General features: G+C 43.5%; 1 protein-coding gene across 2 annotated transcripts; it reads right to left on the bottom strand.

Annotated features, from left to right (window-relative positions):
• Window positions 1-15,317: 15,317 nt before the first annotated feature.
• On the bottom strand, window positions 15,318-67,807 carry TAMM41 (TAM41 mitochondrial translocator assembly and maintenance homolog). 2 transcript variants are annotated; one of them, XM_046642943.1, is made up of 9 exons: window positions 67,477-67,609; window positions 66,403-66,533; window positions 64,718-64,900; window positions 61,473-61,565; window positions 53,929-54,079; window positions 41,930-42,075; window positions 26,210-26,375; window positions 24,839-24,901; window positions 15,318-15,450 (listed from the first exon to the last, which is right to left on the bottom strand). In XM_046642943.1, exons 3-9 carry the CDS (start codon window positions 64,892-64,894, stop codon window positions 15,374-15,376), a joined length of 873 nt encoding a protein of 290 aa, XP_046498899.1. In that variant the 5' UTR covers window positions 64,895-64,900; window positions 66,403-66,533; window positions 67,477-67,609; the 3' UTR covers window positions 15,318-15,373. The 2 variants fall into 2 exon arrangements, with proteins under 2 accessions (XP_046498899.1, XP_046498889.1); XM_046642933.1 differs by lacking the exon at window positions 66,403-66,533 and having other exon boundaries at window positions 67,477-67,807.
• Between the last annotated feature and the right edge of the window lie 4,282 nt (window positions 67,808-72,089).

Below are 72,089 nucleotides of genomic sequence, written 5' to 3'. Positions count from 1 at the left end.
CCTAACATCTCTCCCTTTGAGGTTCAGGCCATGAGCCAGAATACTTTTCTCATTACTATTTCCGAATGGCCTCCTGACAGTCCCTGAAGCCTTTGGAGCCCTGCTCACCATCTTCCTTTCTGTCAACCTCCCTGCCACCATCCTGGAGATCTCCAATATCCTTGTGGACAATTCATCCTTCGACTATGTTTTTTAGGACCGCAGTATAATTTCATCAGGGTGCCCAGGACCTGGCCATTCTGCAGTCACATCTCTGCTACATAAACTCTTACAAATTTTAAGAGATGTGATGTGTGTGCTGAGAAGCTTTCAAACAAAGTCGTGCTGGTATGCTGGCGGAAGTAACTTAATTCAGATCCAGATGTCATGATTATTTACTGAGCTCCTACTGTGAGCTAGGTGTTCCCATGCCTCGTGTCCCATTCCATCCTAAAGGTAACCATTTGACCTTTTGCTTTTTTATTTAGAGCTAATCTAGCTCTAAACAGGGTGTGGACATCTCCAAAAAGCAGGTGAGGTATACTAAGTGACATCAAGATCAATACGTACAGTTTTACAGATAAGAACACTGAGCATTAGAATAAAGCCCACGTGGTAATTGGCATAACGGAAATTTGAACGTAAATCTAAGAAGTACAGAGAGCAGAGCAGAGTGCAACGTGGGAATATTAACGCCTACCTGGCAGGGTTATTGGAAGGAAAATGGAACAACTTATGTAAAGTGCAGGAGAATGGTAGGTACTTAAGCAGTTACCTTCTTTCCCCTCTGGCCTTCAAATTCAGAACGCTTTCCATCAGACCACACTGCCTCAATCACTGAAGTTCATCAGAGAGGATATTCCATGTAAGCTTTATGACAGATAAAATACTACCATAGTCATTTAATTTGAGCCTCTGCCAACCCTTGCAAGGTAGGTATTATCCACATTTTCCAAAAGAGGAAACCCAACTTCTTAGAGGATAAATGATCTCCCACGGCCACACAGCTGATAAGCAGTAGGCTTGGGATTTGAACCCATGTCTGACTACCCCCAGAGGCCACGTCTTTCCCGTTAAGCCACGTAGTCACTTTTGGAGTGGATAATTAAGCTTCTAACAGCAATAAGCATAGAAAGAATATGTATTTCCTTTAGAGAAGTTAATACTATGTGGAAATATCATTTGGGAACTGGAGGGTGGGAATGCTCTCTCCTCTGTCCTGTGAACAAAAAAGAAGGAGAAAATGAGAAGAGTGTTCACTACGTAATCTTACGTACACACGTAATCATGTATGAAATAATCATATAGTTTAAGGTTCGCATGCCAATCTCATGGAAACAACCTACTTAGTACATATTTTTAAAATAAATATAGGGGCCGGCCCCATGGCTGAGTGGTTAAGTTCCCGCGCTCCACTTTGGTGGCCCAGGATTTTGCCAGTTAGGATCCTGGGTGCAGACATGGCACCGCTCATCAGATCATGCTGAGGCAGCATCCCACATAGCACAGCCAGAGGCACTCGCAACTAGAATATACAACTATGTACTGGGGGGCTTTGGGGAGAAAAAGAAGAGAGGAAAAAAAAAAGATTGGCAACAGATGTTAGCTCAGGTGCCAATCTTTAAAAAATAAATAAATAAATGTATTTTACATTTGTAAATGAGTTAAACATTTCTAAAGTTCTCATTCTTTTATTGGAAAAAAATCTTCTGCTTTTTTTGTCGTAAATAAAAATATCTGGAAAACATATGTTTGTTGTTCTAGTTAAATAAAACCATCGACATCTCTACATTTGTGCTGGCTGTGACTGTGCTCCTAGCAGAAATAGTGGCAATACCCCACACCCCTCCCTGGCCCGCTGAGCTGGCAGTGGGTCACCTCCCTGTGAATTCACAGTTAATCTGTTTTGATTAGCTTCATATTCTGGAATAGCTCCCAACTCTGAAAAACGAATTGCTTTCAGCATCTGGTTCTCCCAAAAAGGAAACTTTAAAATTATCTTGGAGTTAAGAAAGATGCATAATAAGTTTATGTCAAACAACCAGAGTGGACTTACAAATGAAAACTCGAATGGACTATCCTGTGCTAGGGGTGGATTTGGGTCTAAATAAGTATTTAAATCACAATGTAAATGCATCTGATTAAAAAGTTCAATCAAGATCCTTGAATTAAGACTTAGATTAGAACACTGCTCATTTGGTTTCAATCAGGTTTTCAGTACAAAAAACATGTAACTGGCCAAGGAGCAGGGGTCAACCCTCAAAGCCCAGCAGGCCAGGCAGGTAATGTAAACCAGAGCTTGGAGAGATGGAAGTTTCCTCACCTGCAAAATGAGGATAATAAAAATATACATCCCACAGTACTGTTATGAGGCTCAAACCAGGTAATGCCTGTGAAAAAGCGCTCAGAAACGTGTTCACAGCTGTTAAGACGGCACAAATAGCAGCCATTGTTTTTGCATAATCTTCATCCAATTGCTTTCTTTGAATGACATCACAGCGTCCTAATAAGTTACTCTTTCTTTCACACACCCTTGACACACCCACAATCTTTCTTCTTTCCCATCTGTGATAAAGCTAAGAATCTGATAAACAAAATAGCATAGCAGCACCTAAAAGAGGGAAGTAAAACAAAATGGGGTGTTCTTGCTTCATCATTTTCCTCTGCAAACTTTTGTGAGAGCTTTCTGTGGACAAGGCATGGTCGACTAGAAGAAATGCATATCGTTCTTCCTGGTCATCACATAAGAGTAACGGCCCTCTTCCTGCTTCAGAAAGAAACCAGTGTAAAGGTCCATGACAGCACCGCCCAGTGGAGATACAATGGGAACCACACATGTAATTTTAAATTGTTTAAAAGCATATTCAAGGGGCCGGCCCCGCGGCCGAGTGGCTAAGTTCGCGCGCTCCGCTGCAGGCGGCCCAATGTTTCGTCGGTTCGAATCCTGGGCGCGGACATGGCACCGCTCATCAAGCCACGCTGAGGCGGCGTCCCACATGCCACAACTAGAAGGACCCACAACGAAGAACATACAACTGTGTACCGGGGGGCTTTGGGGAGAAAAGGGAAAAACAAAAAAGCATATTCAAAAAAAGCAAAAAGGAACAGGAGAAATTAGTATTAATATTAGCGTTAATAATATATTTAGCCAATGTAGCCAAAATATTATCATTTTAATATGCAATCAATATTAAAATTAATGAGACATTCTACGTTCTTTTTTTCATACTAAGGCTTCGAAATCTGGTCTCTATTCCACACTTACGTCACATCTCAGTTTGGACCAGTCGTATTTCAAGGGCTCTGTGGCCACAAGTGTCTAGTGGCCACCATATCGGGCAGCAGAGGTCTGTGAGAACTTTGGAGAAAACTGCTAAAAAATAGTGTTAATATATAAACATTGAATATTTGAATATTTATTCTAAATTATGGGAGCTTTGAGGTTTTACAGCTGAAAAAGGTCCAGAAGGCCCTTTTGACTTCAGCACCATCCAGATTTCCCTCCAGAAACAGAGCAAACATTCCTCCAGCTGCCAGGACTGTTGACTGCCACAGGAGAGTCCTTCTGCGGGCATTGCCACCAGCCAAAGGAAGTCACTTTACCAAGGGTAGGTCCCACATCCAACAACCAGTTGATGCCTTGCGATCAAGGCTTAGCTGTCTTGCCTCAATGTGGGACCACACTGCAAGGCCACCCACCTCCAGAGCATCCCTGGAGGAAGGACCGAGGCCCCTGTGGCAGCTGCATCCCAGCCCAGCTTCCCCCTCTGCCTGCCCTGCTGCTCTCGCTTTCATTCTTTTTTTTTTTTTTTCTGCTTTATTTCCCAAACCCCCCCAGTACATAGTTGTATATCCTAGTTGCAGGTCCTTCTAGTTGTGGGATGTGGGATGCTGCCTCAACGTGGCCTGACAAGCGGCCCCATGTCCGTGCCCAGGATCCGAACCCTGGGCCGCCGCAGCAGAGCACGCGAACTTAACCGCTCGGCCACGGAGCCGGCCCCATGCTCTCGCTTTCTTACAGGTGTGGTTCTCAGAGCACGCCGTGACGAACCCACAGGAAGATCCCCTCGCTGGAGTCTGTTTCCCCGGGAACCCACCTAAGACTTCATCCCCAGTTAGTGCTTCTCAAGGGAAGCGGCTGTATCAACAGACTGAGACTTTTGTCTGTCACCCTTGCACAAGGACGCAGAGGTCTGGGGGCTCTGGCCAGCTAATTGGCTACGTATCTGCAGCAAAGGAGGAAAATATGTAATTACCGCAATTTCCTGCTTAACAGTTCCTCTAGTCTTAGTAACACTACTTGCTCCTCCAATTTCTTTAAAAGAATGTTGAGAAACTTGCTGCTCAATATATGAATGAGGTAAGATTGGGCCCATCACTTCGGTCCCGCTTCCTCATGTGGTGAGGTCTATAGATGCTCAACTCGAAGGTCCCGGCAACCTCTCTGAGAGCAACACTGGCTCTGGGGCTGGTTGAGGAGTCCTGTCTCCCAGTAGAGGAGTGAAGCAGCGTAGCTCATGCCCAGGTATTTCTTGGCACACACTGAGGAGTAAACAAAGGCAGGAGGACACCATTTGATTTGTCTGTGTCCTAAAATGTAGCTGGGCTTAGAGATGACAGGTAGCTCTGGTTTGAGACCCTAAAACAAAACCCTAAATTCTTAGGTGAAAAGAAAAAAGTCCTACTCCTGTTTCCTGTCAACTCTTCACTTTTTCAGGCTTTATGCTTTCTCACTTGTTCTTTCTCAACTTACTCAACTCCCACCATTCCTTTGAGACCATCTCAAATGCCTTTTCCTCCATGAAATCTTTATTTATTTTTAACAGCTTTATTGAAATGTAATTCACATACCATATAATTCACCATTTAATGTACGTAAACCATTCAATTTAAGTACAATTCAATGGGTTTAGTGTATTCACAGTCGTGCAATCATAACCGCAATCAATTTTAGAACATTTTCAATAACCCGAAAAGAAACCTGCATCCCTTAGCTGTCACTCCCAAGCCCCACACTGCCCACCTCCAGCCCTAGGTAACCACTGATCTACTTTCTGTCTCTACACATTTGTCCATCCTGGGCATTTAATATAAATCAAGTCATACAAGATGTGGTCTTTTGTGTGTGGTTTCGTTCCCACCCAGCATAACGTTTTCAAGGTTCACCATGTTGTAGCATGCATCAGCACTTCATTCTTTTCTATTGCTGAATAATATTCCATTGCATGGCATATACTACATTTTATTTATCCACTCAATAGTGATGGACACTGGGTTGTTTCCACTTCTTGGCTATTGTGGATAATGGCGCTATGAATATTCACGTACAAGTGTTTGTCTGGACATACGTGTTTGTGTCTCTCGGGTATATAGCTACAAGTGGAATAGTTGGATCATACAGTAACTCTATGTTTAACCATTTGAGGAACTGCCGGACTGTTTTCCACAGCGGCTGCACTATTTTACATTCCCACAAGCAGTGTATGAGGATTCCAATTTCTCCACATCTTCACCGACACTTGCTATTTCCTATCTTTTTGATTACAGCCACCCTAGTGGGTACAAAGTATATCTCTTTGTGGTTTGATTTGCATTTTCCTGACGACTAATAAAGTTGAGCATCTTTTCATGTGCTTATTGGCCGTTTGTATATCTTCTTTGGAGAAATGTGTGTTCAGATCCTTTGCCCATTTTTAAATATGGCTGTCTTTTTATTATTGGGTTGTAATAGTTCTTTATATACTCTAGGTACAAGCGCCTTATCAGTTATATAACTTGCAAATATTTTTCTCCCATTCTGTGGATTGTCTTTTCACTTTTTTGTCCTTTGAAGCATAAAAGCTTCACATTTTGGTAATGTCCAGTTTACCTATTTGTTTTTCTTCTTCTTCTTCTTCTTCTTTTTTTTTTTTTGGTGAGGAAGATTGGCCCTGAGCGAATATCTGTTGCCAATCTTCCTCTTTTTGCTTGAGGAAGATTGTCACTGAGCTAACATCTGTGCCAATCTTCCTCTACTTTGTATGGGGACGCCACCACAGCCTGGCTTGATGAATGCTCTGTAGGGCCATACCCAGTATCCGAACCTGTGAACCCCGAACTGCCAAAGTGGAGCATGCAAACTTAACCTCTTATACCACCGGCCAGGCCCCATATCTATTTTTTCTTTTGTTGCCTGTGCTTTTGGTGTCCTGTCTAAGAAGGCTTTGACTTATGCAAAGTTATGAAGACTTAACTGTGTTTTCTTCTAAGAGATCTACAGTTTTAGCTGTTACATTTAGGCTTCGATCTGTTTAAGTTAACTTTTGTATATGGTGTGAGGTGAGGGTTCAATCTCATTCTTTTGATGTGGATATCCAATTGTCTCAGCACCATTTGTTGAAAAAAATCATTCTTCCCCTCATTTATGTCTTGACACCCTTGTCAAAAATCAATAAATCAACAGACGGCATGAAACCTTTTCTGACCCTCCCAACTGAACCTGACCTTTCCCGTTTTACCAGTCAGGGTAGGCTAGGCTATACTGCAGTAACGGGTGCTTCCAAAATCTCAGCGGCCACAACCACAAATGTTTGCTTCTCACTCATGCTAAGTGTGTAGCATGGGCCTGCTCCATGCGGTCTTCACTCGGCCCAAGCTGGTGGAGTAGCCTCTATCTGGGACAGTGCCAGTCCTGCGGCAGAGGGAAAATAAGACACGCTCTGGGATGGCTCTTAAAGTTTCTGCTCAGAAGTGACACACGTCACTCCCATTCTCACTTCACTGGCCAAAACAAGTCATGAGGCCAAACCTCATGTCCATGGGGGAAGACAATGAATCCTCCAATAGGACGGGGCACTGCGAAGAGGGAAAAATGGTTATTTAGGGGAATAGTAATACAATTTTTAACACTTCCTCCCCATCCCCTGCATGACTTGAGACCCAGTTCTCCTGGTTTTCCTCTGACCCCTCCTTACCCCTCAGGTTTCCTTGCCTATTCCTTTCATCTTGGCATTCCCCAGTGTTGTGACCTTGGCTCTCCTCTCTTCATATTCTACATACTTCCTGGGGGAACCTCATCCACTTCCATGGTGTCTTTAACTCTCATCTGTTAGTTGCCAACTCTCAGTTACATTTCCAGCTCCAGACGTATGTAGCCAACTCCTCCTGCACATCTCGCACAGACATTCCAAACCCAGCATGTCCAGACCTGAATTTATCACCGTCTTCATGCCACCCCCAAATATGCTCCTCCTCCTGCCCAACTTGGAAATAGCATGCCATCCTCCCAGTCGCCTCAGCCAGAACCTTGGCTCCACCTTCTCCATATTCAACCAACAAGTTGTTGCGTGTCCAATTCCTAAACATTTTTGAATCTGTCCCTTTTGGTCCATTCTCAATGATTCTGCCCTGGAACGCCATTCTCTCTCAGAAGGTCACAGTCTTACCCGTTCTAAACCATTCTCCATGTGACAGCCATAATGATTTTTATAAAACACAAATCCAGTTTTGCCACTCTCCAGCCCCTAAATCCCTTGCTGGTTTCTCCATTGCTCTGGGGATAATGATTAATATACCAAAAAGCCTTATATTAATACAAGGTATATTAATATACCAAAAAGCCTTTCACTATGTGGTCTCAGTCATCTCTTCAGCCTCACTTCTGTGCGGTATCTGCCTGGAATTTTATTCATCTTGAGCTAACTTTATCTCCCCAAACGCACCGTGACCTCTTCATTCAGGGCTTCTGAACAAGCATTCGCCTGTCTGGGATACTCTTCCTTCTCCTCCGAATAACTCCTACTTGTTCTTAAAGTCACAGGCTGGGCGTCACTTGCTCCTTCCCTTCACGCTGGATGAACACTGAGTGATGGAGAGATAGTTCAGCTAAGAGGTTAAGAGGGAGGCTCTGGAACCTGATGGCCCAGTTTTGAATCCTGGCTGTCATCTACTGGCTGTGAAACAGTATGCAAACAATTACTTCTCTGTGTCTCCATTTCCTCAGGCATAAAACAGGGAATAAGAAGAGTCCCTATTAGACAGGACTGTGCTGAGCATTAGACGAATAAATACATGGAAAGTGTTCAGAACGGTGCCTGACACACTGTAAGGGCTTAACCAATATTTGCCATCCCTTTTATGTTTCTCCATAGTACCCTATAGTTACCCCTATAGTTAAGCATTTATCAGAGAAATATAATTCCCAATTTACTTACCTCACTACTTTTCCACACTGAAAGATCTTTACAGTCAGGACAATGTCTTATTCATTATTGGTGCTCCAGTTCCTGACATGTAGTAAGCGTTTATGAAATATTTGTTAAATGACGAAATCAATGAATGAATGAACTTCTCTTCATGGCACTGATCACTTCTCATCTCGTATTATGATATATTACGATAAGTCAGTTGTCCTTACTTGATGTACGGAAGCTTGATATATGGCGGGATCACAGCAGAGTCATCTTGGACTATCTCTTCTCCCTCCAACCCAACACTGCTTAGCCACATTTTACTTTTGGCAGACACTGAATGAACACCAGTTGAATTAAATTCTCCTCTCTGAGAGCCTTTAGCCTTTACTTTTCCTGCTTTTCCACCTGCCATATCCTCTGATCTACTTCTTTACCGGACCCATTGAAACCTGGAATTCCAGGGTAAGATTTTCTTGTATCTGTTATGGTAAGTCAGTTACACAAGATGGGGCGGAGGACAGTGAAACTTAAGTTAGAGTTAGGAGTTACATTTAGGTTGGGTGTCCTGTAATTTTCGAAAAGAATAGTGAGCCCAGCAGTTTGGTTCCTCCTGATCTCATCAACGCCACTGAAACTCTAGGCCCTGTTCTAATTGACCTATATGCTGGGTGGGTAGAACAGCAGGCTGAAGCGGAAGGGGAATTAAGTAGGAAGTAAGAGATGCAGGTTTTAGTCCAGGCTGTCAACAAATATATGTGACCTTGGCCATCACGACCGGTCTGGGACTTACTCATCCCACCTGTAAGGTGAGGGAGTTTAAATGTTTAAAGTGAGGGTCTCTAAATTTCCCATCCATTACGACATGTCATGCATCATCTCTCTAGATGATTCTAGGAAGGAATTTTCTATTGCTCCACTTGATCTCAGAAGAAATAGAAAAAACAGAAATGGTATAAAAGAAACTACACCAGGTGTCTGTAGCCCTCTGACCAGTGATGGCTGAAAACAATCAGAGGAGAGATCATCTGGATAAACTTGGAGAGAATTATCCACATTTTGCAGGCAAGGCCCACAGTGGGGTGTGATACTGGAGAACAAAGGGACTTTTGAGACAGACACACCTGAATTTGAATCCAAGTTTTGCCAGGTACTAGCTTTGGGGCTGTAGGCCTGTCATTTAACCTATTTAACCCTGAGTTTGCCTGGTTGTAAAAAAGTGGGCATCGTATCTACGTCGTAGAAGTAGGGTAAGGATTAAGTGAAGCAGTTTACCTATCACACCTGGTGTTCACAGGCCTTCAATAAATGTTAGGTCATTCCCCCCGTTCTACTCACTCCTTCCCTGGTTGAAAGGATTTCACAGATGCTGGCCTGTGCCGGTGAAACTGTACTCCTTTGCTCCTCACCACAGGCTGGAATTTGGGGAGTGGACGTTTCTGTGGGTTAGACTAGCTCAGCGACTTCCTGGTAGGACGAGTGCCAGGCTGATGAGCATCTTCTCTTAGTCAAACAGTGTGTCTGATAAGATTCAGTCCTCCGCTCCTTCCTGTTCACTGAGGGTGTTTTGGTAGTTAGGTGGCCACCAGCTCTGGGTGAACCGGAGGGCAGCGAGGGGCCAGGCTCAGGTGTGAGACACGGGGCCACACAGTAGCTCAAAGGAGCAAGAATCCACGGCTCAGCTGGAGCTGCAGGCCAGGCCGTGGCCGTGGCGCCTCAGCCAGCCCAGGGAGCCACAGGGTTACCTCCTGCGGCCAAGGAGGCCTGCGCATGAGACAGAGGATCAGTCTCACTGCGCACACGGCTGTTTTGATGCTTGGCTGGGGGTCTCCTGGGCTCTGACACACGCCATGGGCAGAGGCGGCCTCCAGTGCTGGGCTGTCTTGCACTTGAGGTCTTGCCCTTCTTTCTCTAGTCTCCCAAAGACTGCTTGTCCTGGAGCAGAGGGAGCAAACTCAACCATCCACTCCTCCACGTGGGGCCCAAGGTCCCTGGCTGACTTGCAATCTGCTCATGAGTCTTTAGTCAGTAAAACCAAAGCTTTTTCCAAAATCCCCTGGCTAACAAAGGGGATGTTATGGCCGGAAGCCACAGCTGACAATCTGCAGAGATCTTTTTTGGGAACCAAGCTTTTCATGGGACAGCTGTGAATTCTGCAAGTGTTTTAAGGAATTAAAACAGAAATCAGAATGATTTCTTTATTTAGGCTTTATTTAGTCCATGGTTATTTTTACAATATGGTGAGTAAAAGATTCTCAAGACAGGTATCAGTCAAATGGAAGTAACATCAACAGTAACAGCTACCGTTTGCTGAGCACCTCCTGTGTACTCCGTGTGAAACAGCATAGTGGTTAAGAGCACTGAGGCTGGATTCAGACTTCCAAACGCGTGGGTTTGAACTTGGCTCCACCACTTAACTAGCTCTGCGACTTTGGGCAAATTACTTAACCTCTCTGGGCCTCAGTGTCCTCATTTGTAGAGGCAGCATAATAATAGTGCCTACCTTATAGCATAACCGAGTTAACACAAGAACATTCCTCAGAATAGTAAGCACTTTCTTTTTTTTTTTTTAAAGATTTTTTTTTCCTTTTTCTCCCCAAAGCCCCCTGGTACATAGTCATATATTCTTCATTGTGGGTCCTTCTAGTTGTGGCATGTGGGACGCTGCCTCAGCGTGGTCTGATGAGCAGTGCCATGTCCGTGCCCAGGATTCGAACCAACCAAACACTGGGCCGCCTGCAGCGGAGCGCACGAACTTAACCACTCGGCCACGGGGCCAGCCCCTAGTAAGCACTTTCTAATTCTCATTATTCAACATGCAAAACTTGGAACCATGTTCAACAGTAAAAGTTAACGAAAGACTAGAGCAATCCAGTAAAGACGGGACCACTGAGGACACAGCTCCTTCAGGAACGACCACTTGGGTCACCTCCTCAGATAAGGGACACTCACCAGCTGAAGTGCAGGCTGAGGACAACAGAAACATGGAATGGGTAATGGAAGAAACATGCTCGAAGGATCTACTGTGGGAGCACGACCAGCTTAGAAAAGTGAGGCAGTTGTATTTCCTTCCTTGCTTGATAATGTGCATGTGCACACACACACACACACACTCACACACACACTCACACACACTCACTCCCTGACGGGCACATATGTATTTTTAACCCTCTTCGTTCTCCTGTCATTTTCTACAAGGAGAGTCTGTGGTTAGCATTACAGGTTGGTGTCTAGGTTGAATGGTAGCTAGGTGAGACTGTGATTACAAGAGGAATGAGCATCACCCAGAGATGGACATAATGCTCTTTCCTACCAGAAAGTGAGAGCATTTTCTCTGGTACAAGATAGCCGCATTGCACTGGGTGGCTACCGCAGGAATTTATGTATGGATTGGAGGGCAGGTGCGGGTGCTCGGGCACCGAGGGAGTGGACATGGCGGTTATCTACTGCTGGGCCTTGGCCGCACCCACTCTGAGCACTCTCGGCACTCCACTCTGAGCTGCTGGGGGCAGGCGTCTGCAAGCTACACTTCCCGGGCTGTCTGAGCAGGTGACTTTCTATTACATTTTGCCAGTTAGACACAGTGGCGGGAGATCAGAGGGTGGGAGAAGAGAGAAGTCCCTGGGTTTGACCCCAACAGCAGCAGCAATTTGTGGTCCCCAAGGGGCATCTGGGCAGTGGTGGCACCTCTTTGGCAGTTCCTACAGTGGCAGGTGCATGGGACCAATTATCTAACTCTGCATAGCAAGTCTCCCCAAAACTTGACTTCTCACAACAATAATCGTTTTCTTATTCCGCTTCAGAGGTCCGGGAATTGACTGGACTCAGCTAGGCAGTTCCGGCTGGGGGTCTCACACCTGGCTGCAGTCGGGCAGCGGCTAGAGCTGCAGTTGCGAGGGCTTGCGCACTCACTCGTCTGGCAGTTGATGCAGGCTGTCAGCTGGAACACTGACACTTGTCCTCTCCATGTGGCCTGGGCTTCCTCACAACACGGCAGCTGGCTTCCAAGAGCGAGTGTCTCAAAGAGAGCTAGGTGGAAGCTGTGTCACCTTTTGGACCTCACCTTGGAAGTCACAGAACATCTCGTTTGCTGCATTCTATCTGTTAGAAGTCAGTCAGCCCATAATCAAGGAAGAACTAGACTCCACTTACTGACGGGACGAGGGCCAAAGAATTTGTGGATACATTGTGAAACCACCACAGGCAGCATCTCCAGCAACACAGCAAGCAGGTCAGCTTGGAGATTCCAGTGCAGGGACACTGCCGCTTCCTGACCTCTGGCAGTCACCCCTTCTTTCTCCTCCAGCTCACCTCTTTCAACAACTTTGTAACTAATTCCCTTCCTTAAATCCCCTCTCTTTGATATACCTAAGATGATTTCTGTTTTCCTGACTGCACTCCGACTGATATGTGTGGGATTATCCCTGGCTATCCAAACTCACCATCTGAATTAAACAGCAAATCGACTTGCAGAAACGTTAACTATTGTTATGTGCCAAGAACCATGGTAGGTGCTTTACCTATATTCTCTCATTTAATTCTCACACCAGCCCTGCCAGCTGTGTATGAGTATATCTACCTTATGGCACAGAGACTGAGGCCAGAAAGGTTAAATAACTTGCCCAAGGATACAGCTGGAAAGAGGTATGACTCCCAGGTACATTTATTTTTCCGGTCTTCTGGAATTTGAGAAGAGCTACTTTCTGCCAAAGAATTCAATTTTCCTCAGAGGAAGTGTCACCTCTCATCCTTATACACCTGTCTGATGAATCCCAACTTAGATATCTTTATTCCAAGATGAATTGAGGAAAAGGAAGATAAGAACACATTTAGGGGAAGTGGAACACAAAGACTGGGGTACTCAACACTTGTGAAACCCACAGTGTGTGTGGGAAAGGTACTAGACGGGAGTTTGCAGCCTGCGTTCAAATCTCAGCTACGTTACTCACGTACGTTACGACCCGAGGCTGTCACTTCCTCTCTTGGGGCCTCAGGTACCCTCATCTGATTGCCGGTCGGGGCCTCTCCACTAGTGCTGTGCAGAGGCTTTCGCTGAGGCTGCTGTGGGAACCTGGAGGGGTATCCTCATCTGGAACATGACCCTCACCTTCTGTGCTCTACTGAGTATCTACTTTGCAAGGTAGTTGGGGACATAAAAAGCTGTATCAGATACAGGGGGCAGAAGTTAAAGTAAAATAAAGCCAGTTTATAGAAGGTCCTGAATAGGCTTACTGTGGATTGGATGTTTGTGTCCAAAATTCATATGCGGGAATTCTAGCCCCAGTGTGAATTCTAGGCCAGTACTGGGAGGCGGGCCTTTGGGAGGTAATCTGACCATGAGGGTGGAGCCCTCATGACTGGGATTAGTGCCCTGATAAGAAGAGACAGGAGAGCTTGCTTTGGCCCTGCCCTCTCCAGCACGTGAGGTCCGAGAACACAGCTCTCTGCAACCAGAAAGAGGCTGTCACCAGAACCCGGCCATCCTGGCCTCTGATCGCAGGTTCCAGGCTCCAGAACTGGGAGGAAGAAATTTCTGTCGTTTATAAGCCAACTAGTGTGTGGTATTCTGTTACAGCAGCCCAAACTGACTAAGGCTGATGAGAAAATTTCATTTTATCCTATAGGCAGCGGGGAATCATTTCAGCTTCTTGAGGAAGAACTTGACACAAAGAAACAAAAAGGTTTACGGAAGAAAATAGTACAAAAACAATAATACAAAACGATAGTGGCAACAATCATTTACTGAATGCTACTTAGGCAGGGTCCTAGTACACAGGACACTCGGCTCACAGGGTCTTCACAACAGCCCAGGGAGGGTTGTAACATTATCCCCGTTGCACAGATGGTGAAACTGTTTAGAGAGGCTACATAACCTGCCCCAAATCACACAGCTAGTCAGCAGTGGAGCACAGATTCAACCTAGTTTGGTCATATCCTAAGCCTATGCTCTTCTCACTACACCCTGAGGCTTCTAATTTGGGTTGGAATGAACTGAACCCAAAGGTGGAAAAAGTAAGTAGAGAAATACTGTTCAAATTTACAGGAGAACCTAAGGGTCTGCACTAGAGCACTGGGCAGTGGAAACAGTGGGAGGTGACAAGACAACCTGAAGAAAAGAAAGACAAAGCCTGAGGCTGGACTGAAGGGACCAACATGACTGGCGAGGCGGACAAGATGGCTGCCTCCCAGCAGCCCTTGCACCTCAATTTCCAGCCAGCAGTGCACTCCTTCCCTGCAGCCATGAGCTTGAGGGCAGGCTGACTCTTGGGTGCGGCAAGTGGCTCAGGCCTAAACTCATCAGCCTGGTTCCATCCTTCAGCCAGTTACTGGTGTGGGGACGGCCAAGTAACCCAGCGAGGGTCCATGAACCAGACAGAGGCTTGCTGGGGGCTGCTGGGAAGGTTTTTTGCTTTCCTAAAAGGGCTTCTCTATGTGTCCCCAAATGCAGATGGGGAAGCATACAGCCCTGGAAGTTATTGCCAGTGGTCTCAGAATTAAGATGGGCGTCAGCCTTGGTGTGATGTCAACACAGCAAGGGCCAGAGAAAGGGGAGATGGAGAGAAACTGGGTCCCGGATGATTAGGTTAACCTGCTGAATCAAACCAGCTCTGAAGCCCACCACACCTCTGACTTTTCAGCTCTTTGAGCTACTGAGCCCTTTGCTATCCAAGGCACTCTGCATGGGTTTTCTTTACCCAAACGTTCCTACCCGTTACAACAGGGAAAGCTCTTCATGGAGAACAAAGAGAAACGTGAAAAACCTAGATCCAGGAAGATGCTGATGAGACACTTGAGCTCCCACTGGAAAAGTCCAGTGAACAGGGAGGAGACCAGGCGGAGGAGCCAGACTCCCCACCTGTAACCCCTGGGCTGCAGGTCTGTGAGTGTACACACCGTTTCTTGGGGCTCTAACGCTCAAGTACAAAAAATGCAGACGACAGCCAACGTTCTTATGACAGCAGGACCCAGATGGTTTTACACGGAAAGAGGATTCTTCTCCTCTCACAATAAGTCCTCAAAGGTATCTGGGTCCCCCTGGAAAAATGTCACACACATACATTTAAAAAATCAAGTATGACACATACATACTTAAAAAATCAAGTATTAATCAAGTATTATGCAAACCAAAGTAACTACAGATTCAAGCAATGGGTCAAGGTAACACTGTCCTGTCAAAAATGATCACTTTATTCATCCATACATAACATATATAAAGGCAACCAAAATCAGGACGTTTTCCTCAGCCATCCTTTCCACATTTTATGCAGTTTTAGTGAACTATAAATCACTGATTTCTTGATGCCTAAAAGAGAAAAGAAGAGACAGTGAGAACTGAGGCTTACTGAGCAGGTTCTCAGCTGGAGGTTCCATGATGTTCGGACCAGAGACTTGTCTTTGGAGGGAGCAGTGACGGGCTGACCGAGGGTCCAGGAGACCCTGGGAGCCAAAGGTTATTAAAGGTCACCATGATCGACAGGAGGCGAAGAGATTCTGACTCAGGCATCTGTTGAAACAGTGATATGGAGGCCAAAGGTACCCGAGCTTCTGGGGTGAGTGCATCTTTGACTTACGAGCAGAGTGGCAGCCTTTGAATTTAGCAGCTCCTTTAAAAAGGAGGAGAAAGGACAAACAAAGACAAGACTGTGGATGTGAGTGGGCATCCTCAGCCCCTTTCTAACTCCCAGTGCCCACAACCCAACCTCCCCCAGCTCAGTGCTTGTGTCACGGTGTATCCCGCTGATCTGCCCAGAAGGAATTTCGTTTCCATCACTTCCCATCTGGTAGCCTCCGAGTCCCCTTTGAGACTTCTTCTCCAGCAGTGCCTTCCCTGACGTCCCAGGTGATTCAGACCCTGCTCCTCCTTGTCCCACAGCACCAGTGCTGACCTCTCACACAGCACGTACCACATGGTACGGCGCCATCAGTTTACTCACCTGTCCCTTCTCCTAGACTGGGAGCTCCTTGGGGATAGGGACCTTGTCCTATTCGTCCCTGTATCCCCATCACCTCGTACAGTACCCAGCACATAGTAGGTGTTTAGTAACCACTTCTGAAAAGATGGAAGATGCACCTCATTCAGGTATCTGACCTTCTAGCACCCCGCATCTACCTAATCACAAGTACCTGATGAAACCGGAGAAGAGGCTCTCTGGGGGCTTATGGAAGAAGTAAAAGGGGATAGAACAAATGGGGTGTCATTTGTCTGTGAGATCTAATAGGATCCTATTTGCAGATGGTAGCACGGCTCGACTTCCTTTGTGTTGAAGATGAAGTCATTTAGTCTGTGTTTCAGGGTGTGGTCCAAAGATGCAAACAGTGTTTTTCACCATGAGATACAAACTGTGGGCTGTGCTGCAAGTCTGAAATGCACACCCCTGGCAGTGTACTTTGTAGGCTCGGCTGACGAGGGAACAGGATTTGTTCTGGAGACTCCCAGCACTGTGGTTTGAGCGATCTCTTGAAAACACCTGGCCACATTACCTGCAAGCTGCCTAGTCTGCTTAGGGCTTTTTAAGAGGCTACTGCAGGCAGTGGTAGGTAAAAAGGCAGGGTACCAGTAAAATTATTAGCGAATACTTCTAGCAACTCTGGCCTGGCTTGTCTACTGACCGACTACTTGCAAACTGACATGGCCTAATTGAGAAACTCAGAGCTCCTTTCCCTGCCTCCACCCCTTTTAATTTTCTCCCTGGAGCAACCACTCTGGTAAACCTCAGCCACTTGAGCATTGAGACTGGAAACTTATTGCGTAAGGTGCTTTTTAAAATTCTAGCCAGAAACAATCAAGACACTAAGCAGAACACAGGTAGTTGCACACAGTAAGTCCAACGCAGCAACCCCGGGGCACTGAGTCACAGCCAGAGAAAGATGCACTGACCACAAGTCCCAGCTCAACTTCAAAAACCTTACTCACATGCTCCTTGGAGCTTAACATTTAAGGTAAATACACAATGTACATCAGCGTCAGCATGTAGCCATTTTTGCTGCTAGCGGATAGAAACCTCTGTAATTAAAAACAGTCCCTCCCTTCAAAGGCTCTGCCAGAGAAATATTCTCAGAACAACTGCAGCAGGGAATTGTGTTAGAAAGAGCACTGGAATAGGAATCAAGAGACCCGCATTCTAGTCCCAGCTGGGCCACAACCTTACAGTGGGACTTGCGCTCTCTGGGCCTCGATTTCCTCATCTGCGAAATGAGCGGGTTGGACTAGACCAGGGGTGCTCTAACGCGGGGCCCACAGGCAGGCTTTGATCTCCCTGAAATCAGTCTGTGAACTCCTGGAAACTGCAGGAGAGTCTGCCGAGCACGTGTACAGCGCACTTCTGTGCAGACGGCCCAGAGTTTGTCAGATTTTCACAGGAAGCAGGCATTTGCAAAAGGTTAAGAACAACAGATTAAAGTGAAGGATCTTTTCTGCCTTAATATTCTAATTCCAATAAAGGTGGAGGACAAACTTCGTGAACTTGGAGTAGGCAGAATTTCCTAAATAGGACACAAAAAGCTGCTAACCATAAAGGACAAAATTGATAAGTTGGACTAAGTAAAATTAAGAACTTCTTTTCACCAAAAGACACCATTAACAGAGTGAAATGACACCCCCAGAGTGGAAGACTTTGGCATTACATACATTCAACAAAAGACCTATATCCAGACTATACGGAGAATTCAGTTAGAAAAGGCAGACCACTCAACAGAAAAATGAGCAAAAGACTAGAATAGGCACTTCACAAAAGAGGATATCCAAATGAATATATGAACAAATGCCCAACTTTATTAGTCATTAGGAAAATTAAATGAAAACTCCAACATGATACCACTACGCACCTACCAGACGGCCTCCAATGAAAAAGACGTCTAACCCCAAGCATTGCCAAGGAGGGGCTACCACAGGAGCTCTGCTGCTGGGAGCGGGGTCTGGACAACTGTCTGGCAGGACCTACCAGAGCTGTGGATTCACAGCCTTTATGATCCAGTCACCCTACCCCTACGTGTATACCTAACAGAATGCACACACACACTCACCAAAAGACAGGCACAAAGCATTCACAGCAGCACTACCTGCAACAGCCCCAAACTGGAAACCCAAGAAACCATCAACAGTAGAATGGATAAACGTGGTGTATTTGTATGATGGACTAGCTGCAATGAGAATAAATGAACCATTGCTACTCCCAATACCATGATGAATCTCACTGATGCTATGAGGATGTCATGAGGAGTGAAAGGCATGAGAGAGTACCTATTTATATAACATTCAAAAATGGGAAAACAGAAGCATGGCATCAGAAGGCAGGAGAGCAGTTCCTCCCGGAGGAGCAGTGACTGTGACTGGCACCGGGGGGCTTCTGAGGGAGTGGTTCTGTTCTATGCCTCATTTGGGCTCTGGGTTCATGAGCGTGTTCACTTTGTGAAAATTCACCAAATTTATGATTTGTGCACTTTTCTGTATATAGGGAGATTCTTCCTACTATAAGGAGATCTAGAATCTGTCATTTATTCAGTCACTGAAATACACTGAACAAGTATTTACTGAGCACCGACATAGACAAGACACTGAGCTGGCTGTTGGAGATACTGGTACGAATGAGTTATGATCTCTGCCTTCAGAGGTTACAGTCCATAGAATTCTACTTGGTCTTCACTAAGCTTACTTTCGGTTTCTGCTTACTTTTTAAAGAAAAGGATGGTGATTTAGGAAATCTGCATTTAGAATGTGTTTTTGTTTTGTTTTGTTTCATTTGTTTTTTGAGGAAGATTAGTCCTGAGCTAACATCCACTGCAATCCTCCTCTTTTTGTTGAGAAGACGCCCTGAGCTAACATCCGTGCCCATCTTCCTCTACTTTATAGGTGGGATGCCTACCACAGTATAGCTTGCCAAGCGGTGCCATGTCTGCACCTGGGATCTGAACCAGCAAACCCCGGGCTACAGAAGCAGAACATGCGCACTTAACTGCTGGGCCACGGGGCTGGCCTTTAGAATGTGTTTTGAAGGAAGACAGCCTGCTAAGAGAGAAACCTGACTCCAAGAACCATCACCATCATCTTTGTTCCTTCCTCGATGGATGAAGATGCAGGATCTCTTTAGATATATTCACTTGAGACAGATCCTTATTTACCTAAAGCTAGTCATTACGAATTTTGATTAGTATCTAAAGTCAGGATTTTGTTTTGGAAGCATACAGAAACCTACTTCAACATATGGCCCATAGGTTTTTCTTCCGTTGATTTCCAGCTTGTTTCATGGGACCTACAGCAAAGTGACACAAAACTATGAATTCTCTGTGTGACCTTAAATTGACGGGTCTGGGGCTGGCCCAGTGGTGCAGTGGTTAAGTGCGCACGTTCAGCTTCAGTGGCCCGGGGTTCACCGGTTTGGATCCTGGGTGTGGACATGGCACCGCTTGGCACGCCATGCTGTGGTAGGCGTCTCACATATAGAGGAAGATGGGCACGGATGTTAGCTCAGGGCCAGGCTTCCTCAGCAAAAAGAGGAGGATTGGCAGTAGTTAGCTCAGGGCTAATCTTCCTCAAAAAAAAAAAAAAAAAAAATTTGATGGGTCCAATGACAGACAAAATTCTCCAGGAAACAATGTGCAGCAGAGATATGACTAGGTTGTGTGAGGTGTCTACCTTCCCATAATTCTGTATTTCAGATCTTTAGGAGAAAAATTCAGCAGGCCCCCAAACATTCTTCCAATTAATTTCCAACTATAAATAAATATCTACAAAGAAAATCTCTTCTGAGGCAGAAGTACAACTTATGTTAAGATCTTGTAGGTTTAAACAATAAGCAAATCATCAGAAAAAATCTTAACTATTATTAAGTGTTCTTCCTATTTAAATATGTAGGTACCAAAAAATGGACGAAATGTTTTAGTTATAAGAAATCAGATGCAGAGGATCATCAATGATCCATTCTACTGTGTTCCAGGAAAGGGCTGGTAAGGACCAACTGAGGCATCCCAGAATCTTTTTAGGAACAAGACTAAACCTGTCTTATGAATTCAGTTGGATCTTTTGAAGCTGGAGAGGTAAACAGGTATCTGCCCCCAGAGTTAATTCTGATTGACCAGAAGGTCAGATGGGGAAAAATAAAGCAAGATTTCAAAAATTAAACTCATCATCCTCCCTCAACCTCCCTCACCTCTGAGAATGGCACCCCTGTCCGCTGCTCCCAAGCCAGGGACGGGGGAGCTAGCTTTGACTCCTTTCCCTCCTTCACCTCCCACCAAGTGGGAAGTAAATTACCAAGACCTAGAAACTGGCCTTCTAAACACTGCTTGCCTCTCTTCTCTCACCTCCACTGCAATGACCTGAGTTCAGGCTGCCATAATTTCTCACCAGGCTGGCTACAACCACATCAAATCGGTTTCCTAGCAATAGCTTCATCTGCCCTCAATCTGTTCTCTATTCTCTAGCTCTAGTGGTCTTTCTACAATCCTTCAGTGGCTTCCCTCTGCCTCAAAATAGACTCTGAATTCCTTTTCATGGAATTTAAGGCGTCCCCTTGACTGGCTCCTGCTTACTCCCCAGTCTAATCACTAAATTCCCCCATTTCTTTCCCAGTTCCCACACGAGAACACTCATCTTTCGCTCCTCCTTAGCTGGCTAGCTCCAGCTGCCGATCCGCTGCCCTGAGGAGAACTCTGCTCTTCTACTAACAGCACAGTCTAAGAGAAGTCAGTATGATTTTCTACATAATAACTCCCAAGCTAAAGGGAAAATATAGTGTTTGGCTTTGGAAGCATTTCTGTACTCATCTTTGAACAGGAGCGTATCGATGGTAAGGGAATTTCAAGGGAACAAATAAAGATAGAGTGTTGGACCGCATGAGAACACGCTGCCGTGTTATCCGACACGGCTTACGAGAAACGGCAATCCTCTGGGCTGGTTAGAGAAGCCTGGCTTCCACCTGGTCTAGGAATAGAGTGATCTTTAGATCTAGATTCAGCTAAGTTTATAAAGCACCTGCTAGGCACTGAGTACCCAAGGGAACTCACAGTGAGCTGTGTACTAGCACCCCCACCATTTCAAGGACGGAGGGCTCATTAACATGCCCAGGTTACAGAGCAAAGAAACGACTAACTGCAACTCCAAGCCAATGTCTGCTCACCCCAAGCTTAGCTCCTGGTTAGCTATCCCCGAGTTTAACTGTATTTGAATATAAGAGGTATTTACTGGCTAAGGGGAAGGCTGGATCTCCTTTTTACCCCCACTCTGAGAGGGAGGTTGTAAAGGGGAGGAGTGATGATGGCTACAAAGAAATAAAAACTCGACCAAATAACTGGGTTTTTCTCACCCTGCAGATGATACGTCAGCTGCTGAAAGTGGCCTAGAGGTAGAACTTCGGAGATTTTGGGAAAATGGAACCAATGAAAGCAAGACACAACAACAACAGCTACGACTATAATGAGACGCCTTCTGCACAAAGCACAGGAGGACAGAGGCTCTGAAGCTCACTGCGAAGTTAGCGGAAAGAGAAGCAGTAAAAGAGCCACTCAGAGCCGCTCAGGGCCTAGGGCTGCCGGCTCACTCCAGCTGGAGGCCAGGTTAGCCATTTGAATTTGACAGTGCAAAGTGGCACATTCTAAAGAGAGGTCAGGAAACTTAGGTAATGATACCAAAAGAGGAACGACCAGGCACAGTGCTAGATGCTTTTACATATCTTAAGATATGATTTTTACAACCTGGTGAGGCAGGTATAACTATCCCTGCGAAATTAAAACTCAGAGAAACAAGATAACTTGCCCAAGTCACAGTAGTTAAGTTGCAATTTGAACCCTAGTCTCTGGGACTCACAAACTCCTCCCTTTGGCCTGGGCCGCCTTCATCACAGCCCGCGACCACCATAAACCAGAGAAGCCAGAGCATAAGGGAAGTAAGCCCAAATTATAAACATATAATTTGAAGAGATGCTTATCACTTGCCACGATTTCTGCAACCTCAGGGCAGGTTACACACATTCTGCTACTCTGGACTTCCACAATCCAATGAAGCATCTTTAGAAGAGAAAGGGAAGCAGGCAGTAAGCCCTCAGGGGAACCAGCACGGGGCACTCCAGGGCCACAAGGAAATCTGGGCTGCAGGTTCTGTGAGGTGTTACCCACTGCCCTCTGCTGGCAACTGGAAAGAACAAGTGTTGGAAAGAGGACCAAAGATTTCATTTCAGGTTGAAATGTCAAGAGACGATAACCACGAATTTTTAAAAACCTTTTATTAGAGAAAAATTCAAACTCCTAAAAGAATAGTATAATAGGTCCCCATGTATCTTCATCCAGCTTCAACAATGTATCAACTCATGGCCAATCTGTGTCATCTACCCCTTACCCACTGCCCTCCACCAAGTTTTATTTTGAAGCAAATCTCAGACATCCTGTCATTTCATGTGTAAATATTTTAGTACGTATTCCTAAAAGAAAATGAACTTTTTAAAAAACCTATAATGCATTATCACACTAAAAAAAAATCATCAATCAATCTAAGAATTCCTTATAGCACCGGAGGCCAAAAATAAAAAAAAACAAAGCATCCAGCCTCATCCAAAGATTATGGCAAGGAGCTGCAATCACACAAAACACAGATTAATAGCTTGAACCACCCAAGCAAACAAAAGCACCCCATCTTCAGCCTTGCCAGGGAAACCCAGCAAGAGCATAGATTAAATAAAATATCGTAATTGGAAATGCAAAGCTACACACCAGAGTGGTAGAAAAACCTTCAGCTTAGTAGATTTGGCACATGTGCTACTAAATCTTTGTTGAATCTTTCCAAAGATTCAGGAGGGCAACGCTGTGTCCTTGGGGCCAAATGCTTGGCTGTGTATCCAGGCAGCTGGGTGAGAGATGGGAAGAGGTATGACCGCGCCAGCTCTCTGGCATCTCAACCCAGGGATCAGGATCAGGCTGAAAGATCACTCCCTTCTCTGGGTTTCCTCTGTGCCATTTCTCCCCCAGGAACCGTGAATTTCTATTTACACGCCTGTCTCCCCTTCTGGATTATGAACCCCTTGAAGGCAGGATGGTATCATGCTTGCTTTGTATCCAGTGTGGCTAGCACGAGAGATGCTCAGTAGACGCTTACCTAAAGAAAGACTGAACCAGTGAAGTCCATCATTTAAAAATATCAAGTGTTGGAAAGAATGGAGAGAAACCATAACTCTCGTTTACTGCTAGTGGACTATAAATTGACATAACCACTTTGAGGCCATTTGGCAACATCCAAAGATATGCTCAAATGCTTAAGCCCATAAAACAAGAACAGGATGTTTTAAAATTCAAAAAAGAAAAAGGACTATTCAGAGAACAAAAAGAGAAAACAAAAAAGCTCCTGGAAATTAAAAATATAATAGCAGAAATAAAACCTCAATAGAAGGCTTGGAAGCTAAAGTGAAAATCTCCCAGAAAGCAAAGCAGAAGGCCAAAGAGAAGGAAAACAGGGATGAAAGAAAGAAAACCAAAGGACTATCCTAGGAGGTCCGAGGTCTGAATAAAAGGAGTTTCAGAAAGAGAAGAGAGAAAACAGATGAGAGGAAAGTAAAGAAAGAATAAGAGAGTTTTCTTATATTCTTATATTCCGAGTTTCCAAGCTGAAAGGGCAATGAGTGCCCAGCGTTAGATAAAGACAGACTCACAGCAAAGCCCATCACCGAGAAATGTCAGAGCCCTGGGGGAATGAAGACCTAACAGGCTTCTGGAAAGAACACACACAAAGGATGAGGAATCTGGATGCCTTTGGACTTGGATTGCAACCCTGGAAGGAAGATGATCGAAGCAGTGATATCAAAATTCTAAAGGAACATTATTTCTCATCTACATCCAGCCTAAGCCTCAATTATGTGTGAGGGTAGATTAGAGATATTTTTAGACATACGTGGTCCCAAATTTGACTCCCATGCACCTTTCCTCAGGAAATCACTAGATGGTGTGCTTCACCAAAATGAGCGTGCACCACGAAGTACAAGACACGAGATACAGGAAACGAGACCCCTCACATGAGACGGTGAAGACAGTCTCCGTAGGCAAAGACAGTTTCACAGGGAAGGAAAAGTCTGTTATGTGGCTCACCTATGAACCACATTAACACAGTCATACAATGTCAGCTCTGAAGATGGACTTCAGCAGAGCTCCCCACAACTACATTAAGAGGACAGAGGGATGGCAGGGGGAGCGTGTGTGGTGAGGTGGACGGAAGAGCTGAATTCTAATCTGCCAGAGTGAGAAGTCAAGAGATGATGCCCAAAGCTGACAAGGAGAGAGGCAACAGCCTAAGACTATCATTTAGAGAGTTGGCAGAGAAAACAAAAATAACTAAGAGATCTGGCAGCGGTTGTCTCTGAAGAGGGGAAATGAGGGGAAGAGCAAGGCACTGCTGTTTTGCAATGATATGCACATGTAACTTTCATAAATAAAAAACGTGAGGGAGAAAACCCGTACACAAGGAGTTATTCAGAAAACTGAGAGGGGCAGTAAAGCCTTCGAACAGTCCATCACTTGGTTTGACTTTTCAGACAACCAGATTACAGCACCATTCTGCCGTCTGTATGTTATTGCCATGCCCTAGTCTATGACCATCAAAATTCATCATTTCCCAAGGACTTGCAGAATACAGACAAAGCTTTACATCTAACCCGGAGTGCTGAGGCCACCCAGTCCAGCAGGCGCACTGAGCACAAACTTCCTGAAGTGCTTACCAGCAGTGAAGATGCCCTTGGTGCTCTGTCTCATGCTAGAGGGTCTCACGATTGCCGAAAGGCCTGTGAAGAAAAACCAAACAGGTTCCGAGACAGCCAGAGGTTGGTCATAGTCACACTTTTAAAATCTGAAATCTATTCTTCCCAGTTATCCAATAAAACCAACAAATCTAACTCTGTCCTGGTGTCACAGAGTGACTCTGAAAACGGTATCAGGATTGAAGGTCACGAAACAGGAGCTGCCAGCTGCATCACCAAACAGCTGTGTGAGCACAGACAAATGACTGACCTCCTCTGGGCCTGGGCCTCCTCACCTTAAAACAAGTGGGTGGGTTAGGTGACCCTCAAAGGTCATGTTATGACTTTAAATTTGCTTAAGGCTGCTGGTTCTCAATTCCAAGATGTGAAAAGATAAACAAATGTTTCTGCATGGAAGAAAAACTTTAATTCTGAAAACACATACAGAGGACTCCTAAGTGACGAGCAACAGTACAATCCTCCATTCGCTCAGAAAGGCGGCAGACATCACACAGTGACCAGAATCACGTTAAAGTAAAAAACAAACCAACAATATGTCTCCACATTTCTCTTCAGCCTGGGTACCTGCTGACCTCCGACAACCTGGCGCAGGTCCTGAGAGTGCATGTGGAGTCTGCCTACTGCAGATGATGTTCAACACCATCACTGTGAATGGCCTCTAGCACAGCGGCTTGCACCCCGGAGGAGCGCAGTAAATATTTACTCAATAAAACAGCAGAATGTACTCATCTGAGGGAGGAAGTCGTTTTCAATTTCATCATCATTTCTTTACTGACTGACCTTGTAAATTACCTTTAACAGCTCAAAGGGAAGTGGGTCTCTGAAGATGAGGTTCAGATTTTTTGGTAAATATTAGGCAGGCCTTGGGGATAATATGTGGAACACAGGCCATGTCACAGGGAACCTGCTGAATACACCATGAGACACATCGAATGGGAGTCGGCTGACAAAAGCTGTGTTCTTGATGTTTAAGAGCACTAAAAATGTCACCGGTCTCCTTCCTTCTTAGACCACCATGAAGAACACAGACGTGTTCTTCTCTGAAATACCTTCTAGAAATTATGCTTTGGGAACCAAAAGAAACATTGTTTCACCCTTCGACAGTGATTTAGGGCCCAGGAATCTGAAAACAGAAGTACTTTCACCACCCCACTTCAAACAAGTGAAAGTTTATATTTGGAAAAATCCCAGATTGTTACTGCTTTTTCTTCTTAGAGGCCATCTATCTCCCAAGCTCACTGGGCAAGAAAGAATAAGGAATACATTTCAGTCAAAGAAAGTCTGCTTTTAGCCACAGCCAGCACTTCTTCAACGCCAGAGTCACAAACATACCTAGACGCACCACCTCTCCACAGTCAGGATCATGAGCAACTTTTAATAAAGTTTCTTCCACGTCTCTGTTTTTTCCAGGAGGGTCCATAATATGATTTATTTGTCGCTGCAAGGATTTGGGCAACGTCATTAGCTGAGTGAATTGTCCTTCTGGGCTTTTATCTATCTGGAAAAAAAAAAAAAGATGACGTCTATGGAAAATGCTTTGAATTCTATAAATATTCAAAGACACGAGTTCTTTTTAAAATCATACAAATATAGATGAACTCACACCTAGACTAGGCAGCACGCTAAGGAGACTCTCTCTAAAATTGAATGTGTATGTGTTCAGGATTCTAAGCCCCTTCAAAAAAGCCAATTCTTTTTCTGTAATATTCTACTTCTATGTAAGAAAAGAATAGAAGCCGCCTTCAAGGATTAATTTCTGACTCAGTTTTAAAATTTCTATTTGTTTTAAATCCAGCAGTTAAAGAAAGTGAGGCTGCAGCCCCAGCAAACCCAGGCACACAAATGATCCCTCCCATTTTAAACACGGGGACACTGAGTAACACAGCTAGGATCATACAGCCAACAAGAGAGCGTGGGATCTAAATTTGTGTCTCCTGCCTTTAGGGCTTTTTAGATACCATGCTCTGTGTCATAAACTGTAGGATTAAATTGATGACAAAGACTCCTATTCACTTTCAATCCCTTAGCACATAGTAGGTACTCAAAAAACATTGGTTGAATAAAGGAATGAACAACTGCATCAGTAAAACTTAGTTATTATTTCTTAAATAGGAGTAAGTTATACCAGTGGTTTCTGTTCTCAATGTATTTTAAAATACATCAAGTTGAAAGATAAACACAGAAATTAAACTTACATGAAACTATGCATCAGACTTTACTTAGAAACATTTGAATCAAAAGTTAGCCCCAGGCTGAGGCCACACCTAGCTTCCCTACCTCCCAGTTTATTACACTTTACCTTATGGAACTAAATTTTTGTAAAATCACGTACACATTGACTGCCTGCCAAGTTGAGAACCAGTAACACTGCCCTCAACAGCTCATCACATTATTTTCCAAGTAAGAATCTATCTTGTATTCTTTTAACAAATGTTTAGGTTTTAACTTTAACTAAGAGAACAGTAAGAAAAAAAATTAGACAAACGAGGGGCCGGCCCCGTGGCCCCGTGGTTACATTCGGGCGCTCTGCTTCAGCGGCCCAGGGTTTCGCCAGTTCAGATCCTGGGCGCGGACATGGCACCACTCAGTCAGGCCATGCTGAGGCGGTGTCCCACATAGCAGAACCAGAAGGACCTACAACTAGAATATACAACTATGTACGTGGGGACTTTGGGGAGAAGACAAAAAAAAAAAAAGATTGGCAACAGATGTTAGCTCAGGTGCCAATCTTTATGAAAATTAGACAAACGAATGTATTAAATTTTAGATTCAGATTTTCTAGATATGACCAACTTTATTAATAACTAGAATTCACTCATTCTACCTCTTTTTTTCATTCAACAAATATTTACTGAGATACATGCCAATGTCTGGATTTTCTAGTTTTATGTATAAAATCTATGCAAAGAAGAAGAAAATGCTTTTATTTAGTGGCTCCAGAATGGTGAAAGGTCTTTTTAACCTAAATATTTCATATTTATCATTAAGATGGTTCTAAATTCACCAGATTGGGCCTCTATTTAGCTTTGGCTAGATAAACGACAAGAAATGTGGATATTTCTGTAAAATTTGCTGGAAATGACATTTATGGACTCATATTTTGGGGCCAAGTATTGAGATTAGTCAAAAGGACCTTCTATTTCTGTAAGGTTTTACCTATGAAACTTCCAGGATGCCAAATTGGCGTGAGGAATTAGAAAATAGCATTTGCCACTGCTTTCTCTTAGGAAAAGAATACACTGGAATTTTTTCTTGAAAGCATGTGTTTAAACACAAAATATTAGGCAACATGTTCAAATAAACTGCTAAAATCCTAATGATCTTACTCTTTAATTCTCATTAAAACATGAAAGTGAAAGCACTCAGTTAAATCATGAGAGTCAAATAGCAATTTAAAAACAGATATGGAAAAGACCACATATTATATGATTCCTTTTATTTGAAGTGTCCAGAATACGCAATCCATAGAGGCAGAAAGTAGATTAGTGGTTGCCTGGAGGAGGGAAAGCTAGGGACTGCTAAAGGGTATGGGGTTTCTTTGGAGTGAGGGAAATGTTCTAAAATTAGACTGTGGTGATTGTTGCACAACTCTGTGAGTTTACTAAAAACCACTGAATTTATGACGTGTGAATTACATCTCAATAAAGCTGATGTTTTAAAAGAGCAGATATGGTCATATGATAGTGGATGCTGTGCTGCATCACTCAGAACCTGGCATCAGGGCCAAGGTACTCATTCCACCAGCTGCTAGGAAGGTTGGCTGAACCCTCTCTCAGAGTCCTTTTCAGAACCGTCCTCAGCAAAAGGGAGCTGCCCATATCCAATGACTGGAAAATGCAGGAATACAAAGGCCTGGCCTCTTTGCCCCCAGTTGGGACAATTAGGAAGGGCTGACTATTTCCACAGAGCCACCACAGGATACGATGAGGTCTCTGTTTCAAATATGCCCAATCCCATCTTTCACAATTGGTACCAGGAGTGGTCCTAGAAAGCACACTCTGAGATGGCAGTTTGGAGCTGTCGTAGTGTGGAAGGCCAAGTGGAAGCCTCTGAAGCTGCCATTCTTATCCCCCGGCCAAAAGAGAACTTAAAAAATAAAAACACATCATGGGAGGAATGGCAGAGACTAGTGCCACTTGTAGACCAAAAGGATGCAGGGGTGTGATGTTTAATTTTATGTGTCATCTTAGCTAGGCTATAGTGCCCAGCTTCTTGGTCAAACGTCAGCCTAGACGTTACTGTAAAGGTATTTTTTTCAGATGTAATTAAGATTTAAGTCAGTAGACTTTGAATAAAGCAGATTACCCTCTATAATGTAGGTGGGCCTCATCCAATCAGTTGAAGGCCTTAAGAAAAAAAACTAAACTCTCCTGAGGAAGATGGTAGATTGCCCTCGGACTCAAGACTACAGCGTACTCTTCCCTGGGTCCCTAGCCGGCCAGCTTGCCCTGCAAATTTCAAACTTGCCAGCCCCCATAATCATGTGGGCTCATTCCTTAAAATAAATCTCTCTATACATATCTTATTGATTCTGTTTCTCTGGAGAACCTTGAATAATAAAAGAACTGATGGTCCTCATCATATCTTCGTTAAGTCTTACCCTCATAAAACCCAAATGGATTCTGGCAGATTAGATTAGAGTAGACGACCACAAACTCAACCGAGTAGACACCCCAACTGCGTCTGCTGTGCCTGCAGGTGTGGTTAAATCTGCCAGCACAGATCCACAGAACTGTAGGTGCCTTGACAGGGCCAAAGACCTGGCGAATACACCCTTTTCCACTCTGTTAGGAAGGAGGATCAGAAGGACCTCATGTTCATACAAGACAGACAACAGTACACCTTATGGTCTGCCTCAGGGCTATGTTAACCCTCCCATCCACTGCCATAAGGTATTCAAAGGAAACCCGTCTCTTTGGACATTCTGCGTAATCTCATGTTGTTCCACTGCATCAACGATAGGCTGCTACAGTCCCCGGGTGAGCAATAAGGGGCAAGTGTGTGGGAGGCCTTGGTGGACATATACACTCCAGAGGGTAGAAGATGAACTGTATGAAGTTTCAGGAATCCACCAGATGAGTGAAGATTTCAGGGTTCAAGTGGTCTGGAGCATCCTGGGATATCCTCTCCAAAGTAAAGATCAACTTATTGCGTCTTGCACCTCTCACCACTAAGGAAAAAGCACAATGTCTGACGAGCTTCTTCAGGGTCTGTAGGCAGTACATTCCACACTTGGGAATAGTGCTCAGACCATTTTTTTTTTATTTTTTTATTTTTTTTATTTATTAATGTTATGATAGATTACAACCTTGTGAGATTTCAGTTGTACATTTTTGTTAGTCATGTTGTGGGTACACCACTTCCCCCTCTGTGCCCTCCCCCCACCCCCCCTTTTCCCTGGTAACCACCAATCAGATCTCCTTATCAATATGCTAATTTCCACCTATGAGTGGAGTCATATAGAGTTCGTCTTTCTCTGACTGGCTTATTTCGCTTAACACAATACCCTCGAGGTCCATCCACGTTGTTGTGAATGGGCCGATTTTGTCTTTTCTTATGGCTGAGTAGTATTCCATTGTGTATATATACCACATCTTCTTTATCCAATCATCAGTTTCTGGGCATGTAGGCTGGTTCCACGTCTTGGCTATTGTAAATAATGCTGCGATGAACATAGGGGTGCAACGGACTCTTGAGATTTCTGATATCAGGTTCTTAGGATAGATACCCAGTAATGGGATGGCTGGGTCATAGGGTATTTCTATTTTTAACTTTTTGAGAAATCTCCATACTGTTTTCCATAGTGGCTGTATCAGTTTGCATTCCCACCAACAGTGTATGAGGGTTCCTTTTTCTCCACAACCTCTCCAACATTTGTCGCTCTTGGTTTTGGATGTTTTTGCCAATCTAACGGGGGTAAGGTGATATCTTAGTGTAGTTTTGATTTGCATTTCCCTGATGATTAGCGATGATGAACATCTTTTCATGTGTCTATTGGCCATATTCATATCTTCTTTTGAGAAATGTCTGTTCATGTCCTCTGCCCATTTTTGATCGGGTTGTTTGTTTTTTTGTTGTTAAGCAGTGTGAGTTCTTTGTATATTATGGAGATTAACCCTTTGTCGGATAAGTGGCTTGTAAATATTTTTTCCCAATTAGTGAGCTGTTTTTTTGTTTCAATCCTGTTTTCCCTTGCCTTGAAGAAGCTCTTTAGTCTGATGAAGTCCCATTTGTTTATTCTTTCTATTGTTTCCCTCAACTGAGGAGTTACAGTGTCCGAAAAGATTCTTTTGAAACTGATGTCCAAGAGTGTACTGCCTATATTCTCTTCCAAAAGACTTATTGTCTCAGGCCTAATCTTTAGGTCTTTGATCCATTTTGAGTTTATTTTGGTGTGTGGTGAAAAAGAATGGTCAATTTTCAATCTTTTGCATGTGGCTGTCCAGTTTTCCCAGCACCATTTGTTGAAGAGACTTTCTTTTCTCCATTGTAGGCCCTCTGCTCCTTTGTCAAAGATTAGCTGGCCATAGATGTGTGGTTTTATCTCTGGGCTTTCAATTCTGTTCCATTGATCTGTGGACCTGTTTTTGTACCAGTACCATGCTGTTTTGATCACTGTAGCTTTGTAGTATGTTTTGAAATCGGGGATTGTGATTCCGCCGGGTTTGTTTTTCCTGCTCAGGATTGCTTTAGCAATTCGCGGTCTTTTGTTGCCCCATATGAATTTTAGGATTGTTTGTTCAATTTCTGTGAAGAATGTTCTTGGGATTCTGATTGGGATAGCATTGAATCTGTATATTGCTTTAGGTAGTATGGACATTTTAACTATGTTTATTCTTCCAATCCATGTGCAAGGAATGTCTTTCCATCTCTTTATGTCATCGTCAATTTCTTTCAAGAAAGTCTTGTAGTTTTCATTGTATAGATCCTTCACTTCCTTGGTTAAGTTTATCCCAAGGTATTTTATTCTTTTCGTTGCGATTGTGAATGGGATTGAGTTCTTGAGTTCTTTTTCTGTTAGTTCATTGTTAGTGTATAGAAATGCTACTGATTTATGCACGTTAATTTTATACCCTGCTGCTTTGCTGTAGTTGTTGATTATTTCTAATAGTTTTTCTGTGGATTCTTTGGGGTTTTCTATATATAAGATCATGTCGTCTGCAAACAACGCAAGTTTTACTTCTTCGTTACCTATTTGGATTCCTTTATTTCTTTTTCCTGCCGAATTGCTGGGGCCAGCACCTCCAGTACTATGTTGAATAGGAGTGGTGAAAGTGGGCACCCTTGTCTTGTTCCTGTCCTCAGAGGGATGGCTTTCAGTTTTTGTCCATTGAGTATGATGTTGGCTGTGGGTCTATCATATATGGCCTTTATTATGTTGAGGTACTTTCCTTCTATACCCATTTTACTGAGGGTTTTTATCATAAATGGGTGTTGGATCTTGTCGAATGCTTTCTCTGCATCTATTGAGATGATCAAGTGGTTTTTGTTTTTCATTTTGTTGATGTAGTGTATCACGTTGATTGACTTGTGGATGTTGAACCATCCCTGTGTCCCTGGTATAAATCCCACTTGATCATGGTGTATAATCTTTTTGATGTATTGCTGTATTAGGTTTGCCAAAATTTTGTTGAGGATTTTTGCATCTATGTTCATCAGTGATATCGGCCTGTAGTTCTCCTTCTTTGTGTTGTCCTTGTCAGGTTTGGGGATCAGAGTGATGTTGGCTTCACAGAATGTGTTAGGGAGTTCTCCATCTTTCTCAATTTTCTGGAACAGTTTGAGGAGAATAGGTATTAAGTCTTCTTTGAATGTTTGGTAGAATTCTCCAGAGAAGCCGTCTGGTAATGGACTCTTATTTTTGGGGAGGTTTTTGATTACCGTTTCTATTTCCTTACTTGTGATTGGCCTATTCAGATTCTCCATTTCTTCCTGATTCAGTTTGGGGAGATTGTAGGAGTCTAGGAATTTGTCCATTTCTTCCAGGTTGTTCAATTTGTTGGCATATAGTTTTTCATAGTATTCTCTTATGATCTCTTGTATTTCATTGGTATCTGTTGTGATTTCTCCTCTGTCATTCCTAATTTTATTAATTTGCGATTTCTCTCTTCTTTTCTTGGTGAGTCTGGCTAGGGGTTTGTCAATTTTGTTAATTCTTTCGAAGAACCAACTCTTTGTTTCATTGATCCTTTCTATTGTCTTTTTTGTTTCAATATCGTTTATTTCTGCTCTTATTTTTATTATTTCCCTCCTTCTACTGACTCTGGGCTTTGTTTGTTCTTCTTTTTCTAGTTCTGTTAGGTGTCGTTTGAGGTTGCTTATGTGAGCTTTTTCTTGTTTAGTGAGGTGAGCCTGTATTGCGATGAATTTCCCTCTTAGGACTTCTTTTGCTGCATCCCAAATGGTTTGGTATGTCGTGTTCTCATTTTCATTAGTCTCCAGATAAAATTTGATTTCTTCTTTAATTTCTTGAATGATCCATTGTTTGTTGACAAGCGTGTTGTTTAGTCTCCACATTTTTGCACCTTTCTCTGCTTTTTTCTTGTAGTTGATTTCTAGTTTAATAGCATTGTGATCAGAAAAGATGCTTGATATTATTTCAACTCTCTTGTATTTATTGATGTTTGCTTTGGTTCCCAAAATATGGTCAATCCTTGAGAATGTTCCATGTGCACTTGAGAAGAATGTGTAACCTGCTGTTTTTGGATGAAGTGTTCTATATATATCTATTAAGTCCATCTGGTCTAATTTTTCATTTAATTCTATTATTTCCTTGTTGATTTTCTGTCTGGATGTTCTGTCCATTGGTGTTAATGGTGTGTTGAGGTCCCCTACTATTATTGTATTGTTGTTGATGTCTTTTAGTTCTATTAAGAGTTGCTTTACAAATTTTGGTGCTCCTGTGTTGGGTGCGTATATATTTATAAGTGTTATGTCTTCTTGGTGGAGAGTCCCTTTTATCATTATATACTGTCCCTCTTTATCTTTCTTTATCTGTTTTGCTTTGAAATCTACCTTGTCTGATATTAGTATAGCGACACCTGCTTTCTTTTGTTCATTATTAGCTTGGAGTATTGTTCTCCATCCCTTCACTCTGAGTCTGTGTTTGTCTTTGGGGCTGAGGTGTGTTTCCTGGAGGCAGCATATTGTTGGATCTTGTTCTTTGATCCATCCTGCCACTCTGTGTCTTTTGATTGGGGAGTTCAATCCATTTACATTTAGAGTGATTATTGAGATGTGGGGGCCTACCACTACTATTTTGTGTCTTGTTTTCCAGTTTTCTTCAGTTTCCTTTGTTTCTCGTCCCACAGTTTAATCTGTTCTGATGTAGAGCTGCTACTCTCTGTTGTTGTCCTTCTACTTATCTCCTCTGCTCTTGGTTTTGTAGCCCCTTTCCTTTTTTGGATTTTTCAGGAATGAGGGTTTTCCTGAGGATTTCCTGAAGAGGAGGTTTTGTGGCAATGAACTCCCTTAATTTTTGTTTATCTGGGAAAGTTTTTATTTCTCCATCGTATTTGAAGGATATTTTCGCTGGGTAGAGAATTCTCGGCTGTAGATTTTTGTCCTTCAGATTTTTGAATATATCATTCCACTCTCTTCTAGCCTGTAAAGTTTCTGCTGAGAAATCTGCTGATAGCCTGATGGGGGTTCCTTTGTAGGTTAGTTTCTTTTGCCTGGCTGTCCTTAGTATTTTCTCCTTGTCGTTGACTTTTGCTAGCTTCACTACTATATGCCGTGCAGTTGGTCTTCTTGCATTGATAAAGTTTGGAGATCTATTGGCTTCTGTCACCTGAAGATCCATCTTTCTCACCAGATTTGGGAACTTCTCAGCCATTATTTCTTTGAATAGGCTTTCTGCCCCTTTCTCCTTTCTTCTCCCTCTGGTATACCTATAATCCTTACGTTGCATCTCCTAATTGTGTCTGATAATTCTTGGAGAGTTTCTTCATTTCTTTTTAGTCTTGCTTCTCTCTCCTCCTCTGCCTGCAGCAATTCTATATTGCCATCTTCCAAATTGCTAATTCTTTCCTCCATATTATCGGCCCTACTGTTCAGAGCATCTAGATTTTTCTTAATCTCCTCTATTGTGTTCTTCATTTCCAATATTTCTGTTTGGTTCTTCTTTATCGTATCAAACTCTTTTGTGACATAGCTCCTGAACTCGTTGAGTTGTCGGTCAGAATTCTCTCTTAACTCATTGAGAATTTTAATGATGGCTGTTTTGAAGTCATCATCATTTAGGTTATATATCTCATTTTCTTTGGGATTGTTTTCTGTGTATTTGTTACTTTCTTTCTGTTCTGGAGATTTAATGTATTTTTTCATATTGCTTGATGTTGTTGATTTGTGCCTCCGCATGGAGATAGAGTTTAGTTGCTCCTTTCACTTGTTTCAGCTGCTGCGGTGGGGGAGCAGCTGTTTATACTGCACCAACCAGGAACCCTGTCCGCAGTTGCTAACTGGGCCTGGGCCCCTCCTCGTAGCCACAGTGGCCCTTTGGATTCCCTCCTCTGCCGTGGGGGCCGTCACAGGGGGGCTTCAGGCTGCTGGTGCCTACTGTTGCAGCCCACCTAGATGTGCTCTCTCCTTAGGGTCTGCAACGGTGTTATGGGCTTTTCCAGTGGCCAGGGGTGGGATCACTTATATTTGTCGCTCCGTTGCTGTCGGCACCCACAAAATCTCACTTGTCCTCTATGGGTCGCAGGAGAGCTATTGGCATCTTCTACAGTCTGTGGTTAGTTCACCTAGCTATGCTGCTTTTGCCCTGGGGTCTTCCAGCCTTGTGGCTGGCGGCTGGGTGCCTTCTACTGGTGCTGTGCAGAGGCTTTCCCTAAGGCTGCTGTGAGCCTGTAGGGTTTCCCCCTAGGCTACGAAGCTGGGACTCTGGAACTCACCCCAGCCCCAGTCCTCTCCGAGATCTCCGGCTATCCCTAGTCCCACGGGGCGGGCAACGGCAGCTGGGGGTCGCCCCGCCCTCTGGGATTCTCTCCGGGCCTCTCCCGGAACCGTGAATGCTGGGTGTGGCCCCTCTGCTAATGGCAGACAGAGAGCTTTGTCTGCTGCCCGGGCAGAACTCTGAGGCTTCCCCTCCGGGTCGCAGAGCTGGCCTTTGAAACTTCCCCCAGCCCCAGTCCTCTCCGAGATCTCCGGCAATCCCTAGTCCCACGGGGCGGGCAACGGCAGCTGGGGGTCGCCCCACCCTCTGGGATTCTCTCCGGGCCTCTCCCGGAGCCGTGAATGCTGGGCGTGGCCCCTCTGCTAATGGGAGACAGAGAGTCTTGTCTGCTGCCCGGGTGGAACTCCGGCGCTTCCCCTCCGGGTCGCAGAGCCGGCCTTTGAAACTTCCCCCAGCCCCGGTCCTCAGACCATTTTTCAAGTGATATAAAGCGATGCCAGGTTTGTGAGGGGCTCAGCGCAGAAAAGAGCTCTGTAACAGATCCAGGCAGTAGTGTAAGCAGTCCTGACACTTAGGTCACGTAACTGTGTAAACTTCATGGCACTAACGGCATCCTCAGTGTAGAAAGAAGCCATGGGAAACTCCCAGCAGGAGAATTACACTGTAGACTGCTGAGATTCTGGAGCAAGGCCACGCCATCTGCTGTAAAGAACCAGATACCAACTGAAATCAGCTCCTAGATACTAGACCCTGGTAGACATGGACCTTTTAACCATGGGACATCAAATGACCATGAATCAAGAACTGTCCATCATGAGCTGGGATCTGGAAGATTCACCAAGTCATAAGGTCAGGCAGGCTCAATAGCAATCTACTGTAAGATGGAAGAGGGACACCAACACTGGACATGAGCAAGGCCAGTGGGCACAAGTAAGGTGCACAAGCAGGAAACCTAGACCCCCATAATATGCACTACGTGCTGAGACACCAGTGCATTCTGTTCTACTTCTCCATTGGCTCATGTACATGGCTACATGCAGGAGGATAAAGGACAAGCTTACTTCATGGATGATTTGGCTTGGTATGTACAAGCTGAAAATGATGCCTTCTAGCCTCTCTCAGGGATAGCTCTGAAAGACACTGATGAGGGGAAATCCTCCCAATGGGTATGCTTCAAGTGGTACACCTGGTCATTCACTTCACATGGAAATAGCGGCCCAAGGTAAGAATATAGAACGACTCATGGGGAGTGGAGAATGGTTCACTGGTTGGTTAGGGCCTGAAGAAACAAAGATTGGAAGACTGAAGACAAAGAATTTGGGGGAAGAGGCATGTGGATGGATCTACGGGAGGGGGCACAAAGTGTGACAATCTTTGTATGCTGATGTCCATCAGAGAGCATCCATCACAGAGGAAGCAACAACAACCAAAAGAGCAATTCAGCCAGTTGATTCAACAACGCATCCTAGTGCTGGCACAAGGGCTCATAAAAGAAGTAGCCATGGTGGCAGGGACAGAGGTCCTATCTAGGTCCAATATCATGGACATCTACTCACCAAGGCTAACTTAGCTACTGCTGTTGCTGAAAGTCTATCTTGACAGCAACAGAGGCCAATGCTGAGATCCTAATAAAAGGACCATCTCGAGACTAACCAGCCACTTGGACTACACTGGACCCCTTCCACCTGGGAAGGGGCAGCAATTCATCTTGAATGGAAGTGACAACATATTCTGAGCATGGGTTTGCCTTTTCTGCCCGCAGGACCTAGCCAGTACCATTGTACAGGGCTTACAGAATGTTTGATTCACTGACATGGTTGGATCATGGAACATCACTTATGGGGCCCACTTTAGAGCAAAGGAGGTGCAGAGGTGCAGCAACGGACACAGGAGCATGGCTCCACTGTTCATACCACATACTGCACCAAAGTTGCCAGCCTGGTAAAGCAGTAGTTCTCAAAGGGGGGAAATTTTTGGCCCCCACCACAAAGAATTATCCAGCCTAAAATGTCAGTAGTGCCACTGTTGAAAAACTCTATGATAGAGCAATGAAGAACAGCTGAGGCACCAGCTTGGCGATGACACCCTGTGAGAATAGGGGGGCATTATGTCCTAAATTAATGACTGTTATACAGTACTATGTTCCCAATTGGTAGAACACGTGGATCTGGGAACCAAGGGGTGCAAGGAGAACGGCCCTTGCTTACCGTCATTCCCAGTGACCCACTTGGGAAATCTGTGCCTCCCATCTCCACAACTTTAGGACTGTGAGTCTAGAGGTCCTAGTTCCCAGAGGAGGAATGCTTCTCCTACAAGCATCCTATTAAACTTCAAGCTATGACTGCCACCCAATCACTTTAGAATCCCATGCCAAAAGTCTAGCAGACAAAGAAATGAGTCACCATGTTGGCAGAAGTGATTGACCTTGATCATCAGGAGGGGGGGCTGCTGATACATCTCTTAGTACACCTTGCCCACTTTTGATGGTAAATGGAAAGTACAGTAGCCACAGCCTGAGACAGACATGGTGAGCAGGGTCTTAGAGTCCTTAGCAATGTTGACCTGGGCCACCTCAACTAGATCAGCAGAAGTGCTAGACGAGGGTGAGGGGAATTTAGGATGGGTAGCAGACGAGGGAGAAGATAACCAGTTGCAGCCTCAAGACCAGATGCAGTGCTGGGAACTGTAGCTTAGCCCACAAATTTTATTCTTGTAAGTTTCCCCAGAGTAAGAAATCAATTAGAACCTAGATCGTGCAGGCTTTTGCAGGCCATAGTGAGGAATGTGGAAAAGTTCATCTCCATAGTTAATGGAAATTCCCAGTCCTTTTCCCTTGCTCAGTTTCTAGAAAGTTGGCAGGTAGGCACGTTACCCTGCCCCATCCTCTAGCTAGGGGGTAAATGATGTCTCTCAGGAGAAATTCTACAGACACTGACACTGGGGTCTTTCAATAAAACAGCTAGGTCCTTGCCCCATAACCCTATAGTGAAGGCCACCAGATGACAAGCCCTATCCATCACAAAGGACTTCCAGCCTGCGTTTTTAAAAAGTGCCTTGCTCTTTAAAAACAAGCCACAAAGGACATCCAAATATTTGAGCAAAGCCTCTAACATAACAGATGAAAGTGAATCAACAGAAAAAAGGAACTAAGAGAAACAGAGACAATGTAGAGAGCAAGAAAAAAATTTCAAAAATTATAATAAAGATCATTAAAGAGATGAAAGATAATACACTCATAAAACAAGAATAGGATGCTATAAAAAAGAAGAAGCAGAGGAAATTAAAAATTCAATACAAGTGTTAGAAGATCAATTTGAAAAATTCTCCTGGAAAGCAGAACAGAAAAAAACAAAGAAACAGGAAAGAGAAAAAAAATAAAGATAAAATCAATCAAACCAGGAGGTCCAATAACCAACTAACAGGAATTCCAGAAAGGACCACCAAAGAAAATGGATATGAAGAAATTATTACAGAAATAATAAAATAAAATTTCCCTGAGTTCAGGCTCCTGAATTTCCAGACTGAAAAGGCTCCTGAAATGCCAGAATAATAAATGAAAAGCAGAGACAAAGACAAAGGCAAATCATCATGAAATTTAAGGACAATGGAAAAAAAGAGACGATCCTAAATACATCAGAGATAAAAAGGTCACATCCAGGGGGCAAGGAATCTGACTGTCGTTGGACTTTTTAATGCAACACTAGAAGCCGTGACTTAGCAACTCAGAGGGAAAATTATCTCCAACCCAGAACGTGATATCCAGCCCGAACTAGCAAGCAGTATGAGGGCAGAATTTTCAGACTGACATGGTCTCAAAAAATTTACCTCCTTACAACCTATGCTAGGAAGGTACTACAAGGCATGTACCTCATCAAAATTAAAGTGTAAACCATGAGAGAGGGAAAAATCCAGAAACTCAAAAACTAGCAAAGGAGAAAGGCAAAGAAACTCTCAGGGTGATAATGAAAGGAAGTTCCAGGAGAAGAGCCGTGCAGCATCCTGGAAAACCACCAGGCGGAAAGGAACAGGGGACAGAGGGCTCCAGGAAGAAGGTCCCCAAGAAAAACAAGAAACAGAAAACATTTGATGTGTTTGTCTACAATGGGAGAAATTTTACAGTTTTCTAAGAACATTTGAGGATGAATTAGTTATAGGTACGCAGACAACTAAGCAAGTGAAAAAATTAAACAATTATTAACTCCAAGAAAAACAAAGTTGTACAGGAATTTCATGGTAGTATATCTCAGCAAGGAAAAAAAGTAAGTTGTCGTAATAAAGCAAATACTGATTATTAACTCAACCAAAAATTATGAAATAACATGGAGCAAGAGGCGGTGAGGTGGGAGGGGAAGAGTGTACGTGTGTGTCCATGAGTGTGTATGTTGATGGGGGTGGCACAAGAGAGTAAAAAATCCTCATCTTCCATAGAAAGGTGACAAAAATAAAGTATAAAATCAGAAAAAATCAGTAACTAACAGTCAAATCATATCACAGTCACACATTGCTTAATGATGGGGATATGTCCTGAGAAATGTGTCATCAGGTGATTTCGTCGTTATGCCAACATCACAGAGTGCACTTACACAAACCTAGATGGTACAGCCCACTACACACCTAGGCTACCTGGTACTGATCTTATGGGACCACTGCTGTACATGTGGTCCATCACTGACCGAAACGTCGTTATGTAGCACATAGCTGCATTTAGAAACATCGAGGTAAATATCAGAAGAATCAGCCAATGAGATGAAAGCAGGTCCTCTGGGAAGTAGCACTGAGATCTAAGAAGGTGCACAGCAGGGAACTCTACTTTTTGTTATAAATATTAAGGTAACTTTTATTTTTTAAACCACGTGAATGCATTATTTTGAGAAAAAGCAAAAATTAAAAACAAAATACCTCCACCTGAAGCAAACATGGCAAAAATCTGTTAAACTGAGTGGTGGCTATTTTGGGCATTCACGGGCTTGTCTATTCTTATGTTTAAAATAATTTATATTATTTATTTATTTATTTTATTTTACTTTTTATTTAATTTGTTTTTAATTTCTATTTTTTAAAGTTCCCTTTCAGTTCTAGAAATTCCAGTAATTTGTTATTCAGTTTAACTTAAGTTGCCCCTAGTACGTGGAAGAGGAAGAGCATAAAAAAGTAAAATACAGTGTTCTTTATGTTAAAGATTAAGAAAACTGGTTTCTATAGTGTAAAAAAATCTTAAATCTGAATTATTTTTCTCAAAAGAAAGGTTCCTTGATTTTTATTTTCAAATATTTAACATTATTTTTAAAAATTTTTATTTATTCATTCTTTTTTGAGGAAGATTAGCCCTGAGTTAACATCTACCACCAATTCTCCTCTTTTTGTTGAGGAAGACTGGCCCTGAGCTAACGGCTGTGCCCATCTTCCTCTACTTTATATGTAGGACGCCTGCCACAGCATGGCGTGCCAAGCAGTGCATAGGTCTGCACCCGGGATCTGAACTGGTGAACTCCAGGCCGCCAAAGTGGAACACTTGAGCTTAACCTCTGTGCCACCGGGCCGACCCCTAATACTATTATTTTTTAAAATACCTTGAAAGAAAGTTTTATTTGAAATAGCAAAAGACACGACAAACATACAAGTCGGGAAAAAACAAGCTTCAGAATAATACGTGTGAGTCCATTTATGTAAAACAAAACCAAACAAAAAAGACTAAACTGTTTCATACATGTGTATATGAATAAGTATATGCAAAAGTGCATGCAAAAAGACCTGGAAAAATATACGCCACACTGTCAATAAGGTTACCTCTGGGGAGGTAAATGGGATTGGGGATGGAAAGAAGGTAATCTGAGAGTTTATTTTCACTTGTTTCTGATTGGTAATTAATACGCATAGTAAGACTTTCAAATGGCAAAAGATATACATGGTGAAGACAAGTCCCTCTCCCTGTCAGCCCCTGGTTCCCTTCTCCAAGGGCAGGCTCCTATTACTCGTTTCTTGTGTTACCTTTTAGCATTATTCCAAATACACAGAAGAATATGTTTACGTACAAGCCTAACTTTTTAGACTATAAATATGACCACACTAGTCCCACTGCTCTACCTCTGCTTTTTCCCTTAAAATAGGTCTTGCCGTAGAAACAAGATGCATTTCATTTTTCACACACAGTTTACCTCCAGTCTGCCTTGCTGGATTTTGTACACCACCTGGGGATTCTCCTGCAGTATGCTGCCATAGAGCTCACGAAAGTGGGCCATGTTGGGCTTCACAATATGCAACACTTTTGCCTTATCCTCTCCAACCACCATCCGAAAGTCGCCTGGTTAAAACAAACGGGAAAACAAATTTTCCATTGAGAATCCACATTCTGTCCCATGAACTGGTTCTGCACTAGTCCAACCTGGCAGGATTCTTCACTCAAAACAGTTGCTTTGGGGCTGGCCCAGTGGTGCAGCGGTTAAGTGCACACGTTTCGCTTCGGCAGCCCGGGGTTCACCGGTTTGGATTCCGGGTGCGGACATGGCACCGCTTGGCAAGCCACGCTATGGTAGGCATCCCACATATGAAGTAGAGGAAAATGGGCACAGATGTTAGCTCAGAGCCAATCTTCCTCAGCAAAAAGAGGAGGATTGGCAGCAGATGTTAGCTCATGGCTGATCTTCCTCAAAAAAAAACCCCCAAAAAACAGTTGCTTTGCCTCCTTAAAACCATGAAGACATGACCCAAGGAACACAGGCAACTGGTTGGGGGAAGAGAAAGCCTCTCAAATTACAAAGCCTTTTATGCCCATTAAAATAGCATTACCTATGTACAAAAGGTAATCCTAGTAGAGAAGCTAACTTGTGTTTGTCTTCCCAATGCAGAAGCTTCTGCATTCATAAACTTCCATCTTGTGAACAAAACTCTGCCTGTGACCAACCACTTTAGGCGTGTCCTTGCGGCTGCTTACTCAGCTCAGCCCTGCCTGCTGTGCTTGCAGGAGGGCTTTGGAGGTGCTTTATGAATATAAACAACCTTACTATATTTGATAAGCGCAAGAGCAGTGAGTGTTAAGTCCTAGGAAGGAGAGGTTTACATAAGAAGAGGTTTACATTTAAGATGAACTTGAAGGCAGATATAATGTTAAAAATTGCAAGAGGTGAGAAATGAGGAACTTTGAATAGAGCTGCAAAATAAATAATTCTGAAGGACAGAGAGCAACTTTTGAAACAAATTTAAGGTGCCTGCCCTGCCTATGACATTGACAATCATCAGCAAGATCTGGGAGAAAAAGAGTGGTAAACCAAGAAAACCAGAGTGAATGCCTATTGTGCTAATGTTAATTCAGAAGAGGCTGGAGCCAAGGGAGGACCTCCCAGGGAGAGCCTGGGGATAGCAACGTGGCCTGGCCGGAACCTTTGTGGGACAGACAGGAAGCTGTCCAGGGGAGCAGTGAGGTGGCAAGTGTTGGCGGAGAGATACCCCAGCTGCTGAGGAATGTCCGGGGTCGAGGTGACGATACAATGTATCCTCCAAACTAGGTCACTTTTGAGGGTGAAGGGGGCTCCATGAATAATCACGCCAGGACGAGTACAAACTGGACAAAGCAGGACACACGGTTACCCTTGCCGATTTTTCTTCTCTGAAGAAGGGAAGGCATCACTGAGATGATTACCTGGCACAACAGATTTTCCTAGAGCAAACTGTTGGCTTGTTCTAGAAAAATAAGATACTCACAAGTATGTACTTGAATAAGGAATAAAATATGCTGGGTTTCTAAGCTTCAAAGGACCAACTTACACACAATTTGGTGAAAAGCAGCTGGGGACAGCAAGCTTCAAAAAAACAGACTTAGAAACAACTCCTGGACCCTGACCTTTGTGGCATGAGGTCTAACTGCTCAGGCAGCGAGCAGAAGCAAGCTCTGGTCATAACAGCTGCTCGAATATGGGTTGACAAACTAATGGCAAGCAATAGGATACTGGAGTATATGACGAAGCCATTTGGTGTAAACCTCATTCAGCCTGACCTTGTTTCTTCCAAAAGGGCCTAAAGTGGCCGGTGAGCATACACCCTCTATCTGCTTTAAGCATTTGCTAAGTCCCAAAGACAAGAACAAATGGCCTTAAGATAAAGATGCAACTTCCCCCACAATGGCATTTCCTTAAGGATAAGCATCTCTCCCTAGGCTAGGAACTGATTGCTGCGCCCACCCTGTGACCACCCAGCTTGAGACAGCAGCCCTGCTACCTGCTGTGTGAATCACTGTGCTGTGCTGGCTAGGCAATCTTGTGACTGTTGTAAAAGGGACATTCCTATTATATGTGATGCATGCTCTTTGTTCCAGGATGGTATATAAGCACTCTCTACACCCCACTTCTTTGGTGCCCTTCCTTCCTTGGGGAAGGCAGGCCCTGGGCTAAGCCAGTCCTCAGATGTGGCTCATGATAAACTCACCCCCATTTTGATTTACAAATTGGTTATGGATTATTTTCGTCAATAGGATGAACTTATTTTTTCATTCTTATTTTAAAGGGAAAGAGAGTTCCACAGTTAAACTCTGGGACGACTGCTAGTGAGGGTGTAGAGAAACTGGTCCTTTCACATAATGCTGTTGACATCATTAACTGCTAAAATCCTTCTGGAAAGTGGGGAATGAAGAAACCTCATGTCTGGAGAGAAGCCCAAAGAAATAAACCCAAAGAGAGGTTAAGAGGAAACGTTCACTGGTGTCTGGTAAGTGCCAGGCGCCGTCCCAAGTGCTTTGTGCTATCACCTCATTCTGTCCACACAGCCATCCTCTCAAGTACATGCCATCCTATCCCCATTTAGCATCAAGGCAACAAAGACACAGACATGAAGTAACCTGCCTAAGACTTCCCAGGAAGTAAGCGAATACGCTACACACACACAACTAACCACTGAAGCACGATTTCTAATACTGAAATACTGCAAGCAACCCAACAAAAGGGGAACGGATAAGCTAGGACAGTATACCCATAACCTACCACAGAACAGTGTGTAACCATTAAAAATTACAGTGGGGCCGGCTCTGTGGCCAAGTGGTTAAGTTCACACACTCTGCTTCGGTGGCCAGGGGTTGGCCAGTTCGGATCCTGGCCAGGGACCTACACACCACTCATCAAGCCATGCTGTGGCAGCATCCTACACAGAAGAACTAGAATGACCTACAACTAAGATATACAACTATGTACCGGGCTTTGGGGAGCAAAAAAAAAAGAGGAAGACTGACAGATGTTAGCTCAGGGTCAACATTCCTCACCAAGAAGCATACTTAAAAGAAAGAAATGGAAATGGGTGCTAATATGATCCCATTTTAGAAAAAAAAATTACAGTAATCACACACAGCAAGATGGAAAATGATCATATAACAACATACAGTTAAGAAACCAGGATACAAAAGTACAAGAAAACAACTTTGTAAAAAAACAGGAAAAACAAGACAAAGGGACTATATAAAAATAGGTATTTTTGCTCTAATAAGATACACATTTATTGTGGCCTTTTTTATGCGTATGCTTTACACTTACTATCTCATTCAGTGCGGGCAAAGCCTCATAAAGGAGGTCCTAATTATTCCCAATTTTGCAGATGAGGAGATGAAGTGCAAAGTAACCTGTCCACGGTCCAGCCATCCTCTCAGAATCAGAGAAGTGACATCTTAGGTGACTAGTTTTCCTCTGTCATTTCCCTCACTTCCGTAATGGTGGCATATTACTTCTAGCATTTTTAAATAAATTCACAGGATGCACAGACATGATGTCTTGGCAAATGTGAGTGGAAAGGCAGCTGGGTTACCCTTCAGTTGTGTAAGTCCTTATATTTTTATTTAGAGCCTATAAATGGATTCCATGAATCCCTGAAGGGATGAAATGTCATCAAACTTGGAATCGAACCTTGCCGGCTCTGAAGTGAAAGATCAATTTGCAGCACTGTGGAGTTCTAAATATTTGGGTCATTTCCCCTCTTTCTATATGTTCAACAAACAAAAAGTTCTTATATTTTAGATGGTAACTTTCCGAGAGAGGGACGGTATTTTAATGTAAAAGCAAACGAATCCAAATCCTCTCCAAAAGAACACGCTATGATTGAAGGGCCTGGAAAATACTATGGACTCTGAGAACAAGGACGGGCTTATTCACCTCTGCATCCCCAGCCCCTTGTGTACTGCCTGGCACATGGAAGACACGTCAATAAATGCCTGCGGAATTGAATTTCTCCAACCGCTCTGCAGCAGAACCACTGTGGCCACAGGGAATAGCAAAGCAAATGGGCTTATTACCCGCTTCTTCAGAACAAAATGAATAAAACTGTAGGCACAGCATGAACCAGCAACTGATCATAAGAATGAATTTTTCCTACCTCCAGAGATATATTTGCAACAAAACACAGGGATTGAGAAAAGCAACAGTGACTTTTACTTTATACCTCGACTGATGGGTTTAACTCTTGACTGCTCAAGGCAGAGAACTGCCAGTCTAACACAATGGGGAACCAAAAGGGTAATCGCTGTTGACTTTGAAAACAGACAAACTCAAAGGCTTGGAGACCATCTGTAGCTGTCCTGCTCTGTGATTCCGGCATGCCGCCAGTGGTCGGGGGCCTCACTATGAACACACGGATGTGAGGGACGAGCAGTCAGTGGAAAGGCTTTCAAGTCTGGCAGCGTCCAACGGTGCCTGGAGTCAAGTCACTTACCTTCCTGAGTCAATTTCCTTCTCTGTAAAATGGCTTAACAATCATACTAACCTCACAAGGTTGCTTTTAGATAGAGATTAGTTAAAGTATTAGAGGATGCTTTGTAAACTGTAAAGTGGAAATTATTGTTGTTATGATGTGTATTTGGGATGGGCAAAAGATGGAGAGTGCAGGAAGCCCTGAGACTTTGAAGATGATGACTGGCTCACTCTTTTCCTCTTTTGTTTTTTTTTTTAAAGATTTTATTTTCCTTCTTCTCCCCAAAGCCCCCCAGTACATAGTTGTATATTTTTAGTTGTGGGTCCTAGTTGTGGCGTGTGGAATGTCGTCTCAGCGTGGCCTGATGAGCGGTGCCATGTCCACGCCCAGGATACGAACCAGCAAAACCCTGGGCTGCCAAAGCAGAGTGTGCGAACTTAACCCCTCAGCCACAGGGCGGCCCCACCCTCTTAAACTAACTGAAATAGTGCTGCCATCTCAGTCCAATAAATATTTGGGTAGCTACTATGTTCTAGGAGCTGTACTAGACAGTGGAGAAACAAAGATATAGGCCCTACCTCAGGCAGCAAGTGACATGAAAACAGATCATTTCAGTGCACGTTCCAGAAGTGGGTATTTCTTATGTGGTAACGTTTAAGAACAGTAGGGCAAACTGGATGTTGATATGGCAAAATAATATTCATTTCTAAGTGTTTTTTTGAGAGATAACTCACATACCATAAAATTCACCCATGAAAAGTATATTCAGTGTTTTTTAGCTTATTTATAGGGTTATGTAACCATCTAATTTGAGAACATTTAAGCCTCCCTAAAAGAAACCCTGTACCTATTAGCATTCACTTCCCATCTCCCCCAACCTCTCTACCACCAGCTCGAGGCAAAGAGTAATCCACTTTCTGTCTATAGATTTGCCTATTCTGGACATTTTATATACATGGAATTGTACAATAAATGGTCTTTTATGACTTAGCATAATGTTTTCAAAGTTCATCACATTGTACCAGTACTTCATTCCTATTTATGGCTAAACAAAATTCCATTGTATGGATGCACCACATTTTATTTATCTACTCCTTTGATGGACATTTGGGTTGTTTCCACTTTTTGGCTATTTATTATGAATAATGCTGATATGAACGTTTGCTTACGAGTTCTCACATGGACACACATTCTCCTTTCTCTTGGGTAGATCCTAGGAGTAGAACTGCTGGGTCAAATGGTAACTCCATGTTTAATATTTTGAGGAACTGCCAGCCTGTTTTCCAAAGTGGCTGCACCATTTTACATTCACACCAGCAATTTATGATTAAGGCAGTATTTCCAGGGGGCAGTCTAATGTGCCATTCCAAACACATCCTCAAAAGTTATCTCCATGGCTGCAGAAAAGACACCATATCACACTCACCAACATGTGGACGAGAGTGAGATACGAATGAATGGTTGATGCACTTGGTGATACAAATTTGAATCACTTTTTCTTTTCCACACTTTAGAGAACACAAAATGGATGGGTGAAGGGAGGGATGGGTGGAATCAGCTTTACAATCCTGGTTCAGGAAGGAACCAATATCACAATCATTCATCATTCATTTGTAAATAGTTACTGAGCAACTAGTATGTCTCAGGTACCACAGTTAGCATTGGGGTAAAGGGAGCAAAAGAAGACAAAAATTCCTGCCCTCTGCATTCCAGCAGTGGAGCAAAGACCAAAGACACACACACACACACACACACAAACAAACAGTATTCAAACAGCTGAAAGAGCTATAGAGAAAACACAAGCAGAGAAAGATGACAGAGTAGGAGGGTGAGCAACGTTGGTCCCTGGGAGAAGTGTCCCAGGTGAGAACCAGAAATGTCACCTGCCATGACAGACAGACCCTTGGTAGAACAGTGAAGGGTTACGAGCAAGGGTTCTAGGGGCCGGCCCCGTGGCCGAGCGGTGAAGTTCCTGTGCTCTGCTTCGGTGGCCCAGGATTTCGCTGGTTCGAATTCTGGGCGCAGACATGGCACCGCTCATCAGGCCATGCTGAGGAGGCATACCACATGCTACAGCTAGAAGGACCCACAACTAAAAATATACAACTATGTACCTGGGTGCTTTGAGAGGGAAAAAGAAAAATAAAATCTTTGAAAAAAAAAAAAGAGCAAGGGATCTAGAACCAGATGCCTGTGTTCAAATCCTAGCTTGGCACTTACAAGTTACATGACACAGGGTAAGCTACTTAACTTCTCTGGCCTTTGGCATCCTCCAGTGTACAATGGAAGTGCTAACAGTAACTTGTTTATAAGTCTCAGGGATTACTTGAGAAAATACCTGTAAAACACTTAGAACAGTACCTGACACACAGTCAGTGTCCTTAAACGTTAGATGTTATTAATAACATCGCTTTAAAAGTGCTGCATTCTCAGAAATTAACAAGTGACTACTGGGTACAAAGAATTCCAATGAAAACTTCAGCAAAAGCCCAAGCATGCCAAGCATAGAGAAATATGCTTCCAGATTCCTGAAACAGTCAATCCCCAATATGCAGGTCAGCCAATGACACTGCTTGCAAGCTTTCAGATGGTATGACTGTCATGTAATAAATCTTAAGAGTTCTCACTCTAGAGAAAAAGTTTCTTCATTGGCTTCTACCAGGATCCAGAAATGGGGATGTTTACTCACACTTTGGAGTGCTGGCACCCATTTCTAATATTTTTCTCCAAGAATCACTCAACTGGCAACTTCCTCACTGCTTTGTCTTATTCCTAGAAGGAGCTGAGCCTGTGTTCAGACAATCTGGCACTGAAAGAAACCTACTCTCTCCTACAGGAGCGTGTTGGAAGGCGTCCTGCATTCCTTAAGGACTGTAAAGGGCGAAATGAATCAGGCTGTCAAGCTTCAATCCACCTGATCTAAGTAATCCGCTAATTTGACAGGAGTTATTTGTCAACATGTAACAAGTTTTATAACTCTTATAACTGAAAACATAATTCCACTTTGGAGAATATGTTCAAGGGAGTTAGTGGCCCCCTCACCCCCTTCCGCTACCGAAGTCATTTGTCCAAAGAGTTTCACAGCAGTGTCAGAAACAAAATAGTGATAAAGGAAGCCAACCTGAGTGTCCACCAACCACTGAAAGACTGGACAAATAATGGTGTCCCAACCCAAGGAAAACCTAAGCAGCCAACAACAATACACAATACTAGTAAATAGCAACAGCAACCCTTTTCTGAGCACTACCTATCAATGAAGTAGGATGCTGGGGGCTTGGAAGAGTGCTTGGCATGGGAGACCCACGATTCTTTGCTAAATGAATAAAACTTTTCCCTGTTTTTGGTCTCTCTCCCTCCTGCACAGTGCTGGGAAAATTATCTTTCTACAACAACAAATCTTAGACCATCTTGCAATGCTTGAAACCTTCTATGACGCCTAGCTGTGTACAGGTTGTCAACTTCCAATGTCCTTTAACTTTGTATTCAATGCCCTGCTCAACCTGGCCTGGGTCTAACCTCTTCTCCAAAATACCAGAAGCAGAGAAGTTAAATGGTTAAGAGCGTAGGCTAAAATTCCAGCCCTACCATCTACTAACCTACTGGACAAGTGACCTTAGACAGGTAATCTCCCTGGGCCTCAGTTTTCTCATCTGTAAAATGAGCGGTAATAGAGCACTCAAATCAAAGGGGTGTCACAAGGATAACAAAACTACTTATTACATCAAAAGCATTCAGAGTTGTTTCTGGCACACAATAATAAATGCCATTTCCTTCTGCCAAAAGCCATGAACTTCAGTCACCCCAATCTACTCCTTCTTCCTTAAACAAGCCATGCTCTGAATTTCACAAGCCCGGGCCTTTTCTACCCCTGTTGTTTTTAAGTCTATCACTGACTCACTGTGACTGTGTAAGTTCGTTAATGTGAATTTCCTTAGAGCAGAAATTACATCTTAATTCTTTAGAACGTATGGGATGCTGATTCACTTGATAAATGTTAAACCAGGATCATTACCTAAAATTAGTCATTTTAATAGTTTGTATTTACATAAGAAAGTTCAAAGTGACCCTTTAAAGTTCATTTGGTTTTCTTTTTCTGCTTACTTAAATACTGACTTCTAAGAATAACTGAAGGATTGGAAAGCTTTGCTCCTCCCCAATTTTGCAGGCTCTCATTTGCCACCTACTCCTTTCTCACCATCACTCACAACAATAATGCCATAAATCCTGACTCCAGGGCAGTCAAAGTGAGCCTTAAATACTGTATAAAATGTAAGGGGCTATTATTACTACTACTATTACTGCTTGCCTCTGCCAGTGTTTACCGGCAGGAACACGTCCAACAACACCGAGAGAGACTGCTTCCTCTGTCCCAGCCCTCCCCTCCCCCTACCTTTCCAGGGAGAAACGGTGAACTTCACAGGTTAAGGACAACATATTATCTCTCAACTGGAAACAGGTGGAAAATAAATGTCAAAGTTGCAAATGAAAATGAGATTGGTGGACAATTTGAAGTTTGGAATATTCTGAGGGCTTGGGAGGTTTGGGTGCTTTGTGGAAGGATAGAAACCAGTCAGTGCCGATACTGGGTTCTCAGAAGCCTAAGAAAGGCAGGAGGAAAGGCCTGTTTTTCAACACATCACCTGGGGCAAGTCTCATACCTAAGAAAGACAGTTACCTGCAGGGCCTAGATCCTTCCTGGCCTCGCTACTCTAGTCTAGTTCCATCACACTATGGACTAGACAACCATTAATCAGACCGTGCCCTGCCTTAGGAACACCTTCATACATAACGTCTCAATGGGAAAACATGTTCCGAGTTCTAAACAACTGGCTTAGAGAAGGCCTTTTGGAAAACGCCTCAGTCATAAGCTAGGGACTGCACAGAGTTGGAACTGGCTCCCTCTAGGGAGGATCTGCCAAGTATCGTGTCCTAAGTTTTGCAGTAAAAAGAAGCCAACTTCACTGAAATGAGTAATGTAGGATACTTGGCCAAATTCTCAGATCCAAATCTGGGTTAAGCAATAAAAAACATAATGGCAAGAAAACAAGAGGAGACTGGATGACAAATGGGAGAGGCTGGAAGCTGAGAAAGCTGTAGTCAGACACACCGAAGTTTGAAACCAGGCTTGGAGGGAGCAACTCACTTTCCCCTACTGCTCTTTTCCCGACAGCCTGGGGCTGACTCCATATCACTACTGAGATCTCAGCTCAGGTATCTCAGATCCCTCAGAGGGCCTTCCCTGACTGTGCATTGTAAAGACAGCCCTGCCCTCATCCTGATTTATTTTCTTCTCTTTATAGCACTGAAATTACTTTATTGCTTCTTTATTGTCTGTCTCTCCTAAAAGAACATAAACTCCATGAGGAGTTTCACTCGTGTCCTGCCCTCTAAGGTACACCTAGGCCTTGGCACAGTGTGGCACATGGAAGGCACACAATAAATATCTGGTGAATAAATAGGGCTGTTGCGTGAGGATTCAATGATGCAATAAATGATCTATCTATCTACTCACCTACCTACTGATCTGTGTCTGGTACAGTGTTACTACCCAGCAGCCCTTATTAAATGTTATAAAGGAAGCCAAACAGAAGATGACACTGCTATGAGTCAGCAAGCATTCACTGATCAATTTGTATACGCCTCACAGCTCAGGATAAACCAGGAGCACAAAACACAGTGCTTCCAGGAGGCAAAGCAAAACTCCGCTAAAGACTGACAGCAGCCTGAATGCTAACTTAAAGTCTGCAAATAGGTAAAAGCAGTTATGTGAGTGGATAAACTTCTTCAGTCAATGTTCAGAATTTATACAGAACTCCTCGAATCCACCTAACACTATGCTGATGTTGATTACATGGGAAAAAACAGAGGAGTGGCAGTGGGGTGGGAAAGCAGAGAACGGTTTGGCATCTTCTCCCACAAAGTCAATAAAAGGCTCCAGTCCATCAGCATTACATTTCTGTGAAATCTTACCCGTACAGGGATTCAGAAGAAGAGTATACTGCTTTTGCAATATTTTGAGCATAGAGTTCTTTGACTCATATATAAAAATTGAGAAAGAGGTATTTATTTAAGAAAGTGGTTTTCAACCTGTTTTTTAAATAGCAGAGTACCTTCGTGTAAATGAAATTTCACATGGGTCCTTAATACATTAAACAGATCAGCACAGCACTGGCCTGGTTGGAGCAAGGGTGAGGAAGGGTCTCCATCTTCTCAGCATTCCCCTCACCCTTGGAGGGAGCCCCTAACATCTCTGAGGAACACAAATGGTTTAAGGGGAAAGGGAAAGGAAGTCAGTATTTAGACAAGTAAGTAAACGAATGGGAAGAGGGGAAAGCTTTCCTTAACGCGGAGGAAGGGCGCAGCTGGAAGGTCATCGCTTTGCAACCATCACGGCAAGGACTGGTTCAAGCAAGAGTCATCAACGGATGCTCAACCCCAGGAGGGACAGTTTGATAAGAAGCAGCATATTCGCATGATGCTCAAATTTCTCCCCATAGATTGCTCAGAAGGGAGCTTGTGCTTATCAGGGCACAAACATCACTGGTCCGTAGACTTCAAAAATGTGAATGTCATGTAAGACAAAGAAAGGCTGTCTTTGTAAGACAAAGAAAAGCTGAAGAAGCGTTCCAGATTGCAAGATAAAAGAGACATGGTATCTAAATAGAATATATGATCCTTGACTGGACCATGTACTGGAGGGAAACAAATACTATAAAGGACATTACTGGGACAATAATTCGGAATACCGATCATCAATTTGATAAAAGTACTGTTATTGGTGTTAAACTTTCTGAATTTGATACTGTACTGTGGTTATGTAAGAGAATGTCCTTGTTCTTAGGAATCATATACAGAAGAATACGGTCTAACGGGGACATGCTATGTATGACCTACTCTCAAACAGTTGAGAAAGAAATACAGAATACAGCGTATTTACATATCCAGGGAGAGCAGTGGTTCTCAAAGTAGGATCCCTGGAGGATCATCAGCATCATCCAGGAACCTGCTAGAAATGCAAATTTTGGGGCTCCACCCCAGACCTGCTAAATCAGCTGCCTGGGGTGGGCCCAGGCGTCTGTTTTAACAAGGCTCCAGGGGATTCTGATACACACTAACATTTGAAAACCGCTGATACAGAAAGAATGATAAAACAAAGGTGGTAAAATGTTAAAATTAGTAAATCTGGGGAAAGTGTAGAGAAGTATAGGGGAGTTTTCTGTATTATTATGGAAACTTTACTGAAAGTTTGAAATTGTTTCAAAATAAAAATTAACAACAATAAAAAGATTACCCCGGGGTACAGGGTACAGACGTGGAAAGGAAGAGGCCTTGGAGGCAAATCACGGGGCTCTCTGCCGTAACCTACGCAGGAAGTGATGGGATCAGAACCAAGGCTGCTGCAACTCCAGTGTAGGCTGAGGAGGCGGGATGTCTGCACGGCTCTCAAACAGCAGATCTCCTTCTTGCAGAAAATATGGGCATCAAACCTACTAACCTGAATAGGAGAGTCCGGCAATTTCTAGGAAGAGGTCTTCTTCAGAAAAGCTTTCGGGGAGCATGAGGAAAGCAGTGGTCACAGCACTCCTGAGGTTCTTATCGAGGGCTGACCTAAGAGCAACATTCTCATTCATCGCTATGATTTTCACCTGAAAGAACCAGAACATTCAGAAGAAAAATTCCACAAGTGGACTGGTGCTCAAGCTCTGGGCTTACACACGCGCTGGAACTGTCCCAAACTCGAGCCCTGAAGATCCTGGAATACTAGGCCAGCTGATAGGAAATAGTTATTATTCGAATAAGTAATCCCAGAGTCTGTTCTATGCCAAAATCAGAGAAATCGTGACACAGGAAAGAAAACAAAATAAATATTTCTCTTAAATGAGGAAACTCTCCATGAGTTTTGAAAAAAAGAAGTCAGCACAAAAGAATAAATGTCTTTTGAGAAATTTAATATTTTTTTATTTTATAATTTCATTGTTCTTCACTTAATTTTATGATGGACAAAGGCATTTTACTTCTTTTTTTTTTTTTTTTGAGGAAGATTATCCCTGAGCTAACTGCCGCCAATCCTCTTCTTTTTGCTGAGGAAGGCTGGCCTTGAGCTAACATCCATGCCCATCTTCCTCTACTTTATATGTGGGACGCCTACCACAGCACGGCTTGCCAAGCGGTGCCATGTCTGCACCCGGGATCCGAACCAGCAAACCCTGGGCCGCCGAAGCGGAACGTACGCTCTTAACCGCTGTGCCACCAGGCCGGCCCCTACTTCTTTATTTAGAACACATCTCTGTTCTTATCCACACATAACCTGAGCAGTTCATGCTCTATTTAGAACTGATTTTGAACTTGACTAAGGAAAAAGGAAAGAAAATTAGCTACAGCACAAAGAACATAGGTTTTAGGGATAGGTATGGGCTCAAGTCCAGGTATTTACTAGCTGTGTGAATCTGGGCAAATTACTTAACTTCTCTGAACGTAAGTCCTCATCTATAAAATGGAGATAACAGGTGTGCATCAAAGAATTGTTATAAAGATGGAATGAGATAATAAATGTAAAGTGCCTAATGTACAGGTGAATGCCTTAATCAATAAAAAGGATTTTTCTCCTGAATACACAGCAGAAGCTACTGTCTTTGACTTTCCCCAAATCCATTAAAATACAAATTTCTCCAGTCTGCTCTGAGATTCTCAGTTTTAAAGAGTGCACTGTAGTTAAAAGAACGTGTTCAGGTCCCAGCTCCACCTCCTACTAGCTCTGTGACTATGGGCATAATTCCTTATCAGTAAAATGCGGCTCATGACAGAATCAAGCTCATAAGGTTGCCGGGAAAATTAAATGAGATATTGCATATGAACCCTTAGCTGAAGTGAGCTTCCTTGTGTTTCCTGGTGCACAAGGCATGAGTTTCTCTGGCCCAAGGTTCTCTCCCCTTTAGTGAGCATCGGAATCACCTGGAGGGCTTGTTACAACATGTTAATATAGGCCCACCCTCCAGAGTGTCTGATTCAGGGGGCCTGGGTGAGGCCTGAAAATGTACATTTCTTACCAGTTCCCAGGTAATGTTGATGCTGCCGGTGCAGAGACCACATTGTGAGAACCCCTGCTCTAGGGTACAGACTTACAAGCAGAATTGCCAAATTGCTCTCCGGAGTGGTTGTGCCAATTTGCACTCCTGCCATAATCTTTTTAAACCATCATGCTGCTTCTGACTGATTTTCTAAGCAAGGAAAGGGTCTAGAAGACCCTAATAAGGACTCCCATATATCTGAAATGTACCCACCATCTCTAAACCATTTAGTGCTATCACCAAATTTTCCTCTTAGTCTAGAAAATAGAGCTTAAGTTGCCTTTTGTCAAACAGGTATCATTTCTGACAAAATTAAGACGGCACATAAAAGAGACAAATATTGTGAGAAATTCCAAATTAAAATGTTATTAGCAAGGAAAGAGAAAGATGTATATCTCAAAGTAGTTTCTTCTCTTTTTTCTTAATTGTAAAAAGAAATATTATAAAACATAACTATTTTATAAATCAGACTTAAGACCCTAAATTCTATCTTTTATTTTTGTCCCTACTTTTTTTCTAAGGGAATATTTATAACATAAAAAACTCTCATATGGTAAGTCATGCTGATTTACTCAATACTACCACCTCCTCCCTCGTAATTACAAGGGCTTATTAGCTCTTAATTAAGCCTTTCAGCACTTGGGTGAGTTTAGTATTATTGCAATCATCTGCAGAAAGTAAAACCGAAGAGGAGCCCGGTAGCGTGACTTGCCCAAGGTTGCATCATGAGTTGATGGCAAAAATCAGGGTAACACCCTTATACTTGGCAAATCCAGCTCTAAATATTTTGAATTATTCTCACGCATTCAGTTAGGGATCTGTTCTGGTTAACTTTTTTTTTTTTCCTTTTTTCTCCTCAAAGCCCCCCTGTACATAGTTGTATATTCTTCATTGTGGGTCCTTCTAGTTGCGGCATGTGGGACGCTGCCTCAGCTTGGTCTGATGAGCAGTGCCATGTCCGCGCCCAGGATTCGAACCAACGAAACACTGGGCCGCCTGCAGCGGAGCGCGCGAATTTAACCACTCGGCCACGGGGCCAGCCCCCTGTTCTGGTTAACTTTTTATCTTGAAAGATGATTAAAACAAATGGTGAAATCCTAAAGTAACTCCTATGTTTACGCCTTGAATAACTTCTCCAAACCTGTCTTCCATAAAGAATCATGGATCTAGGGGGCAACCTCCTCATCTGACTAACAGGGAAACTGAGGCACCAAGGATTAAAAGATTTCCCCACGAGAAGCAGTGGCTGGACGAGGACAAAGGTCCCTGATTTCTCCAGAGCTCCTTCCACAATCCTGTGAAGCCTCTTTACCTCCAGGTTCTCCTCAACCATTCTTCATCCTCTCTCTTTTTGGTGGCTTTACAGAAACTTAATGAAAACAGAAGCTATTCTGAGATGCTAACAAATCAAAGATGCAAAAAAAGAGTGAGTGCTTGGGAAAATTTTCCTATTTAACGAAATGCCATTTGTTCTCCAAGAAAGTTGTTCTACTTAGGTTGTAAAAAAGCAGTCTGCTATTGAAGGTTAAGAGAGTGAAAATAAAAGCAGCCTCACTCAAAGGGAAACTGTCAATTCAGAAGACTCTGCCACTGTCCTGCTCTGGTTGTCCAGTGTGAGGTGAACCAGGAGCTGGTCTCAGCAACACTGCTATTTGTCGTTCAGAAAGAAAAGCCAGTGAACTCCTGGGACACTGCCAGAGAGGCCTGAGAGAAAAAGAAAGTCCTCAGATTTGTGAATAGCTGTTTGTATCTTACTGGGAATGCCCCGACCTGAACCGCACAGGCAGCATCAGCACGACTGCCAAGGGGAAAATCTTTACTGAGAGGAAGGGGCAACACTCGAGGGGACTTGCAAAAGCCCAACTCGAGAGATTTGTGAGTACCTTTCAAGACACAACAAGAGAAAGTCACTGTGGCTCTCTAACACAGGTCACAGGGAGAGAGAACTCGAATTGCAGAGTGAGGTCACAGTCACAAAGAGCACAGCCCTACCTACTCTTCAAATACTCCACTAACCAATGACACTTCCGCAGACGTTTTCCATCACAAATGACCAAAAGGCTAATCTGTCCAAATGGTGTTGCTCGAGAGCCGAGAAAGAACAAGGAACATTAGAGCTGGATGAAAACTTACTAATTATCTACCTGGTGGACTGTGGGCTCTTCCAGGACACGCAATGTGGTGCTATTTTACTCCTTTGGCATACACAGAGGAGAAACTTTGTTGTCTTTTGAATAAGAAAATGAATGGCACAATCTTTGCATTTCAAAGGCTAGAGGCCCAAGGATTTGCTCACAGCTGGGCAGAGCCAAGACTAAGCAGCCAGGTTTTCCAACTCCCATACAGGGATCTTTTATACCATTGGGACTCTTCTATTCACAAAAGTAAATCAATAAAGCTACAATATAGTGATGGTTGCAAAACTGTGAATATACTGATAACCGTTGAATTGTACACTTTAAATGGTTGAAGTATGGTATGTGAATTATATCTCAATAAAGCAATTATTTAGAAAAGCTATATTACTAGCAAATAGAAAATATATTGCAATGAATGCATTAAAATCTTAACACAGCGGCAAAACACCATTGTATGCCAACATGGATGCTTTAAAAATTCTAGCCAAATTATCTATATGCTAAAATAATATTAAATACAAAAATCAAACTTATGTTAAATAAATTAGGGAAATGACTATTAATATTACTTTATAGTTCTTTTGACTTAAAAAAGGATTGATCACAAGGTTCTATTAAATACTTAAAATTTCATGGTTCTTTACTTGGAAGATGACTCAGAAACTTAAGTCTGCACTAGAAATAAAAAAGGGTTAACTCCTGAACTATGAGGTAAATTAAAGGTAAAGTATGACAGAAATTTAATTTACATTCAACTTTTTCCAGAAATGTCCATCTTTTTAAGCAAGGTAGTCCTTTATATTTCTTTTTGTTTTTTTTCTTTTTTTGTGGGCAAGATTGGCCCTGAGCTAACATCTGTTTGCCAGTCTTCCTCTTTTGTTTCTTTTTTCCCTGCTTGAGGAAGATGGTCCCTGAGCTAATATCCACGCCAATCTTCCTCTACTTTGTATGTGGGACGCCGCCACAGCATGGCTTGATGAGTGGTGTGTGGGTCCAGACCCAGGATCTGAACTGCAAACCCTGGGCTGCCAAAGTGGAATGATCTTAACCACTAAGCCACTGGGCTGGCCCCTCTTTTTCTCTTTTACTAATAAACTTTATTTTTTAGAGCAGTTTAGATCACAGCAAAACTGAATGTAAAGAGAGTTCCCAAATATCTTCTGTATATTCCTTTAAATTGCTAGCGATTGAGAAATTCTATTCTATTTGCAATGTGGAAGATAATTTTAGAGCTCTAGACAATATAATTTAATGTAGCTTCTTTTTTTAAAACACACAAAAACAAAGAATTCACTCATATTATTACAATTCTTTCTTAAGACATTCACCCATTTTTTGGGTCCAAAAGGCTACCGACCCTTTCTTTTCATCAGATTTATTCATTTGATTAATATTTGCTGCCACCTAGAGGTGAAAATAGTTTGTGTAAAGATAGTTATCACTGAGAATTTTCTGGTCAACAGTGATTTCCACTAGAGAGGAAACCAGGGGGCAGGAGTGGGTGGAAGAGTTAATTCATCTCTTTACTATTTTCTATTTCCTTTTTTTTTTTTTTTTTTTACCATACATTATGTTTAACACTTCCAAATGATTTTTTAAGATAGGCTAATTTTCTTGTGCTAGACGGGATCGTCATTGCTGCAACATTTTCTTCTCAACTTAGCTGAGAAACGCAGTGCTGCATGTACGACTACAGCTGCTACTACTTGCCTTGAATTGCTATTTTTATTTTATCAGGATATATGACATTTAGATGAAATCTGAGGTCATTTTCAGAGCTTACATTCTGAGATTTCATGGCGTTTGAGTTTTCTAAAACCAATTTAAAAAAAATTGAAACATTCCAAGTACATAAAGCAGAGTACAGAGAATAACATAACACTTTCACATTCAATATTCATTTTATCTCAAAATAACTGAGCTGGGCTAGGACAGAGAGAAGGGCAAGATCACTTCCTAAGTGTCTATGACGTGCCAGGCATTTATTTTAGATCTGGGCATTTCTCAAATGCCTTTTGAGGTCAATGTCATCAGCCTCATCCACAGATGAGTCGGGAAGATTGAGCCACTGGTTCAGGGTCACAGCAGGTTTGGTCCAGGACCACACCCTAGATCTGTCTGATTCTAAAATACTTGCGTTCTTGCCAGCATTACCATTCTGCTTCCACTTTTCAACACCTTCATGAAGTAGGCAGAGCAAGTATTGTTGTCCCCATTCTACAGATAAACTGCCTGAGGCTCAGGAAGAAAAGTTGCCCAAGTTCATCTAAACAGCCAGTAAGTGCAGGAACAAATATGACCCAAGGCTTCTAATCCCATGTTCATTACTCTTCCCATCAAGCTACATATTTTATAAGTTAAAAAGAAAAAAACTTGGGGAAAAAAATGAGTATTTACAAATTTTCAATTGCATATATTTGCTTGACTATGAGTTTTACTAGTTATCCAGCCTGAAGACGAGACATTCATCGGTATAGATATGAAATTATTTTAGTAAGCCTATTGTTTACGGACTTTTTAAAAAATGTTTTTACTGAATAAAAAATTACCTATAGGGAAGTGCACAAATGTAATGGATTACAGCTTGATACACTTAAAAATATGTATATACTCGTGTAAAGCCCAGATCAAGTGTTTCTGGATGTTTTAATGAGCTATACTATTAAATTTAAACCCAGGTGCAAGGCAAGAGAATCTCAATGGTCCATACATATCAATAAAGAGATTTTTATGACACAACCCAGCGAGCCCAAGCTGTATAAGTCTCTAATTTACTGCCAGAACTGACAAAAGCAGCAGCAGAGCCACTCTCTCGGGAGACACTTGAGAACAACCATGTTCCCTTTTGTGGGGCTGAGACCCTTTGACAGCACAGAGAAAATTTTTCCTTGCTGTGAGATTAGCACTGTGACTAGTTCACATCGTTCTTAAACTGTGAAAAGACACCTGCTCAGATAACAGACTATGTGTCTGCAGAAAAGAGGAAACATGGGGGCCAGCCCAGTGCGGCAGCAGTTAAGTGCCCATGTTCCGCTTCTCAGTGGCCTGGGGTTTACCAGTTTGGATCCCGGGGGCAGGCATGGCACTGCTTGGCAAGCCATGCTGTGCGTCCCACATATAAAGTAGAGGAAGATGGGCACGGATGTTAGCTCAGGGCCAATCTTCCTCAAAAAAAAAAAAAGAAGAAGAAGAAGAAGAAGAAGAAGAAGAAGAAATGTGGTATTTGTAAATACTTGTCAAAAATTCAAGTCCTCTCCCACTTTTTTCTGTTTTGGTTTGTTTTCTGTTTCTATTAAAGCACAGGGAGAAGCCCCCCAAAATGAAGGGAGAAGTTATGAGAGGATCTCACCATCAGCCTGAGGAGGCTAATAAAGGGGATCAGAATCCAGCCCTCTCGGAGTGACCAACTGGTTCCTTCACTTGTTCAACAGGTACTTACTGAAAGCCTACCAGGCACTGTCCCAGGTGCTGCTGGGACACATCAGAGGACAACAGTGCCCCGTGGCACTTAAATTCTAGAAGAAAAGCTGATCTGGGTCCTGCTGACAGAGGCTCCACAGAGGCACTGTCACCTCCTCTGCCATCCTCCCCCAGCCTAAATGGACGGACTCTGAGCCCGATCCATTCAGACAACTGAAAATCCATAGAGAGAGGGCAGGACCAGTAACATCTGAATATTGTTTGCCTGTGATTCTGTAGGAGGTAAATGGAGTCTGAAACTCATTTCTATCTCCTGGAGTTCCATCTCACTGCAGTCACAAAGATCAAAGTAAGGCCGGGTTTAGAGAGGACAGACATCCCTAAACGTGGCAGCCAACAAAACACTCACTCACCGGCTTCTGGAGTCGTCCAGCAACGTATAAGTTATTCCAGTCGAGGAGATCTTCAATCAGAACACTGGTGCTAATAACCCCATATTTGATAAGCTAAAAAAGAAATGGGCATGAGAAAGAGGAAATATCACATTACTGCTTAGGGAAACGCAAAATATAAGGAAATAAATTTCTGACTAGAATAGTACTTTGACTTCTGAAGTCACTCAAAATGCCTACCTTGTAAAAACAGACATCTCCACCAAAACCCTTGGCAGAGGATTAGTTTCCAAGACTGATGTGTCCTCTCAGGTATGCGAGGTGAAGTGACCAATGTTCTAACTTAGGCTCTTGTAACGTTAACAGCAGAATGGCTCTGAGAGGCTATCTAGTACTGGTCCTCGACGGATTGGAAATAAAAAACTTGTCCTTCACCACAGACAGTTTGAGAAGCGATGACACAGTCCATGCTTCTCATTTGAGAAATAAGAAACCTGAGGCTCAGAAAGAATAAATGACATGCCCAAGGTCATTAGTAGCAGAGTCAAAATTAGGTCCCTGGATTTCAGTCTGGGCTTCCAATGTTTGTTTCATCACAAAAGACAAGAAATTTTCTTTAATTAAAAGTTTTCACTGACATCCTTTACAAGATGAATTTCTCTTTCGCTACTATTTGAAACACTTTTATAATTACCAAGAACATTCAAAAATAAAACCTCTTTATCAGTGCTAAACACATGGAATTATGGTCAAGCTCATTTCAGTAGTAATTTGTACAAACTTTCCTGAAAGCAGTTGTTGCAGGTCACAAAATCCAATTTGCTTCAACAAACACCTTCAGACTCACTCCTGAACTTCAGTATCCAAACAGCCTTCTCAGGCTGCAAATATCTAAGAAGTAGCTAAAGAATTTCAATTAAAAAGTACAGTCCCTTTGGTATATAATTATGCCCAAACATTTGGTTACTGGAGCTTGTAATACGGTTTGAAACTACTAATTAGACATAGGCTCAGCATAATATTAATTATGGAGAAAGAACAAAGCTACGTGTTTGGCATGACTAAAGCGGATGTGGAAGGCTGTGCTGTTCCAATGCCCTTCTTCACTCCGCTCTGGCCGCAGTATTGCAGAAAGCCCTTCTTGCTGTAGGCACGTAACAACTGGGACATAATGAAAACACCACCAGCCTGGAAGTTGGAGCCTGTCACAAACCAGCTGCGTGACCTTATGAAAGTCACTTCCTCTGTCTAAACCTTGGTTTCCTCATCTGCAGTTGGAATCGGACTGGACTTAACCAGAAAAGTAAATATATGGCCCAAAGGCTATGCAGACATCACCAATCAATCACAGCACTCAATCCTGCCAAGTTCAGACAGGTCTTCAAAATCTTTCTGAAGTCAGTACTCCACCCTCCTGCCCTTCAAAGTGTGGTCCATTGACCTGTAGCATCCGTATCCCCTGGGAGCTTGTAAAAAAAATGCAGAATGTCAGGCTCCATCCCTGAGAGACTGAATCAGAATCTGCATTTCAACAAGATCCTCAAGTGATCCGTCTGCACATCACAGTTTGACCGCTGTAAGCAATCAGCAGCATGAGCAGAAATGGCACAGCTGGCAGAACCGGTATGTCGTCCCCAGCCCAGCTAATCTCTAGGAGGCGTCTGACTTAGTCCCCCATTGGTCCTCTCAGGCTAGGATTCTGCCTAGTTCTCGAGAGCCCTCTTAGGGATTGGACTCCTTCATCTGAAAGACAGTTTGGCAGGTTCCTGCTGTCAGACAACTCTCTGCTGGCATCTGTGTACTCTACCTGTGCTCCAACAACCCATCATTAAATTGCACCCACCTGCTGGCACCAAGAGCTTCCCACCACCTGGCACCACATGCTCCCAACCACTTGTGATACCCTCTTCACTTCCATCTTCCTCCTGGGAGTGTCTGCCCCTCCGTACAGATAACATTAATCCCCACCCTGATCCTTAATGGGCCTGCCTATTCCTCCCACTGACCAAATCAGTGGTTCTCAAAGTGTGTTTTCCAGACCAGCAGCATCAGCATCATTTAGAAGCTTGTTAGAAATGCAAATCCTCATTGCTAAGAGAGTAAATCTTTTTTTTTCTTTGAGCAGAGAACTGATTTTAAAAGATGTTTCCAGCTTTACTGAGGTATATTTGACAATCAAAAATCATATATATTTAAGGCGTACAACCTGATGAGCTGATATACATGTACATTGTGAGAGTAAATCTGAAAAGTTCTCATCACAGGAAAAAAAAATTTGTGTGTGTGTTACACATGTTACATGGATGTTAACTAAACTTATAGTGATCATCTCTTAATGAATACATATGTCAAATCACTATGTTGTATTCCTAAAACTAATACAATGTCATATGACAATTATTTCTCAATTAAAAAATGCACACCCTTAAACCGCACCCCACACCTACTGAATTAGAAACTCTGGGGGCGGGGTCCAGCAATCTGCACGTCCAACAGGTACTCCAGGGGATTTTTTTTTAAAGATTGGCACCTGTCAGGGCCGGCCGAGTGGTTAAGTTTGCACGCTCCACTTCAGCAGCCCAGGGTTTCGCTGGTTCGGATCCTGGGCGCAGACATGGCACCACTCATCAGGCCGTGTTGAGGTGGCGTCCTAAATACCACAAATAGAAGGACCCACAACTAAAAATATGCAACTATGTACTGGGGGCTTTGGGGAGAAAAATGAAACAAAATCTTAAAAAAAAAAAAGACTGGCACCTGAGCTAACAACAGTTGCCAATCTTCTTTTTCTTTTCCTCCCTGCTTTTTCTTCCCCAAATCCTCCCAGTACATAGTTGTGTATTTTAGTTGTGGGTCCTTCTAGTTGTGGCATGTGGGACGCCACCTCAGCATGGCCTGATGAGCGGTGCCATGTCTGTGCTCAGGATCCAAACCAGCGAAACCCTGGGCCGCCAAAGCAGAGCGCAAGAACTTAACCACTTGGCCACGGGGCTGGCCCCAACTCCAGGGGATTTTAATGCACACTAAAATTTGAGAACCACATGGCCAAAGGCAAAAATAAAGACAGACATGCCTGACCACCTTCTCACACTACAATCACAGTCAAGAGAAGATGAGGACTCCAGCTACTGCTCTGTCCCTGGGTTCAAGACAGCCAGCGGGAGTGTGGACATTTCCTGACTGCCAGAACACACATATTTAGCTGGTATTCTAATAACAAAGGTGAACAGTCGCCCAAGTTAAGACAAAGGCTGGAAGTCACCTACCCTCCCATCACATGTGATCAGCGGATTGTAGTAAACTCCAGCACCATAGTTATTCTGGACAGATGTGATAATCTTGGGTCCAAAAACTTTGAGGAAAGAGTAATGGTTCCAATTTTTCTTCAGGTTCTTTGAATGCCATGCAACAGGGTTGTCTACTGTGAACACAAAGTCCAGCATGGCAGCCTGGGAGGTGAAAAAAGAGAATGATTTTAGTTTTGATTCCTAGAAAGGCACCTAGATAGAGTGGAAAGCTCTGCAATTCTGTGCCTTTAGGATTAATAGGAGACCTGGGGTTGTCATCAGACATTTAAGCACGTCTCTGGAACCAATCTGAGCTTTGTTTTCATCAACACAAATAACAGCAATGCTGACAACATGTATTGTTGTTCCGGCGCTCATCAACACTTTATATATTACATATACAGTAACTCACATTATCTTCAAAACAATCCTGCCAAGTAGGTACTGTTTCTATCCCAATTTTATAGAAAAGGAAACCAAGGCACAGAGTAAGTTCCTTGCCCAAGGACACATAGCTAGTGAGTAGCAGACAAAAGTAGTCTGGTTCCAAATTCTGGGTGCTGCACCACCACGCTACATGCCTTTCAGCCAAATGTAGCCAAAAGGCTCCACTCGTCTTCCAGATCAAATAACACCCTATGGATAAGGTCTATAAAGTATTCTGTAATGGGAAATAAGTTATTTCAACTCTCACTCATTCACCAACCACTCACTGAGCACCTATAATGAGCTCTGATAGGTCCTGGGATAGAAGTAAGGAGCTCAGGGTCTACTGGGGAGAACAGACAAATTATCACTAAGTTGACTAGACAGAGGAATGCAAAATGTACTAACTTCATTCAGAATGAGGTCAGGAGAACAGGAAAGAGAAATTTTCCTATAAAATTACATTTTCCAAGACTCAGATTTATCAGTCTTGAAGAAGGTGCAAGAGTTAAGCAGGCTTGGGGAAAGTAATAGGAAAAGCCTGAGGAAGGGGAGAGAGCCCTGTTAGAGGAGAACGCTCCTGTGGCTATGAGAGCGGGGCAAGTTCTGGGAGCTGCACTTAGTTTGATTATGGCTGGAATAGAACCCAGGCAGGGAGTGGCGAGAGATGGGACCAGAGAGGGAGGTGGTTGCCATGCCAAGAAATTCTCCTGCAGAAAAGCTCATTGGAGGGAGGGGGACTAAGGGTAGGAAAATCACATAGGGTAAGTGCAAGATTCCAGGTGAGAAATGAAAAGAAGATGTTAACTAAGGCACTGAGGGTAGGGACTGATCTGAGAGACTAGGCGTGGAATCTCCAAGATTTGCTAACTTGTAGGGAATGAGAGTGAGAGAAAGGGAAAGAAGGACCTCCTCTTGGAGGGAATTCCAGATCTGCTCAAAGGAAAATCTTCATGGAAAAATGAAGAGGCAGCCATAGCATCAGGAAGCTAAGGCCTGCTCTGAGTTTCCCACAGTGTGATCCACAAACCACTGGTGATACTAAAGATCTGGGGTGGACATGTTTTAAAAAAATTTGTAACTATGTTAATCTATGTTAGAAAAAATAACTAGTCGATAATTTCTTATTACCTATAATCTATAATTTCTCATATGCTGTCAATTTAAAGACCAGTATTACTTAAATACTCCTAAATGTGGGAAACACGAAATCCAAGCATCAGTATAGATGGCCTCACCAGGAAGTCAGCAGGTGAACTTTAATCGGAAGACAGGTTATAGCCAGGTATCCAAATCCAGGAGGTCCTATTGCAATCTGCACATTTTCATTTCCTTAGTTTACCACAGATGCCAACAAACTGTTGTCAGGCTGTGTACGAATTCCAGCAAGTAGAAATCCAGTTGAGAACACGGGTTATACACACACAAAGTCTCTCTATTCAGACTCTTGCTCCTTTTACGTTAACTCAACAAAAGCTCTAAAGCCTTTCCAGAGAAAGTCAATAACAGCCTCATTTAAGTGGAAAATATTTGCCTTCCACTCTTCTGCCATGTCTTGAAACTTGTCTCTACTTTGAAAGCAAACTTTTCCCCCTTTATTAAGAGGGGAAAAAAAATGTGGAATCACAAAGAAAACTGTACCCTCACAGCCGTTGTGCTCAGCCAACTTTGAAGCCTTACAACACCTAGTCCTAAACATACTTTTGTTAAATGGCCTGAGCATGAATAAATATACTAGTCACCCACTAACTTTTGCTGTTAGTTAACTTCACTGCACCTGCCCTGGCCCTACAACCAGCCCGTCAGCTTCCTGAAGTCAGGAGGATCATTCTGTTTCCTCCCACAGCTATCCATGTGACTCTCAAGCTTGGCTGCGCATTTAAATGACCTGCAAAGTATTTCAAATTCCTGAAGCCCAGGCCTCATCCCCGACCAATTAAATCAGAATCCCAGTAGGTAGAAATTTTTAGTTTCCCAGAAAACTCCAATGTTCGGCCACGGCTGAGAACACTGAACTACCACCTGGCAAGTATTTTTCCTTCCTTTCTTTTTCTTGCCTCTGCAGCAGCTTTTCCCCCCGCATCACTGCATCTCCTGCTCTAGACCGGAGTGGACTCCTACTTAAACTTCAAAACTCAGCTAACGCTGTCGTTGCACTAGCAACACTTTCGTACGGTGTGTACTTTACTAGTTGATACGTGCAGTGCGCAGAGAGGACAGGCAGCTCTGGGGCTCTGGAGGGATCGAAGGAAACGGGAGCTCGTGAGGACACGCCAATGCCCGGCGTGGGGCTGGCCGCGGGCCGGGCTCACCTTCTGGTTTGAACTGGGCCCCGCCTGGCGGTACACCCCGGAGCCGTAAGCGAAAGCCAGACTCAGCTCCTCGGGGAAGTGAGACAGGATCTTGCGCAAGGCCACCCCCGAGCTCTGCAGCGCCTGCAGCGCCATGCGGCCGGGGCTCACGGACCGGGAGCCTTGGCGGAGCAGAGCCGGGCAGAGGACAGCGGGCCAGAGATGCCGCGGCAGGCGGTTACACGTGGGGAGAGAGAAGTCGGGGACCAGCCCCAACGGGAGAAGGCTGGGGCCGGGGGCGGGAACCGGAGGGACCGGCAAGGACTGGCGTCGGTGGGCTCGGGCACAGGCTCCCGTGGTGGGGGCGGGGGGGGGGGGGGGGTCGGGCCGGGGGGGGCGGCGGGCACCCGGGGGCGCGGCCCCCGGGCGCCGGGGCGGGGGGGGGGGGGGGGGGGGGGGGCGGGGCTCGTGCCGGCGCAGCAGCCGGCCACCAGGGGCCACGCCCCTCACACGCACACGCGCTTCCAAGGCGCAAGAGAAGGCGCTCGCCGGCGTGGGAGGCGGCAAGGGCCTTGTGGAGACCCCTGGTGGTCGGAGGAGCGCGCTGCAGGCTGGCTGCCTGGAACCTGGCCCTCTGCAACCGTGATTTGGCAAATGGGTGGGGGAGAGTGTCAGCTGACTGCACCGCTTTGGGGCCTTTAGAGGCTTTTTTTGTTCTCGCGTCAACCCACGTTTTAGTAAATGACAATAAAATCTTGCATGTGTACTGAAGATTTTCTAATGAGGTGAAATTCACATAACATTGCACACTTTATGTACAACAGAGTGGCAATTAGTTCATTCACAATGTTGTGCAGCTATCGTCTCTGTCTACCTCCAAAATTGCAAAGATTTGAAGGTTTAGGAAAACACAAATAAAATCAAAATCATTGCCCAATTTCAGCACCCAGAGCTTATCACTGTTAAGATCTGGTTGTGATTTCTTCCCATTAAAGACCTTTTCAAATCCTGTGATGGTCGTGAAAATGTTCCATAAATGGTGAAAGACTGCACAATGTTCTCTGATGTTTGTATTTAATTTTAAGGGTAGGAAAGAGTCTTTGCCCTTTTGTTTGGGGGATTGGTTTCACAAAAGGCGTACTAAATGCAGTTTCTGGAGGAAACTCTTTTTTGCATAGCTGGAGAGCTCCTGGACAGAGGCTCTCAGATACTCTTCCCCGATGTACACCGCCTCTGAAAAATAACAGAAATAGTAATATCTAACATTTGGGTAATGTTGATGCATTTCACATGCATTTTTCATTGAGTCCACCCTACTGCCCCATGGGAGGCGGCGATTGCCTCTATTTACAGATGCAGACGCTATGGTTTAGAGAGAAAAAGCAATGTGCTTAGGATTACATCAACCTGTGGCAAAACTATAGCTAAAACCCAGGTGTGGCTCCCGTCCTACAATTCTCCTCTGTCCTTGAAGGGTATTGAGCAGGACCTGTGGGGCTCAAATGTTAGCCAGGATTGGAGCAGGGAAAGAAGAGGGGAGGAGACCACTTGGAAGCTGTAACCATAGTTTCACATGAACTAAAGACGCCAGGCAGGGATGAGATTAATTCAACTTGAAACATGATTACTATTTGTATCCAAACTCGGCCTGGCGCTGAGGTGAGTGCTCAGGGTTGGAGATGAATAGAACAGGGCTGCTGCCTTGCAGGAGGTCAGGGTCTGTGAAGGAGACAGACAAGTAATGTAGAAGGTAACAGGCAGTCATGAAGCTCTGTACATAGCGCCACACAGAGCCTCTGGTGGGATGGTGCTAATCAGTTCTGGGTGTGTAGGAAGAGACCAGAGGTGGGTTCTCATCGATGGCATCTGAGTCAGACCTTGAAGGATGAGCAGGAGTTTATCAGGCAGAAGATAGACCGGAGAGATTCTACCAAGGAAGAATTGGTAGGACGCCGTGACAATAATAATAGATGACATTTGTTTATTAATTTACTATTCTCAAGCACTTCTTTTTTTGAAGGATTTTATTTTTCCTTTTTCTCCCCAAAGTCCCCTAGTACATAGTGGTGTATTTTAGTTGTGGGTCCTTCTAGTTGTGGCATGTGGGATGCTGCCTCAGCATGGCCTGATCAGCGGTGCCCTGTCCATGCCCAGGATCCGAACTGCGAAACCCCGGGCCCCTGAAGCAGAGCGCATGAACTTAACCCCTCGGTCCCAGGGCCGCCCCTCCAAGCGCTTTCTATACTTATCCATTTTCATCATTCCAAAGACCCTCTGCAGCAGGTTCTCTAAGATTATCATCATTTTTCATGTGAGGAAACAGAGGCCCTAAAAGGAGAAGCAAGCTTCCCAAAGTTACACAGGAGAGTGGTGAAGTCAGGATTTGAACCCAGGGCCCCCAAACTCCATAGGCCAAGCTCTTTACCACCATGCTTTGGTGACTTCTACAACGGGCAGCTTGTGAGGCAAGAGAAGGGGCTGGGAAATCAGCTGGTTCTTGTCCATGAGCGAAGGTTGAGGAGCAGCAGCAGCAGGCAAAAGGACAATCAAGAGACCAGGACAAGGACAGAGGAGGGAGACGCAGTGCGTCGCAGTGTCTCGATGCGAGCACAGTCATTTTGGTCCATTCTGACTAAACGCATCCTTGCCGAGACTGCCAGAATCTGAAATGCACTCTCTGTGGAATTGCACTGAAACCTTTCACCCAAAGACAGTGAATAAACCTCTGCCAGCCGGGTTTCTTTTTCTTTTTCTTTCTTCCCTTGAGGAAATAATTCAACTCTTTGTTTTTTCCCCTCTTTTTGCGAAAGTAATCCATGCTCATAAAAATGTACATTATGAAAATATCTATACCATCCCCCAGAGGGAACCACTGGTAATCTTTGGTACATATTCCTCCAGATATTTTTCTATGACTACATTAACATTGAAAACACTTTCACATTTTTTTTTACCTTTTTTTTTTTTTGAGGAAGATCAGCCCTGAGCTAACGTCTGCCAATCTTCCTCTTTTTTTGCTGAGGAAGACTGGCTCTGAGCTAACATCCGTGCCAATCCTCCTCCACCTTGTATGTGGGACACTTGCTACAGCATGGCTTGCCATGTGGTGCCATGTCCGCACCCAGGATCCGATCTGGTGAACCCTGGGCCACCAAAGTGGAATGTGGGAACTTAACTGCTGCACCACTGGGCTGGCCCCTGAAAACATTTTTAAATTGAATCATGTGATAGATACTATTTTGAAATTTGCTTTTTTTCACTTAACATATCAGAGACACCTTTCCATGTCAGAATATATAGATCTCATTCCATTTATTAGCAGCAAACTTTTCTGAAACATGGATATGCTGTTTAAATATTGTTTAAATATTTTTATCTTGATAGATATAGATTATTTCCATTTTTCATACCTACAAACACTTGCTACGGTGAACATCCTTGTACACAGACCTTTGTGAACATGTGCAAGTATTGCTATAAAGCAGATTCCTGGAAGTGGAATTGCTGGGTCAAAGTGCCAGCCCATTGCTAAGCGTCCTCCCAGAAGATTGCAGCAATTCACACTGCCACCAATAGTCTTCAGCCTTTGGTATAAATAAAGACGCTGCAATGTTTCTCCATTTTTCTCCCTTACAGGCTTTCACACCTAATTATCAGTAATTTTCGTTTTCACAAACACTTGCCTTCTGATAACACAAAACCAGCAGCTGGAAAGTTCCATCACATTCCTGTGTGCATTTTGCCTTTCCCCAGAAAGAGGCAGACGCAGTGTAGCAGAGAACACATTTGTATTCTTCAGCAGAAATCTCCCTGCCCCCAGCAGCTCATCCGCTCCCTTTTAAATTACCATGGCTTGCTAAGTTAGAAGCTATTAAATAGCCCTAGCGTTCTATATAATCGCTTTAGGGTTCTGTTGGAACTCTCATACCAATGGAATAAAAACCTTAGAGAGCTATTTTAAAATATGGATAAATGCCACTTGATTTGAACGAATGTTGGGCCTCATTTTGATGATTTATCCAGCTGTTGGCTTTGTATTCCTTAACAATGACATTGTCAGGCTAGGTTTCACTAGGAGAATGTTCATCTATTGCACTTTTTAAAAATGGAATCTCTGTGGCCTGCCTGGTGCCGTGGTGGTGAAGTTTTCAGGCTCTGCTTTGGCGGCCTGGGGTTTGCGAGTTTGGATCCTGGGCGCAGACCTAGATATGGCTCATCAAGCCATGCTGTGGCAGTGTCCCACATGAAAAGTGGCACAGATGTTAGCTCAGTGACAATCTTCCTCAGCAAAAAGAGGAAGATTGGCAACAGATGTTAGCTTAGGGCCAATCTTCCTCACACAAAAAAAAGGAATCAGTATAACTTTTGTGTCTTGGTTTTTCTTCTGATCAGTGTTTAAGTAAGGAACAGAAAATGTCTGGGGGAAAAAATGCAAGCTCTGTGTTCTTATAACTAACCATATGTTCAATTTATCTGCTGATGGAGGTGAAAGAGGGGAGCTTGATCTCTGTCTCATCAGAGGAGGGTCACCTGTTGCATCTCTCCATTCTCAGCTGATTGATGTGTCATAGCTGGCTCAGACTGAGAGGATCTTTAATACATTTTTAGTCTCTGATCAGGGGCTCTGTGTTAAC

Source organism: Equus quagga, chromosome 1 (assembly GCF_021613505.1).
Source record: "Equus quagga isolate Etosha38 chromosome 1, UCLA_HA_Equagga_1.0, whole genome shotgun sequence".
Classification (NCBI taxonomy): Eukaryota; Metazoa; Chordata; class Mammalia; order Perissodactyla; family Equidae; genus Equus; species Equus quagga.
This window is presented reverse-complemented; position numbering and strand designations above follow the sequence as displayed.

Excerpts from the sequence above, each read along its gene's own strand:
- TAMM41 (XM_046642933.1), bottom strand. The coding sequence starts at position 67,611 with ATGGCGCTGCAGGCGCTGCAGAGCTCGGGGGTGGCCTTGCGCAAGATC. Across the intron at positions 54,080-61,472 it reads CTGGACGACTCCAGAAGCCG|GTGAAAATCATAGCGATGAA; the intron begins GTGAGTGAGTGT and ends TGGTTCTTTCAG. Across the intron at positions 42,076-53,928 it reads TGCCGGACTCTCCTATTCAG|GCGACTTTCGGATGGTGGTT; the intron begins GTTAGTAGGTTT and ends TGTTTTAACCAG.